The sequence below is a fragment of the Arvicola amphibius genome, chromosome 6 (genome assembly GCF_903992535.2).
Source record: "Arvicola amphibius chromosome 6, mArvAmp1.2, whole genome shotgun sequence".
NCBI classification, from domain to species: domain Eukaryota; kingdom Metazoa; phylum Chordata; class Mammalia; order Rodentia; family Cricetidae; genus Arvicola; species Arvicola amphibius.
Window position 1 is genome coordinate 16,653,899 of NC_052052.2, and position 60,948 is coordinate 16,714,846.

The 60,948-nt window shown below is 46.4% G+C and overlaps 2 protein-coding genes and 1 pseudogene across 2 annotated transcripts; all 3 read left to right on the forward strand.

Moving 5' to 3' along the window:
* Positions 1 to 25,512: 25,512 nt before the first annotated feature.
* Positions 25,513 to 25,988, forward strand: LOC119817993 (annotated as a pseudogene).
* Positions 25,989 to 26,684: 696 nt separating this feature from the next.
* Positions 26,685 to 42,557, forward strand: Eloa (elongin A). Its single transcript, XM_038334735.2, has 11 exons — positions 26,685 to 26,839; positions 33,010 to 33,066; positions 34,449 to 34,555; positions 36,026 to 37,217; positions 37,847 to 37,961; positions 38,184 to 38,339; positions 38,441 to 38,538; positions 39,979 to 40,159; positions 40,418 to 40,529; positions 41,301 to 41,479; positions 42,181 to 42,557. The coding sequence occupies exons 1-11, from the start codon at positions 26,765 to 26,767 to the stop codon at positions 42,240 to 42,242; spliced, it is 2,334 nt and encodes a 777-aa protein (XP_038190663.1). The 5' UTR covers positions 26,685 to 26,764; the 3' UTR covers positions 42,243 to 42,557.
* Positions 42,558 to 49,922: 7,365 nt separating this feature from the next.
* Pithd1 (PITH domain containing 1) lies at positions 49,923 to 60,586 on the forward strand. Its single transcript, XM_038335417.1, has 6 exons — positions 49,923 to 50,205; positions 50,694 to 50,737; positions 51,115 to 51,192; positions 56,916 to 57,020; positions 58,701 to 58,809; positions 59,699 to 60,586. The coding sequence occupies exons 1-6, from the start codon at positions 50,008 to 50,010 to the stop codon at positions 59,798 to 59,800; spliced, it is 636 nt and encodes a 211-aa protein (XP_038191345.1). The 5' UTR covers positions 49,923 to 50,007; the 3' UTR covers positions 59,801 to 60,586.
* The last annotated feature ends 362 nt before the right edge of the window (positions 60,587 to 60,948 follow it).

Here is a 60,948-nt window from a genome sequence, read left to right on the forward strand (position 1 = left end):
CTGTAACCAGCAGAGTAAGGTTTTGAAGGTTTTGTTTTATTCTCCCCCCCAGATCATTGAAATGCTGATCAGAGGCAGTTGATGACGGAGGGCTTGCTGTGTGAGCGTGAGGGCCTAAGTTCAATACCCCTTATTCACATCGAAAGCCAGGCACATACTGGGCTTTGGCCGGTCAGCCTAGCCTAGTGGGGAGCATCAAATCCTGGTGAGAGACACTGTAAGAAAAACAAGGTTGGTGGCACCATGAAAACGCACAGAAAATTTGTTTTTCAAGATAGGGTCTCTGTGTAGCCCTGGCTATCTTGGAACTTGTTAGGCAAGCCAAGTGGACTTCAGACTCTGTGGTCCTCCACCTGCCTATGTGCTGGGAATAAAGGCATACACTATATATCACCATACCCTATTCTTAAATCACCCCTCCAAAGGGTTACTCTGTGTAGCCGTGGAGCCTGTCCTGGAACTTGCCCAGTTGACCAAGCTCTGCCTCTTGAGTGATGGGATTAAAGGTGTGTGCCAATCACGCCTAGCTTTAAATTTAATTAATTTTTAAGGTGCATGGGCATTTTGTTTACGTGTAGGTCTGTGCCATGTATATGCTTGGTGCCAGTAGAGGGCAGAATAGAGCATGTGGTATCTGAGACAAGCACAGAACTGCACTTAATGTTGTGAGCTGCCACATAGATGCTGGGAATCAAACCCCGGTTCTCTGCAAAAGTAGCCAGTGCTCTTAACTCAATCCTCTTGTTGGCTCACTGAGACGGTAGATGGTTGTGGGTGAGCAAGTGTGATTGGTAGCTTATGAGCCCATAGAAAGCTTCTGTTCTGAGACACCATTAAGTCCTCCTGGCTGTGGTCTCCAATTAACCGGAGTGCCTTGGAACTTGCAGTTTGACTGAGTAGGACCTCCACCTCCTCAGTGCTGGGATTTAAGTGCACCAACTTTCTGCATGCCAGGCAATCACTCTGCCGGCTGAGCCACATCTGTAGCCTCACAGCTACCCTTTATAAACACTTGGAGACCACTAGCTTGGTGATAAGCTGTCATAGGAGCCTGTGTTGTAGAGGTGGCACACAGTAAGGTTTTTTTTGTTTTTTTTTTTTTTTTTTTTTTTTTTTTTTTGGTTTTTTGAGACAGGGTTTCTCTGCAGCTTTATTTAGAGCCTGTCCTGGAGCTAGCTCTTGTAGACCAGGCTGGTCTCGAACTCACGGAGATCCACCTGCCTCCTCCTGAGTGCTGGGATTAAAGGCGTGCGCCACCACCGCCCGGCTACACAGTAAATTTAAAATATTCTAGAAGCAAGGAAGTTAAGGCCCTGCTACCTTTTGCTCAATGTCTTTTCCTTGATGTTTGTATTGAAGGGAGGATTGGTATACAGAATGACGGGTTTGTTTTTGTTTTTAGAGGGTGTCACTCTAGCCCTTGGCTGGCCTGAATCTCACTATATAGATGGACAGTTGAAGTTGGGTCTGACTGTGACTCCCTAGTGCAGGCACCATCACACATGACAAATGACAGTTTTTACTGTGCTGTTTCTACAAGTCTGTTAGGCTTTACCTATGCTCTTGTACGTTCAGGTTTGTGCTGTAGTTTTAGATCTGTATTTAATGTATTAATTTGGTTTTAACAATGGGTGTGCTGCCCTGTGATGGGTCCTGACATTCTGTGTATGGTTGAGATGGGTTTACATTTGTCTTTGTTTTTCAGGGAGTTGATTGTGTAGCCCCTACTGGCCTCAAACTACCTTTGAGTGCTGGAATTAAAGGTGTGTGCTACCACACCTGGTTACATTTGTTATTTTTTAGTTATATTTCTGCAGAAAACAGGTATTGGCGCCTCCTGGAGCTGGTTTTACAGTAGCTGGGAATTGATCCTGGATCTTTGGCAGAAAAGAAGTGTTCCTAACTGCTGTGCTATCTCCAGCCTTGTGTTGGCTTTACTGAAATTATAGAGCTGAGATTCTGGCTCAGTGGAAGCCGTGTTAGCTAAGAGATTAAACTGTTTTAGTCCTGGCTCTTAACTAGCAGTGCCATATTGAAGTCGTGGAATAATAGAAATAGTCCCCTAACCGGTGTGCAGCAGCCATGGAATTAGAGATCGCTAACTGGTGTGCAGCAGCCATGGAATTAGAGATAGTCGCTAACCGGTGTGCAGCAAGTGGGTAGACAGGATCGCCTGGGAGTTGACAATGTTTCCCTTCAGACCTGCAAAGTGGTTTGTAATCAGCAATTAGCTTGCTGAATTTCCAAAGTTTTTTAAAAATATTTATTATGTATACAATATTCTGTCTGTCTGTATGCCTGCAGGCCAGAAGAGGGCACCAGACCCCATTACAGATGGTTGTGAGCCACCATGTGGTTGCTGGGAATTAAACTCAGGACTTTTGGAAGAGCAGGCAATGCTCTTAACCTCGGAGCCATCTCTCCAGCCCCGAATTTCCAAAATTTTTGATGTCAAACATACTGCCATGAAGGATAACCCCATGTATCCTATAGATTGCAGAGAGTTGGGGGTGGGGATCAGGTAATGGGTATACTGGCAATACTGAAAAATGGAATCCTTATAACAAGGAGAAAAGAGGGATAGTTGAGGCTAGGATGCAGTCACAGGAAGTACAGCCAACCTGGCTGCTTCAGAAGCAGGAAAACCAGAGAGGTTAACTGTTTATGCAATTGGTGTTTATCCAGGAAGACCAAAGGGCAAGAGCTGTCTAGAGAATTGTTGACTTCAAGGCAGGGGTAGGGGAAGAACACGCCATACCACATCTGGCAGTCAGGGCAACCGGGGTCTACTCAACCTTTAAGAGGGTTCCAAGGGCGGAATTCAAGTCAGGCTTGCTGTACAAGCACCTTTACCCACCATTGCCGACCCTGTCCAGATATCTCTGAAAAGGTTGATAAATGCCTATGTGGAAATACTGGCTTACACTGCTAAAAATGGTTCTTTGTACTTAGATTAATTTTAGAATAGAATACAGTACTAAGGGACAATACAGTCTCCTTCCCCAGTGGCGATACTAAAAATACAGCTGCTGTCCTAGGCTTTTTCTGCTTTTTTGAGACAAATAATGCTGTGTAGACCAGATGGTATTGCTCCCCCTGAGCTTTTGGGTTACACACAGCTGCTACTCTGTGGCATTTTTGATGACACAGTATTTTGGGTTTGTTGAGAGAATGAGCCGTGTGCTTTTCCCTTGGAGTGGCTGTAGAGTATTGCCTCCACCCACTTTGGGGAGAAATGCCAGCAGGCCTGTTCCTGGAGATCTCAGCCATTAGGTGTGTGGTGCAGTGGGAAGAAAACAAGCAGGGGAGTTTTTATGTCTCTGCTTCTGCTAGGGAGGGCTGCAGAGGAGCCTCTCTGACCTCCATAGATGGTTTGACTTTTTTCTGTAACCATGGGCTCATCCTGACTTACTGCAGCCTAGTGCTGAGGTGTTCCAGGTAACCAGTGGGTGCCAAAGGAGCCTGAGTCCTAAAGAGTTAAGGGCTCCAAAATCACCCACAAACAGTTTTAGGCTGCCAGCCACTGGAGACCTTGTGGTGCCTGGGGGTACAGAGCTACTTGGAGAGCACTTGTTATGGAAACCATAGAGTGGTTGTCAGGGGGGGAATGCAGCCCAAGGTGCCTAAGGTACCAGCAGGACTGAATTTGGCTCTTGAAGATATAAGTGTAAAAGATACATTTGTATCAGTCTTTATAACTGTTGTACGTGATAAAATCAGTAGAAGCCTGAAAGAAGCTGGGAAGCTACAGGCATTCAGCAACTTAACCATGGAGGAACTCAGATCTCCCTGTTTTCCTAAATATTGCTTTGCTAGCATAACTAAACATTTGAAAACTATCAAAAGTGCTGCTTTTTAGCTGCGCGGTGGTGGAAGCACGCCTTTAATCCCAGCACTTGGGAGGCAGAGACAGGCAGATCTGTGAGTTGAGGCCAGCCTGGTCTACAGAAAGACTTCCAGGACAGGCTTCAAAGCTACACAGAGAAACCCTGTCTCCACAAAAAAAAAAAAAAAAAAAAAAAAAAAAAGGTTCTGCTTTCCTATTTTAGACAGTTTCACTATACACTATATGGTGTGGGCTGGCCTGGAACTCAAAATGTTTCTGCATTGTCAGATGTGGTTACTGCTGTGAGCCACCCCACCCCTTCCTAGGAATACAGTGGTGTTTGTTTTTTGCAGGGGCTTTTTTCTTATCTTAACTCTGCTCAAATGCTACATGAAATGTCCTGCAAGCATAGACTTGTAGTTTAAGCATCCTCAGCTCCTGGCATGTGAGTGAAAACCATGCATGGCCCTTATAGGTACCATGGACTTGTTTCCTGTAGGGAGCTCACTAGCTGTGACCTGCTCTGTTTCCAGTGTTGCTGCATGGTGATTGCTAACTTTAGGGTGAACATACAGGAATTTGTGTGTGGATGTGAGGTAAAGTGCCCAGAATGGTCTGATTGTTCTTCCAGGGCAAGCACACTATCTGATAATGATTGGAATTTTTTTTTCTGGTTGTCTGAGACAGGGTTTTGAGACAGGGTTTCTTTGTATGGCCTTAGTTGTCCTGGAACTAGCTGTGAAGACCACGCTGGTCTCAAACTCACTGAGATCTACTTTGGTTCCCATCACCTCACCCCAAATAATCTCACAGAAGCTTAATATTAATTACAAAATGTTTGACCTATAGCTGGGGCTTATTACTAGCTAGCTCTTAGAATTTAACCCATGTTACCACATGGTTTTACCTGTCCTCTGGTGTCTTCCTCTTGACTCTGCCCTTCTCCCTGTATTTTGTGTTTGGCTTTCCCACCTAGCCTTATTCTGCCAAGCTATCAGCCAAATCAGCTTTATTATCAACCAATGAGAACAATCCATATTCACAGCGTACAGAAGAATTATCCCACAGCATTTAAGTTACATGTGTGAGTGGTTATGTGAATGAGTGCAGGCACCCTTGGAGGCAGCAGATCCCACTGGAGGTGGAGTTACAGGAGGTTGTGAGGCTGCCCATTGTGGGTGCTAAGGAACTGACTTTGGATTGTAAAAGCAGCGTGTGCTCTGCCCTCAACCACTGATTCATTGCTAGTCCCAGTATTTTTTTTAATTGACCCTTTTAGCCTCTTCAAATCTCCAAAGAGGGTTAGCCTCTTTAAGTCCCAGTCTTTTTTTTTTTTTTTAGGTTTATTTATTTATTATATATATACACAACATTCTGCCTCAATGTATGCCCGCACGCCAGAGGAGGGCGCCAGACCCCATTACAGATGGTTGTGAGCTACCATGTGGTTGCTGGGAATTGAACTCAGGACCTCCCGAAGAGCAGCCAGTGCTCTTAACCTCTGAGCCATCTCTCCAGCCCCAAGTCCCAGTCTTGGATAAAATAGATTCAACACCTTCCTTACAGGGCTGCTCACAAGAGTTAGTGTAAATGCGTTCAGCTTACTCCAGGTTTGCAGACTGCAAGCTGGAAATGCTCTATGAAAGCACTCTTTATTAACTGCTGAAATTGCAGCCACAAAGGCCCACCCAGTTAGTTGTTTGCCCTTACATCTGGGAAGGCTGATGGGACATAGCTGTTGCTATCCCAGCACCAGGAGGGGCTTCTGTACTGCACACTGCTTGGGAAAAAGTCAAAATTCAAACAGTTCCTGCTAAAATCAGATCACTTTCTCATTGTAAAGTTAGCCCTAAATCTGCCTACTGAGATGTCAGTAGGAAAACCAGTATGATCCCTAGAGTTCTATCCCCAGAACCCACCTAGTGGAAGGAAAGAACCGGCCCCTGCAGATTGCCCCCTGACCTCCACTCCACACCCAGCTGTGGCAGGTAATGCACCCTGTCATATGAACACACATGCACATACAACATAAGATAAAATGAGGTTTAATTCCCAGCACCCACATGGTGACTCACAACCATCTCTAACTAGAAGATCCAGGGGATCTGATGCCTTCTGGCTCCAGATACACAATGTGGTATACAGACATACATGCAGACAAAACACCTATACACATTTTTTAAAAAATTGTTATGTACATTAAAAATATATATGTACATATTTTATATATACATATGTATATATATGTGAAGAAAAAGGGGTGGCTCAGCGGTTAAGAGCAGTCAGAGCAATCGCTGATCTTCCAGAGGACCTGAGTTCAATTCCCAGCAACCATATGGTGGCTCACAGCCATCTATAACGAGATCTGGTGCCCTCTTCTGGCCTGCAGGCACACATGGAATGTTGTATACATAATAAATAAATATTAAAAAAAAAAAAAGAAAAGAAAAACGGGTGGTAGTAGCGCATGTCTTAAGTCCTAACACTGGGTGGATCTCTGAATCCAAGGCCAGCCCGGTCTACAGAATGAGTTCCAGGACAGCCAGAGCTATTACACTGAGAAACCCTGTCTTGAAAGAATAAAAGCCAAACAAACAAAATCAAATAGCTATTTTCTGCCAGGTGGTGGTGGTACCCATCTTTGATCCCAGCAATCTGGAGGCACAGGCAGACAGATCTCTGTGAGTTCAGGGACAACCTAGTCTACAAAGCAAGTTCCAGGGCAGCCAGAGCTACACAGGAAAAAAAAATGCAATTATGAAACAGTCTGAGAACTCGACTAGTGGTCTGCTCCTGACCCTTTCCCAGGAACAAAGCTGCGGTGGTTAACCCAACCCCACCGCACCATCCTCTGTTGAGTGCATCTGCAGAAACAAGTGCAGCTGAGGCCTTAGCTCTGCAGTAGTACAGCACATGGTCTGGGCCCAGGAGCCATGAGCCTGATCCTTCCTTCTCAGAGATAAACAACCAGAGTAATCTCTGTGAATCAACATTAGTTAATTTTAGCCTATCTAAAATCACTTGTGATTTGGTAAAGTGTGAGGACCTTAGTTGAATCCCCAGAACCCAGTGATAGCTTTGGACACAGCAGTGTGCACCTGTAATCTCAGAGCTTTGGAAGCAGAATCCCTGGAGCTAACTTGCCAGCCAGCCTAGCTAATTGATGAGCTACAGGTCAAGAAGAGATCTTGCTTTAAAAAAAAAAGGTGGAGAGGATGGCTCAGCAGTTAAAAGCATTTGCTCATCTCGAGGACCTGGGTTCAGTTCCCAGCATCTATATGGTGGCTAACAACTATCTGCAACTCCCATTCCAGAGGATATGACCCTCTCATCTGGCCTCTGAGGACGTTGCATGCATATGGTACACAGATGCACATCAGGCAAAACACTCATATATAAAATTAAAAAAATTAAAAAAAAAGTTAGGCGGTGGTGGTGCGAGCTTTCAATCCCAGCACTCAGGAGGCAGAGGCAGGAGGATCTCTGAATTCGAGGCCAGCCTGGTTTACAGAGCGAGTTCCAGGACTGGCTCCATAGCTACTGAGAAGCCCTGTCTCAAGAAACAAACAAATAAAAAAAATCAGCTAAGACAACTGGCTACTTTCCCAGACAACCTGGGTTGGAGTCCTAGCACCCACATGGCTCTCACAGCTGTCTGTAACTCTAGTTCCAGAGTATCTAATGCCCTCTTCATTCATCAGGATCCTTTATGCATGTGGAGTGTATAAACTCACATAAGCACACACACACACACACACACACACACACACACACTAAAATTAAAAGTTTAAAAAGCAAACTTGAGTTTAAGCTAGGTGTGGTAGCTCCACATCTGTAATCCCAGTACTCAGGAGGCTGCAGCAGGAGGATTTCCTTGAATTCAGGCTAGCCTGGGCTGCAAAGTGAGTTCCTGTTTCAGAAAGATAAAGAAGACAGGCATAGTGGCTCACATGGAGTCAGTGATTTGTGGATCTCTGTGACTCAAGGCCAGCCTGGTCTACATAGTGAGTTTCAGGATAGCCAGTGCTACATAGAATTCTCAAAACACACACACACACACACGGGGGGGGGGGGGGGGAGGGAGAGAGGGAGATCAGTCAAGCAGAGGGCTCGGGGAACAGTAGATTTGGCTGAGCAGAAACAGCAGGGACATCCTGCTCCAGTGAGCTGATGGGATGATGGGGCCTGAACTGAGGCAGCTTGACAAGCAACATCAAGAAGAGAAACACAAACTGCACGGTGGTGGCACATGCCTTTAATCCCAAGCATTTGGGAGGCAGAGGCAGGCGGATCTCTGAGTTTGAGGCCAGCTTGGGCTACAGAGTGGGTTCCAGGACAGCCCACTACACAGAGAAACTCTTTCATGAAAAACATAAATAAAATAATAATAATAATTTTGCTGAGATACTCCGAAAAACCTTTCTGTGAACTCAGCTGCAGGTGAGGGTAGTGGAGACAAGCAGGAGATGATGCCATTTCTGAGAGATGGCTCCTGGGGACGACCAGTGAGGTAGGTAGGTAGGTAGAAGGCATTTGCTGTTTAGCCTGATGACTCAAGGTACATCTCTGGGACCCACATGATAGAAGGAGAGACCTGACTCCTGCAAGTTGTCTGACCTGCACATATGTATCATAATGCATCCATATCCCCTCCAACAACAACAAAAAATGTCATTAAAAATGCAGTGTCAAGCTGGGCAGTGGTGGCGCATGCCTTTAATCCCAGCACTCGGGAGGCAGAGGCAGGCAGATCTCTGAGTTTGAGGCCAGCCTGGTTTAGAAGAGCTAGTTTCAGGACAGGCTCTAGAAACTACAGGGAAACCCTGTCTCGAAAACCAAAAAAAAAAAAAAAAAAAAAATGCAGTGTCAAGCTGGATGAAAGGTGGATATGTGGAGTGATCAGCGAGGCTCTGCAGTAGAATATGTGCCTAACGCACAAGAGGCCGTGTCCACCCCCGGCATCCAGAGGGAGGAGAACCGTTCATAGACTGGCGTAGGATATGTTTTTGTATTATTTTTTTTATTTTGTGTGCATGTGCGCACATGCATGTGCCATAGAAAGCGTTTGGACAAACTGTTGGAGTCAGGTCTCCTTCCTCCATGTAGGTTCCAGAGACTAAGCTCGGGTCATCAGGCCAGACAATAAGCGCCTTTACCCACCAAACCATCCTACCAGCCCCCTTTTTAAGTAATTTTAGAGTTTTAGAAGATGTGGTAGATATTCTGAGTTGTCAGCCTGACCACATCTGGAATTAACTAAAACTCAGAGGGACGGGCATAACATGGGTGATTTTCTTCTTTGTGTAACAGCCCTGGCTGTCCTGGACCTCACTATATTTTAATGCAGATAATTTATTCTTTGTGTCTTTCACATCTCAATCCCATTCGTTTCCCATCCCTGCATATCCACCTTCTGCCCTTGCAGCCACCCCCAATAAAATTTAAGAGAAAAAAGAAAAAAATAGGGAAAAGAATCTCGTCATGGAAGCGATAGTGTGACATATCTTTTAAAGTGGGAGGATCCGGAGCTGGAGAGATGGCTCAGCGCTTAAGAGCATTGCCTGCTCTTCCAAAGGTCCTGAGTTCAATTCCCAGCAACCACATAGGAGGCAGAGGTAGGTGAATTTCTTAGTTCAAGCCTAGCCTGGCCTACAGAGAAAGTTCCAGGACAACCAGGGCTATACAGAGAAATCCTGTCTAGAAAAACCAAACCAAAAACAAACAAGCAAACAAACAAACAAATGAAACCTATGTAAGTTCTGCCGTTGATTTCCTTTGTGGCTACTGATACCGGTTTTGACTACTTGGTTAAGGTGTTGTTACTGGTGGTATTTCCAGAACTTTCCAGTAGAAAGGGCCAGGCACCACACACAGTTAGATAGCTTGTGCACACACACACACTTGTTCCCAGCTTTGATCTGGCCCTCCTGGCTACATTCTAGCATCTCTTCTCTGTGTGCTTTTCCTGGTTCTCGGTGTCTACATTGTATTTACTTATGTTCCATCCTAGGATAGATACAGTCTCAGAGCTGCTGTTCAGGCTCCTTCCTCACTCACTCACCATTATAAACACCACTTTCCCAGCCAGAGTACACTGTTTGTGTACTCACAACCATCTGTAATGAGGCCTGGTACCCTCTTCAGGCATGCACGTAGACAGAATATTGTATACATAATAAATAAATAAATAAATAAATATTTAAAAAAATAAAGTGGGAGGATCCACCTTTAATCCGGCCACACCTCTTGGTGGCATCTTATATAAAGGACATGGGGCCAGGCAGTAGTGGCACATGATTTTTATTCCAGCACTTGGGAGACAGAGGCAGGAGGATCTCTGGGAGTTTGAGGCCAGCTTGGTCTATGGAAGCTCTCTCTTTGACTGCTTATTCTCACTAGCAAGTCCATTCCTTCACTCACTGGCATCCAAGCCTAATTCTGGGGGCTCCCATCATACACTGGGGGCCAGCTAAGACATTCAGCCTCATGGACTGAATAACCACTGTATTCTTGGACCTCCTGTCAGTAGACAGTCATTGTTTGTGCTAGCTGAATCAAAGCCTGCAAGCCATTCTAATAAATCCCCTTTCTACATATGTGTGTGTGTATATATGTGTGTGTGTGTGTGTGTGTGTGTATGTGTGTGTGTGTATGTATATGTGTGTGTATAGAATGAGATATATTCATTCTATATGTTCTGTTCCTCTAAGAACCCTGACTAACACAGTGGTCATCGTGGTGGTCAGTCGTAGTGATGGCTATGACGGTCGTTGATGTCAGTTGTAGTGTTCACCTTAATGGGCGCTCACACTGGCCGCTTTGATGGAAACTGATGTGGTCAGTTGTAATGTACACTGTGATTGTTAGCCACAGTGGTCATTGTGTTCATCATTGTGGTTGTCAGTTATAGAGTTTGGTGTGATGATAAACTGTAGTGGTCAGTTCTGTGGTCAGTAGGAGTGTTCACCTTGATGGGCAATCATGGAAATCACTGTAGTGGTCAGGTAGTTGTGGTATTCACCGTGATGGCCAGTCATAGTGCTCATTGTAATCGTCAGTGGTTGTGGTTAGCTGTAGTCACTATTATGGTCAACGGTAATGGTCACTATGATGGCCAGCCATACTGGCCACTTGATGGTTAACTGTGGTGGTCATTGTGATGGTTAGCTCTGGTGGTCACTGTGATTGTCACCTATAGAGGTCACTGTGATGGTCAGTAGTAATATTCACTTGGTGGACGGCTGTGGTGTTCGCCATGATGGTCAATCATAGTGACCATTGATGTGGCAAGTTCTACTACTGTTCACCGTGATGGTCAGCTATAGTGATCACTTGGTGTGGTCTGCCATAATGGTCATTATCATGCTTAATGCGATGGTCAGTTGTAACTTTATAATCTCTTTAAGACATTTTTATTATTTAGTTCATTTTAAAATTTATTATTTTTATGCATATGTACCTACATGAGTTTGTCTGCATCGTGTGTGTTCAGGAACCCGAAGAAGCTAGAAGACAGCGTTGGATCTCCTGGAACTGGAGTTACAGGAGGTTGTGAGCTGCCATGTGGGTGCTGGGAACTAAACCCAGGTCCTCTGGAAGAGCAGCCAGTGCTCTAATCACCGAGCCTCCTCCCCAACCTCATGATCTCTTGATCTCTCTCTTTAAATTTTTTAAAATTATTTTTATGTTTTCTTGTTGTTTGTTTGTTGGTATTTTGAGACAGGGTTTCTCTGTATAGCTTTGAAGCCTGTCCTGGAACTAGCTATTGTATACCAGGCTGGCCTCGAACTCATAGAGATCCGCCTGCCTCTGCCTCCCAAGTGCTGGGATTAAAGGTGTGTGTCACCACCATTTTGTTTGTTTTGAGACAAAACCCTGGCTGTTCTGGAACTCATTATATAGACTAGGCTGACCTCAAATTCACAGAGATCTGCTAAACTCTATCTTCCAAGTGCTGGAACTACCTCTGTATGTGAGTGTGTGTGTGTGTGTGTGTGTGTGTGTGTGTGTGTGTACATCTGTGCTTGTTCATGTGGGTGAGGGTTGTCCTCAGACTCACCTCCACACACTCACTGGATATGTGGCCATTCAGTTCCCTCAGTCTGAGCTAGCCTGGGGTTTTCCTCATTTGATCTATAGAGTGCATTTTGAAGCAGAGTTCCAGAGAGGATTTCCCTCAGTATCAGTGTTTCCTACATAGTTTTTTTGCCAGCCTGACACAAGCTACAGTCATCTGGGAGGAGGGAGCCTCAATTGAGAAAATGTTTCCATTAGGTTGGTCTGTGGAATATTGTCTTGATTAATGGTTGATATGATGTGGGCAAGCCCAGCCCACTGACAGCAGTGCCACTCCTGGGAAGGTGGTCCTGGGCTCTCTGTATACAATAGCAAGATGAGAAGCTGGAGAGATGCCAGGTTCAGTTCCCAGCACCCATATACCAGCTCACAGCTGTCTATAACTCTGGTTCCAGGAGATCTGGCACCCTCACACAGACATACATGTAGGCAAAATACCAATGTACATAAAAAAATGATTTTTATTAAAGAAAGGAAGATGGGGCTGGAGAGATGGCTCAGAAGTTAAGAGCACTGACTGCTCTTCCAAAGTTCCTGAGTTCAATTCACAGGCAACCAAAATGGTGACTCATAGCCATCTATAATGAGATCTGGTGCCCTCTTCTGGTTTGCAGGCATACATGGAGGCAGAATGGTTTTTGTTGTTGTTGTTGTTGTTGTTGTTGTTTTCTTTTTTTTCTTTTTTTTAAAATATTTATTTATTTATTTATTTATTTATTATGTATACAATATTCTGTCTGTGTGTATGCCTGCATGCCAGAAGAGGGCACCAGACCCCATTAGAGATGGTTGTGAGCCACCATGTGGTTGCTGGGAATTGAACTCAGGACCTTTGGAAGAGCAGGCAATGCTCTTAACCTCTGAGCCATCTCTCCAGCCCCTGTTGTTGTTTTTTTCGAGACAGGGTTTCTCTGCAGCTTTAGAGCCTGTCCTGGAGCTAGCTCTTGTAGACCAGGCTGGTCTCGAACTCACAGAGATCCGCCAGCCTCTGCCTCCCCAGTGCTGGGATTTTAAAGGCGTGCTCCACCACCGCCCGGCTAGAATGTTGTATACATAATAAATAAATAAATCTTAATAAAAAAAAATGGGGGGCGCAGAGATGAGCAAGCCAGGAAGAGCTAGCCAGTAAGCAACACTCCTCAGTGACCATTACTTTGCTTGCTACCTTGAGTTCCTGCCTTGATTTCCCTCAGTGACAGGCTGTGATCCAGATTGTAAGCCAAACAACCCCTTTCCTCCCCTGCTTTTGGTCTTGGTGTTTTATCACAGCTAGAAACACTGCCAGGACACAGTGGGGTTGTGATGCTGACATTTCCCTATGGGTGGCAGAAAGAGTCTGACTTAAGCATACTTGGAGCCATGGCTTATGGTTACATACTATAAGACCAAAGACAAGAAAAACTGTCTATACACTTTGGGCAAACATCCTGCTGCTGAGCTCCACCCCCAACTACAAACAGTGTACTCTGGCTGGGAAAGTGGTGTTTATAATTGTGAGTGAGTGAGGAAGGAGCCTGAACAGCAGCTCTGAGACTGTATCTATCCTAGGATGGAACATAAGTAAATACAATGTAGACACCGAGAACCAGGAAAAGCACACAGAGAAGAGATGCTAGAATGTAGCCAGGAGGGCCAGATCAAAGCTGGGAACAAGTGTGTGTGTGTGTGCACAAGCTATCTAACTGTGTGTGGTGCCTGGCCCTTTCTACTGGAAAGTTCTGGAAATACCACCAGTAACAACACCTTAACCAAGTAGTCAAAACCGGTATCAGTAGCCACAAAGGAAATCAACGGCAGAACTTACATAGGTTTCATTTGTTTGTTTGTTTGCTTGTTTGTTTTTGGTTTGGTTTTTCTAGACAGGATTTCTCTGTATAGCCCTGGTTGTCCTGGAACTTTCTCTGTAGGCCAGGCTAGGCTTGAACTAAGAAATTCACCTACCTCTGCCTCCTGAGTACTGGGATCAAAGGCATGTACCACCATACCTAGTATATGTCTACATAGTGAGTTTCAGGCCAGTCATGGCTGCATAGTGGGGCCCTGCCTCAAAAACATATTTTTTTTTCAATGAGGCTGGAGAGATGACTCATCTCTGAAGGATTCTTGCTCTTTTTGCATAAGACTGGAGTTTGATCCCCAGCACCCATATTGGGATGTTCTCAATCACCAGTAGTCACTCCAGCTCCCGGAGATGCAATGCTACCTCTGTCTTCCTCAAACACCCATATGAACACACACATGCTAACATGCATGCATGCATACACACACAAAGTAAACCTTGCCATGCATGGTCGTGCATGCCTTTAATCTCAGCACCCCAGAGACAGAGGCAGGCAGATCTCCATAGTTCCAGACTAGCCAGAGGTAAACAGTGAGACTCTGAAAATGAATAAATAAGAATAGCCAGGCGGTGGTGGTGCACGCCTTTAATCCCAGCACTCGGGAGGCAGAGGCAGGTGGATCTTTGTGAGTTTGAGGCCAGCTGGGTCTACAAGAGCTAGTTCTAGGAGACTCCAAAGCTATAGAGACCCAGTCTCAGGAGAAAAAAAAACCTCCACCAGTAACACACTTCCTTCCTCAAGGTCACACCTCCTTCTCCTTGTAATCTTTTCAAACAGCTCCACTCCCTAGTGGCCAAGCATTCAAATGAGCCCAAGAGGGACATTCTTCTCCAAACCACCAAAGGACCCAAGTGAGCAGGTGAGGGCCTTCCTCCTGAAGAGCGAGGGAGGTCACTCATGGTCCAAGAGTTGCAATAACCCTGTGCCTAGATTATGCAGCAAGTCTCCCACTCCAGTGTCCCTGTCATCCCGTCTCTCTGGGCCTGTCCTCAAAGAACGGTCCATATACTGCTAGGTGGATTAGAGGTAGCCATCTATGGGAGAGTGACTTTGTAAGCAGTGAGTTAGGTTTCCATTGTTTTCTGTTGCTGCCTCTGCCTCCTAAATGCTGGGATTAAAGGTGTATGCCACCACCACCCGGCAAATAAATGTATTTTTTAAAGTACTAGAAACCTATGGCCTTTTGTCCTGGAAGTCCGAGGTCCAAGATGGGTGTTATTGACCTTTGATTCAAGTATCAGCCTCATTTTGCTTTGTTTGAGACAGGTTCTCTCTACATAGCCCTGACTATCCTGAAACTCACAATGTAGACCAGACTGGCCTGGAACTCACAGAGATCCACCTGCCTTTGCCTCCTGAGTGCTGGGATTAAAGGCCTTTGTCACCGTGCCCGACTGTAAGTATCAACATCCTCTTCAGCTGAGCCTCACTTCCCTCTTTCACTTGGAAGGCTCTCTGTGGTGTGGCATCATGCCCACCTCGTAACCAAGAATAACCTCTTCATGACCAGGTCGGATGATTAGCAAACTTGCCGTGTAAGGTGGCACATTTCTAGGTCCCAGGGTCAGAGTCTGTCACTTGGGAAACCATCACTGACACCAAAGGCTGAAAAGAAAGCAAGAGTCAGGGACCAGCTCTTCTGGCAACCCAGTCCCCAAAACTCCAAGAACCGCTGGGGGTCTGAGAATTCTGATTCATGACTGGATCCCAGGTCATCACGAAGGTGAATTTCTCAAGATAAAATGGCAGACTAGCTGCTTTGGCTTCCAGAATCCCCCTCTGTGCTTTGCAGGTCTTTCTCCCTGTGTGCCTTGCTGTTGGTGTGTATTTCTCCACCCCTAATAAAAGCATTTCTTGTTTGTTTTTGTTTTTTTTCAAAACAGGGTTTCTCTATAGTTTTGGAGCCTGTCCTGGAACTAGCTCTTGTAGACCAGGCTGACCTCAAACCCACAGAGATGTGCCTGTCTCTGCCTCCCGAGTGCTGGGATTAAAGGCATGCACCACCACCGCCTGGCTAAAAGCATTTCTTAAAAAAGAAAGAATAGAGCCAGACTGAGGCAGTCATGAGTTTGAGGTCAGGTCATATCTCAAAACAACAAACAAACGAGCCGAAAAGAATAGTCTCAGGAGGGTCTTCGCAGACTTCACGATGAAGGCCTGACAGGCCTGGGACTTACTGTGTAGCCCAGGCTGGCCTCAAATTCCTGATCTTCCTGCCTCAGCATCTTTGGGGTGCCAAGAGTACAGAGCTGCGCCAGCATCCCCTGCTTTTATCAGCTTGTTAGCTTCATTTATAACATAAATATTTTGATACATGGCAGGTGCGCTCCAGCCTTTGACCCTGCAAATGTTAGCGGTAGCCCTAACCCAAAGCCACATTCTAGTCAGTGTTCCCATCAGGACACACCCCTGCCCTTTCTTCTGTGTTCACAGGACAGGCTTGCTCTCTCAGGAAGGAGGAGACCGGCTGCTTTCACTTACTCTATTTTGGTACTATGTATCTCTGCCTGCCTCCTTGCTTGTTACAAAGCAGCCCTGGCTAACTGGGGGAAGGGGCCTTGAATCTGTGGTACAAGTGATCAAACCCAGGGCCCTCCTGCATGCTAGCCAGGTACTCTACCACTGTCCGTCTGCATGGACAACCCTATTCTTGAGGAGCTGGCCCCTCAGCCTTTGGAAGCTAAGGTTTCCTCACACTCCTCTGTTCCCTGCACATCCGCCTCTACACAGACCCCTCCTGGACCTATTCAGGTGTGCTCATCTGTGGATTCCCCAAACACTTATTTACTGTCTCTGCCATGGCTACCAAGAAGGCTTAGTCATAGTCCCTGCACTCAGGGAGCCCACGGGAGGCTAGAATTGAGTAAAGGGTTTTCAAAGCAAGTGATGCACAAGCTGAGTGTGAAGAGGCCCAGAAGTTGAGCCTGGGATGTGGGGTTCACAGAAAGACCCTGCCGCTACAGCAGGGCAAGTTTGGAGAAGTTCAGGTTTGTTGCAGTGACTGGGATAGAGCAGGAGGTAAAAGGAAGCAGAAGAGAGGCTTAAAGCACTGAGTGTGACCCCACATGGTATAAGGAGAGACCTGAATCCCACAAGATGTCCTGCGACTCCCATGAGTCCTGTGGCATGAATGCACACACACACACACATACACACACACAACACACACACAACACACACATACACACACACCACACACACATACACACACATACACACACAAACACGTACACAAGAAGAAGAAAGAAGAGGAGGAGGAGGAGAAGCTGTTGTTACAAAGAAGCCACAAATTGTGGCCAGGTGGTAGTGGCAGAGACAGGTGGATCTCTGTGAGTCTGAGGCCAGCCTGGTCTACAGAGTGAGTTCCAGGACATGCTTCAAAGCTACAGAGAAACCCTGTCACAAAAGAAGGAAGAAAGGGGGGGGGGGGGGGGGGGGGGGAGAGGGGGGGAGGGAGGAAGGAAGGAAGGAAGGAAGGAAGGAAGGAAGGAAAAGAAAGAAAGGAAGGAAAAGAAAGAAGAAGAAGCAGTCACAAATTGTGTCTATAACCCTAGCATTTAATTGAAGATAGGAGGATCCCTGGGGCTTGCTGGCCTGCCATCTGTGGTAAATCGGGGAGTTCCAAGTTTAGTGGAGAGTTACTGAAGATACTGAATATCCACCTCTAGCCTCTACATGCATGGGTGCATCCCCTACACAAATACCACACACACAGTTTTAAAAATTAAGTCTTGCTGGTGCAAACTTGTAACCATGGCACTTGGGAGATGGAAGCAGGATGATCAAGAGGTCAAGGTCATCCTCAGATACAATAAAAAGTTTGATGCCAGCCTGGATAAAATAACACCGTCTCAAAAACAAAATAAAACAAAACAAAAAAATCTTAGAAGTCTTCATTGTGAACCTTGAGTCTGAGGACCAGGTGCTAGGAGCAAGGTGATTCTGAGCAGCCTGGGCTGAGAACAGGGGCTACAGGCCCCAGGGACCCCTGAGTGGCTTTGCTCTGATTTGCATATGAGAATCACTCTGAATTAATAGTTCTGCTGGAGAGGAGGGGGTAGGGGCAGAGGAGGCCTTAAGGGCAAATGGGCACATCAAGTAGAAAGAATGAGTACCCGAGGAAAGGATGGGAGAGCAGGGGACTCCCAGGGGGGCTTAGAAAGGCACAGTCAACAGGATTGGGTGACTGCAGGTGTGTTGGGGGTAGGGACCAGCACAGCCCCTGACTTCTGACTTGAGCCACCTGGTGCCTGGGTCTCTACTGACCTTCTCCTGGCTTCTTGCCGCAGGTGCTGAGTAATTTCGTTACTTTCATTTCTTCTTTATGACCTTCCCAACCATTCTACTCACTTTGTGAGGCAGGAACCATGCTAACAGGATGCTTCTTTTGAGTGGCATTGTATCCACTAGACCAAACTCCTTGTTTTCACCTCTCGGGAGGCCCAGGGCACTGAGTGGTGTTGCAATAAATGTTTGAATGGGCCAGGGAGTACGACTTAATAATGGAGCTCTTACTTAGGGAGCATGGGTGAGATGCTGGGTTCAGGGGCTGGAGAGAAGGTTCAGTGATTAACACTGTTGCTCTCCCAGAGGATGAGAGTTTGGTTCACAGCACCTATGTAGTGGCTCACAACCATCTGTAACTAAGAAAAGAAAAATAAGCATTGGAATTCAAAACAAAAACTGAAAGGATAAACACAAATTTAGGAGCAGAGCTTCTTCATGCTCAGAGTGAGGAGCTATGTTCATTAGTTTTATGGTTCTTGACACCGCTAGAATTTCCTGAAATGAAGGAATCTCAATTAAGAAAATGCCCCCATAATGTTTGTCTTCAGGGCATTATATTTATTAGTGATTGATGGGGGAGGGTCCAGCCTATTATGAGTGGTACCAGTAGTCTGGTGGTCCTGGATTCTATAAGAAAGCAGGGGGAGCAAGCCAGGGGGAGCAAGCCAGTAAGCAGCACTCTTCCATGGCCTCTGCCTCAGTTCTTGCCTCCAGGTTCCTGGCCTGCTTAAGTTCCTGCCCTGACTTCCTTCACTGATGGCCTGTGATCTGGAAGTGTCAGCCACAAAAAAAACCTGTCTTTCCCAACTTGACTCTGGTCATGGTGTTTCATTGCAATAGAAACCCAAACTAAGACATAGACCCCGCTGCTTACACTTTGTTAGTATCAAATAAATTTGCTACTCCCTCCAGGGTTGTTAACCTATTTTGTGCTATTTGGAATTTTCATAAGGATTTTGATTTCACTGGAAAAGCAACCATCTGTTTTGAAATGCAATCTATTTTTATTGCCGTATATTAATTGCTCAAAGGAGTTTGAGTATGACATAAAATATATGCAATTATAATTTATTTATTTATTTAAAAAATTATTTTTAGCCATGCAGTGGTTGTGCATGCCTTTAATCCCAGCACTTGGGAGGCAGAGGCAGGCAGATCTCTGTGAGTTCAAAGCCAGCTTGGTCTACAAGAGCTAGTTCCAGGACAGGCTTCAAGCTACAGAGAAACCCTGTCTCAAAAAGCCAAAAAAAATTATTTTTATGCATAGGTGTATTGCTTGCATGTATGTCTGTACACCATGTGCATACCTGGGGTGTGCTGAAGCCATAAGGCCATTGGATTTCCTGGGACTAGAGTTACAGATGATTGGGAGCCACCATGTAGGCACTGAGAATTGAACCCCAGTCCTCTAGAAGAGCAGCCAGTGCTCTTAACTGCTGAGCCATCTCTTCAGTCCCAGGAAATCTATTTTTACAATAAATCTGTGATGTGTTCTTTTTGTTTTGTTTTTCAAGACAGGGTTTCTCTGTAACTTTGGATCCTCTCCTAGGACTAGCTCTTGTAGACCAGGCTGGCCTCAAACTCAGAGGTCTGTCTGCCTCGACCTCAAGTGCTGGGATTAAAGGCATGCACCACCACCCAGCCTTTAGTTTTTGTTTTTGAAGGCAGGGTTTCTCTGTATATTCTTGGCTGCCCTGGAACTCACTCTGTAGACCGGGCTGACCTTGAACTAATGGAGGTCTCCCTGCCTCTGCCTCTTGGGTACTAGGGCTAAAGGCTTGCGCCACCACTGCTGGTTGGTGACCTTTATCTTTATCACATACCAAGCTCTTGCAGAATTTTCAGTTGGTGGTAGGTGTGGAATGTGGACCAGTGGTACAGGATCTTACCTAGCTTCTGAGACATGGTGGGTTCAAACCCTAAAAAACAAAACAAAACAAAAACCAGACAAGCAAAGAAAACCTTTGCATCCAGGAGCATAACGTTTCTTTATTCTTCGAGGTTTGGCAAAAGTATTAGTGATTTGATATCAGCACATTTCCATCAGCCACAGCTCCAGCACTCTGATAAGAAAACACCGTGAGGCCTTTTTCTCTGGCCTGGCCCTTTAGAAGCAGGAAGCCAGCTGCCTGCAGGGCCTCCCTCATGGTGCTCTGTCCTCTTTTCCATCCTCTTCCTTCTTTCTGTCTCTTTCAGACACTGGGTCAAAGCCTAGGCATGCTTCCCCTGGCACTCTGGTTTCTCTGAAGCTTCCCTCACTTTCTACCATGCTGCTCCATTGCAAGACAGACCTGCTGACTTTCTTAGACCCTAATTCAAAAAGCCTCGCTTTCATTTGTGCTCCCGTCTCCCTCCTCCGGAGGCTCGTGGCTTGCCTACCCTGTTGTGTTCCTCCCAGACTCTAGTAAGATTGTCCTCTCACATAAGACAATAACAACCAAATAGAGGAAGTAGAAAAGGGAACTAGCTGGTAGCCACGGTTCTTGTAGGTGTTGGGGAAGTGTCTAGAGAAAGGGCCTTGGAACTTTCAACAAGCAAGGCTGTGAATTTGATAAGCAATTGCATAGAAATTATCCTAACATGAGGCTGACACAGAGTATCACAGCTCACAGATGGCCTCTCTCCCAAAGTCAGTCAGGATGTGAAACTCTGTCAGGGTGAAATGGAAAGATCTGTTCACAGCTGGAGCTCTGGGTTTCAGCCTCAGCTTTCCCACCATTTGACCGAGTCTTGATTTATTCCCTCTTTCCAGAACATAAGGGCAGCAGTACCCACCTAAGGTTGCTCTTGAAGTGAGCAACATTTAAAGAACTACCTCTGTTAACAGAGTTGAATCGTCCATTTGGGTTGTTACCATGGCTGGCTTCTGTCACTCTAAGTCAGAGGGGCACTTATCTGGGGGGAAGGGGTCTGATAGCATACTTTTCCCCCAAACCATATGCCTGTCTTAGGCAACTCAGCTCCCTGGAATGGCCTCTGTTTGGGTGTGTGTAAGTCTCTGCCTTTTGGGTACAAGGTGGCTTCTCTAGAGAGAAAGTTCCTTGAGGGCTGTAGGCGGTCATGCTGACTTGAACACAGTTGTTCCGCGTGGCTGGTTTGCATCTGTGCTCAGATGACCTGGTTTGTGTCTTCAAGGTAGAATTCTGCCTCACAAGCCCTATCCTTACTGTCTGGGTGTGTCTGTGGGCGTTTTGAGCAAGGTAGGGTGGTATGATGGAACATTTGTTTTGTCCTGGGATTTGAGTGGGATTTGAGGTAGGAAGTCCTTCTGTATATGTTTTACTTTTATTAGTTGATGAATATACCTGTTTTGGCCAATGTCTTAGCAGAGTAAAGCCAGGTGGGAAATCTGAACAAAGATATATAGAGAGAGTAGGCAGAGTCAAGGAGACACCATTTAACAGCCAAAGGAGAAAGAACCAGAACATTACCTGTAAACTACAGCCTTGTGGCGATACGTAGATGAATAGAAATGAGTTAATTTAAGATACAAGAGCTAGCTAAGAATATGCCTGAGCCATTGGCCAAGCAGTGTTGTAATTAATATGGTTTCTGTGTGATTATTCGGGTCTGGGCAGCCGGGAAACCAACAGGCAGTCTCTGTCTACTGGGATTCACAGAAGCAGGGTGTCCATATCCTTCCCTACCTTCATCCAGGGTCTTATGCATCCAGTCCTTTTGTAGCTGCCTCTGTCCAGTCTGCAGTGACCTTCTGCTCACAGTTCAAGCTCTTTCCTCTAAGAGCTATGGCGATGGTCCCACTCTTGACCTCCAGGCAGAGTTGGGCTCCCTTCCTTGTTCATATTCAGTCACACACTCACTCACTTACTCATTCATTAGCAATGTTTTTCCTTGCCCGTCAAGTACTTGGAAAACACTCTAGCACTGATCTACAGCCCCAGCCTTCCCACAGCTCCCGGATTACCAGAGGAGAGGAGGTTTAAGGAGACAGCTGATTCCATCTTTTTTTTTGTTTTTTTGTTTTTTTTTTTTGTTTTGTTTTTTTTTTTTTTTAAGACTGGGTTTCTCTGTAGCTTTGGAGCCTGTCCTGGAACTAGCTCTTGTAGACCAGGCTGGTCTCGAACTCACAGAGATCCGCCTGCCTCTGCCTCCGAGTGCTGGGATTAAAGGCCTGCGCCACCGCCACCCGGCTCAGCTGATTCCATCTTGAACCTGTTCAGTACTAGGGGTGTGGAAGGGCATCAATGAAATGAATGAATGAATGAATGAATGAATGAATGGATGGATGAATGTGAAGTGAGAACTCACAAAAGCCTAATAACCAATTTATTAAGGGGTGCAATGAAAAGACAAACTCATAGATACAGAACAGATCAGATTCAGTGCCTGCATTCAACTGTTCTGCCCAGCAGTGAAGAGCAAGCACCGGCACTGAGAGAAGGAGAGAGAGCAAGAGAACCCTCCTATCAGCCACATACGCAGACAAGACCACGTCCTAGGGCTCATAACCCCCAAAAGTCATTGGCTAAAGGGATCAAAATCCCACAACATGAATGAATGGTTGAATGACTTCTTCCCAATAAGCTTCTCAGGCAACAAGTAGCTTCTCAAGCAAAGTAGCTTAAGGTCAGTGAGCTTGAGTTGAGCACACAATGTAATCTCAGGAGGCAGAGGCAGGAGGATAACTGAAAATAAGAGGTCAGCATATGCTATGTAGTAAATTTCAGAACCACCAAGACTGCAGAGAGTCACGGTGTCTCAAGAAACAAAACACAAAAGCAGCCAAGCTACTTCATTTACCTTTTGGTTTTCCTTTACCAAACTGATGGTCATTCTTTAGCCTTTCCAAGCAGTAGATGCCCCATCCTTGAAATTCCTCAGGTCATGCTGGGAGGGAGAGATGAAGTAGCCCAGAGCTGGGCTACCAGGAAGACTCTCAGCCAATGGTTGTTGTTCCTACCTGCTTCCCCCAGGCTTTCAGGGTCAGGCTCTTCCCCTTGCTACGGCATTGCTGTGGTTCTCAGCTCAGTCATTAAGTATCTGTCTACCAGCTATAGAACCCAGAGGTGCTCCCTGGGTTTACACGATGAAAAGAATCAAAATAAATTAAGACAAAGAGCTAAGGGAAGTTTGTAGACTATCCTGGATACAATGTGTATAAACAAACACAGAACTTTTAAAGTATTAAATTATTTTTGTTATTCTTTGAGTGATGGAAGCAGGAGTACTAAAGCCAGGGCCTCCTACAAGCTAAGCAAACATTGTATCAATGTGCAGAAGCAGCTGCGTTTCCATTTTTTCTATTTTTGCAGGGTTTTTTTTTTGTTTATTTGTGTGTGTGTTTATTTGTTTGTTTTATTTGTCTCTCGATGAAGTTCTGGCTATCCTGGAACTCCCTATGTAGACCATGCTGGTCTAGAACTCAGAGATCTGCTTGTCTCTGTCTCCTGAGTACTGGGATTAAAGGTGCATGCCACCACAGCTTCGGAGTAACTTTTCTTCGGAGGCGGGGAGAGGATAGGGCTACAGATTCTCAGTGGACTGTGTAGACAGATTTTTCTTTGGGCCACCAGCTCAGAAAAAATGACATGGAGACTTATTATTAATTATGAAAGGTTGGCCTATAGCTTAGGCTTGTCTCTGTTGGGGTCTGGTGCTAGCCCGGACCATAAATTATTTCTTTGCCAGACCCCAACATAAACTATCTCTCTCTGGACATGTGTGGAGGAGACAGGAATAAAGACATGACCCACAACCATCTGTAATGAGAACTGGTGCTCTCTTCTGGCTTGTAGGCATAGAAACCTGAGCCTATGAAGAAAACAGTGGCCACAGTTATACGAAACAAACCTGCCCAGCTGGAGGAATTTGTATGCTGTTTTACTGGATAAGTCAGTATGCCTCTTTAAACAGTGGCTTTTTCCCAACAATTGCTTCTTTTTTTTCTTTTCTGTTTTGCTTTTTTTTTTTTTTTTTTTTTTTTTTTTTTTTTTTTTTTTTTTTTTTTTTTTTTTAGCAGAGTTTCTCTGTGTAGCTTTGACTGTCCGGGAACTCTGTAGACCAGGTTGGCCTTGAACTCACAGAGATCCTCCTGACTCTGCTTCCAGAGTGCTGGGATTAAAGATGTGTGCCACCACCACCAGGCTCCTTTTCTTTCTCTTTCTTTCTTCTTTCCTTCCTTCCTTCCTTCCGATTTTTGAGACAGGGTTTCTCTGTAGTTCTCTGGAACTAGCTCTTGTAGACCAGGCTGGCCTCGAACGCTCAGAGATCTGCCTGCCTCTGCCTCCCAAGTGCTGGGATTAAAGGCGTGTGCCACCACCACCCGGCTCTTTTCTTAATTTTTTATAAGTTGCTGTTTTTTACTTTATTTTTATTTCATGTGCACTGGTGTTTTACCTGCATATATGTCTATGTGAGGTTGTCGGATCCTCTGGAACTGGAGTTAGAGACAGTGAGCTGCCATGTGCATGCTGGGAATTGAACCTGGGTCCTCTGGAAGAGCAGCCAGTGCTCTTAACCAATGAGTTAGCACTCAGCCCTTCTTATTCTTCATATACTTTGTATGGAGAGAGAGAAAGAGAGAGAGAGAGAGAGAGAGAGAGAGAGAGAGAGACAGAGACAGAGAAAGATGCACATGACATGACGAGTGTACAAAGGTCAGAAGACAACCAACTCTCTCCCTACCTCATTATGGTCAGTTCATCAGCTGGTTTGTCTGGCTAGCTCTTTACCCCCTGAGCCATCTCCCTGGCCCCATGTTTAAGTGTTCTTTTCTTGGACTGGATGTTATATTGCATGCCTTTAATCTCACGAGGCAGAGGCAGGTAGATGTGTGAGTTGGAGGCAGGTCAGGCCATGTGTGGATGTGTTCGTGCAAGTCCAAATGTCCTCTGCGACTGAAAGCGTAGGACCCTTTGGAATGAGAGTTAACAAGCAGTTGTGAGCTGCCCTAAGATGGACTGAACCCAGGTCCCCTGTAAGTGCAGTAGGTGCTCTTAATTGCTGAACCATCTCTTCAGCCCCCTCTTTCTTTTTTTGACATAGGGTCTCATGTAGTCCAGGCTGGCTTTTAATTTATTATGAAGGTTGATCTTAAATGCCTACTCCTCCACCTAAGTGAGTGCTGGGGTTACCAGCCAGAACCACCACACCTTGCCTGACGCTTTTCCAAAGCTGCTGTATGCTGATTGCTTAACACAGGTCTCACAAATCTAGTTAAGTGGGAGAAGCAATGTCAGGGTTTTCCTAAGGACCAGAAGCCATCGTGGACTCAGCACCTGGAGCTCAGGCTGTCACTGCCGCAACCCTGTGTTCTTTATTCTCACCATCCAAGCAAGTTCAGGTGATGCCTCTTCCTGAGAGAGTCGTGGAGCTCAGGGCCGGAGAGGTCTGAAGAGATACCCCTAGAACCAGCTTCCCCCACTTAGCATTGGCTGTCCCAGCATAAGAATGTCACTTGAGGTAGTGAAGAAGGAAACCCGGGAGTTGGACCACCTCTCTTTTCCTCAGGCTGCCGGGAAAATGGCCGACATTCAGACCAAACATGTGTACCAAAAGCAGCCCACAATCTTCCAAAACAAGAAGCGTATTCTGCTTGGAGAAACTGTCAAGGAAAAACTCCCTCGGTACTACAAAAACATCGGTCTAGGCTTCAAGACGCCCAAGGAGGCCATCGAGGGCACCTACATTGACAAGAAATGCCCGTTCACTGGCAACGTCTCCATCCGAGGTCGGATCCTGTCCGGTGTCGTGACCAAGATGAAGACGCAGAGGACCATTGTCATCCGCCGGGACTATCTTCATTACATCCGGAAGTACAATCGCTTTGAGAAACGCCACAGAACATGTCTGTGCACCTGTCCCCCTGTTTCAGGGATGTGCAGATCGGCGACATTGTCACTGTGGGAGAGTGCAGACCCCTGAGCAAGACCGTGCGCTTCAATGTGCTCAAGGTCACCAAGGCTGCTGGCACCAAGAAGCAGTTCCAGAAGTTCTGAGAGCGCTGGCCAGCTCCCCAAAACAAATGGTTATTTTCTGGCTACAAAAAGAAAGAAAGAAAGAAAGAAAGAAAGAAAGAAAGAAAAGAAAAGAAAAAGAAAGAATGTCACTTGAACAACTAGAAAACAGGACTGCTTTCTGCTGTTGAAGACAAGATGCTTGATAGATAATGTATTTTTTGTTATTTTTGCTTCCAGTGTTTCAAACTGCCTTAAAACCAGTCTGCGTTGCTCTTTACCAAAATTACAATACCGTTAAGTTATTTTAAATTTTTAAATTGTGTGGGTGTGTGTCACAGCTTTTAGGTGGAAGTCAGAAAATTTACAGGAGTCTGTTCTCTCCTTCCATTCCAACGGTCCCGGGATGGGATCCCGGAGCCAAGCACCGACACTACCGTCAAGTGTAAATGAGGGTGTGGCTCGCGGCTGGACCGGGAGGGCTGTGCGTTGGAGAAAGGCCGGAGTTCGGCTGGCGGATTTCAGCGCCAGTGCCCGGGATGCAAGGCCTGGGGGCGTGGCTGGTGGCGTGGCTCTGGGCTGGGCGTGTCGGGGGCGTGGCCTGCTGCCGGGGTCGAGCAGGGTGGATCGCGGAGAGCCTGTGGGCGTGGTCTGGCGCGGGGGCAGGTCCTCAGGCCGTCCCCGCACGCCCCCCAGCGGAGGCCCGGAAGGGACCATTCGCGCTTCCGTCTCCGCCGGGGCCGCACCGAGGGCGGAGTTGCGGCCCGAGGACGCGACGCGAGCCCAGTTCCGGCGAGGAGGCCGCGCCAGTGACAGCGATGGCGGCGGAGTCGGCGCTCCAAGTTGTGGAGAAGCTGCAGGCGCGCCTGGCCGCGAACCCCGACCCTAAGAAGGTGAGCGGTGGGCGGGCGGGATGCGCGGGCAGGCGTTGGGCTGGGCGCGGGCCCGGTAACGGTCGCGGGCCGGGTGCGCCTGGGTCCTCGTTGGACCCGGAGCCAGGCCCCGCAGAGCGGCGCGGGGTAGCGGAGAGTTCGCAGCCGGCGGGCGCTTCCCGGCTGGGTGCTGAGGACTCGAGGGGGGCACGGGCGGCCTGGCCTGGCTGCTTTCCCGGGGCTCGGGCAGCCGCGCCAGCTGTTTCCCCGTCCCAGCCGAGCGACTCTGTCCGGCTGGCTGGGGTCCTGTGGCTCCGCCGCTCAGCGGCGCGAGGATCCCCGCTCTCCTCTCTGTCCTTTAACCGAGAAAACGAGGAAAACCTTGGGTTTTCGAGCTCTGCTCCTGGGCCAGGCGTGAGAGTATTACACGGCTCTGACTTAGGGAAAGGTGGGAGCCGCCAGCCCGGAAAAACCACGTTTAATTGCACTTAACTACTTTGTTGCTTCTGTTAGAAACTATTACTTTAAATACATTGTTTCCACTCCTGGTCTCCCGGTGACTCGGCCTCTCCGGGGGTCTAGGAGACGATATGAGGGGCATTAAAATAGTGATCATTGAAGTCTCTGGATGAAAATACCGAAGGGTGTGACATTGCTTGTCAGCATTTTCGCCTGGGCCCGCGGTTTCTAAAAGGTGAAGTCTTCAGCGAGCTGAGTGGACAAGGAAGTAGTGGAGGGAGACAGCGGACTTCTAAGTGCAGTCTAGGTTCCCATCCAGCACCAGGTCTGGACTTTAGGGGAGGTCTTTGCTCCGCCTGTCTCTATTTTCTTCCTGAAATGCCAGGGGACCCAAGTGTTCTGTGTTAATCCCCATCTTTCAGAATTTCCAGTCAAGGACCCTATTTACTCTTCTTGTTCCTAGCGGGTCCCAGAGAGGTTTTTCCGTTTTTTGAAGGTTGATACCTTTCATCACCAGGCCACTTTCTTTTTTTTTTTTCTTTTTCTTTTTCTTCTTCTTTCTCGAGACAGGGTTTCTCAGTGGCTATGGAGCCAGTCCTGAAACTCACTCTGTAGACTAAGTTGGTATCAAACTCACAGAGATCCGCCTGCCTCTGCCTCCGAGTGCTGAGATTAAAAGCGTGCACCACCATCGCCCAGCCTACTCCACTCATTCAGTTTGTCTTTTGTCTTAACTTTCTATGGAGGCTTTGGTACCTTCGGTCAAACATTTACAAGTTTCTTTTTACAATAACCCTCTGTGGGCATCTAATAATTGGTCATTATTTTCAAGTACTAGTACACTGTAATATTTGTCAGTGACTTTAAAGTAACCATCCTCATTTGGGCATTTTCCCATTAGATTAAAGCAAAACAAAACAAAACAACTCCATATTCTATCTATGGAGTTTCCCCCCATTAGAATTTAAATTTTGAAATGATCTTTCTAATTGTGCTTGAAATTTTGAGTTAGGAAAAGTTTAAGTAGGTTTTCTTGCCGGGTGGTGGTGGCGGCACATGCCTTTAATCCCAGCACTCCGGAGGCAGAGGCAGGCGGATCTCTGAATTTGAGGCCAGCCTTGTCTACAGAACGAATTCCAGGACAGGCTCCAAAGCTACAAAGAAACCCTGTCTTGAAAAAAACAACAAAAAAAGTTTTCTTGAACTACTAGGAATGTTTTTCAAAAGGTATTTGGTGTTTTTGTTGTTGTCATTTAGTGGTGGTTCTGTGGTGCTGGCATCTGCGCCCAAGGACTTGTGTGCTAACACTAGCAGACAAGCGTTCTGCTACTTGAAAGCCCTGTCTGGCTTTTCTTTTCCTAGACAGAAAATTACCTTGGGGCTGGGGGTGTAACTACTTGGGCTCCTGGGTTTTATACCCACTGGGGGGGGGGGGAGAACTGAATGTGTCGTGAAAAGAGCACTAGGAAGGTGAGGAAAATATTGATACCACTTTGCAAAGGTTCTGATTGTTGACATTCAGAAACAAGCAGAGTGCAGAGGGAAAATTGCAAGCTGGCATACTGGCTTTCCAGACTCCCTTTAACACAGCAAGCTCTCACAGGTTCTTGAAATGGCAAGATGATTATAGAGCAGTATCGAATTTGCAACCAAATCTTGCATCCAGACCATTATTAGTCAAAGGCTGATTCCACACCTGTGTTTCTGGGACTCCTACTATTGGACTTTGGTGTTTTAAATGTAAATATACTATGTATCCACTCTACATTCATCCAAGGTGTAGGCTCACTTGATAAAGAAGGTGCTAGGAGAGACAATTAGCTTTTTTTCTTACTATGGGATCAGAAATGGTTTTCATGATTGATAAAGTTAGCAGTTTTCTGTTCAGTTTTCAGTGTGAAACTATGAAGCTCACAGATTGGTAGATAAAGAACTAGAGGTCACTGTTGAGAACCTCATTGGCTTTAAGGATGGAAGCAGTGAGCAGGAGGCCCAGATCCCTCAGCTTGCTGCTGTACAGATTTTTTGATATTTCTCAATCATCTGTTAATCAGTTCTCACTGGCTCTATAGATGCTACTTGGTTGACAACACAAGTTTTGTCTACTTGAGAATACCCATAGTGTTTTCCCCTCGTTAGTGCTTCAGTCTTTCTTGGAATTTACTAAAAATGGGAGATGGTGAAGTTTTTTTTCCTTTACATTGAACCAAATCAGCTTGAAAGTCTCAGGAGTTTTCATTTTGTCTGCTAGCCCCAAGGCAAGAGACAGGCAACTCTCACTTTGCCAGTTAGTGTTAAGCCCTGAGATGATGAACACATCCTCTGTGACTTCTGGCTCCACCCTTCTATGTTGACTGTGTAGAGGTCCTATAACTCTGTGTCCTTGTGACCGCCTCTGCCTTGTGGACTGTAAGCTGTCACTGTGAGCATGGTACTGAAGAAGAGTGCCTGCTTTTTCCTTTCATTCTGAGTGCTCAGTGTATGAGTTAGATATATGCTCCCTTTTTATCTTAGATGTTTCTTGGCTCTTTAGGCAAGCTATGAAACCTCACTGAGCCCAGCTTCAATATGGATAAACTAGGAGAATAATACCCACTAGACAGGGTCAAATGAGACAAACTTAGCATGATACCGGCACACCGTGAATGGTATATAAATGTTCCCCTTCTAGGGAGTCACATTAGAGAAGAACCACCTATCTTAACTCTTATCAATAATTTCAGATTTCCCTTTCAGGAAATGTGAATTGACTTTAACCTTTGCACTTTGTGTGACAAGAAATGCCTGTATGCTGTTTCCTGAGTTGGACCATGGAGGAGTTGGAGTTTGAGTACAGTTTTTACTCCATTAGTTTCATATTCCCAAGATACACCACAGGGCCTCTTATTCCCAGTCAAACAAGATTGTCACCTGTGATCCAATTGTTCTGCCTAGAGACCATGTTAAGTAATTATGGAAGTAGAATGACCAGAAAAACATACTTGCTGCTCCACCTTGTAGTGATATGGCATACCAATTACAGCCTGAACTTCAAAGAAGAAAGAAAATGTCTTGCTGTCTATTATTTAAATGTAAAGGCGGCTAGTTATCGATTATTTTGGCTTTTTAAAAGTGTTTATTTTTATTTTTTATGTGTATTAGTTTCAAATGTGTGCCTGATGCCTATGGAGGCCTGAAGAGGGCATTGAATCCTCTGGAACTTGAGTTAGAAACAGTTGTGAGCCACCATATGGGTTCTAGGAATTGATCCCAGGTCCTCTGAAAGAGTAGCCAGTGCTCTTAGCTCTGGGACCATCTCTTAAACCCTGTTTGGCTTTTTTTTTAATTAAAATTGTTAGGCACATATGTGTATATCTGCATGTTCATTTGTACACATGCATGTGGGTAGAAAGCCAGAGGAGGGCAACAGGTGCCCTAAAGCTGGAGTAACAGGTGGTTATGAACTGCCAGATGGTTCTGGGAACTGAGCTTGGATTCTCTGGAAGAGCAAGTGCTTTTAACCACTGGCCTGTGTCTCATGTCCCATGTTTTGGCTTTTTGAGTGAGGGTTTGCCATGTAGCTGGCCTGGTATTCAAATGTAGCCCAGGCTAACATCCAACTCTGGGTGCTGGGATCACAAGGGTGTACTGCTGCAGCTGGCTCAGTTATCAGTTCTACACTGCTTGTACTTTGCTACACTTCCTGTATGGAAAGTGTTTATATTCTTAGAAAAAGGCTTGGGCAATCCTGACTTTCGTAGAAATAAAGTGAGTAGGAATTGATTGAGCAGTGTCTGGTCCAGGATCAAGAGTAGGACATAGAAAGAGCTGTTGGTTGATGAATGAAATGATTAGGGGTGGACATGTTTAATTTTATAGTGTAGCAGACACCATGACTAAGCACATGGTTTGTCCCAGTGAATTGTCACAGCCTGTGCAACAGACGGAGAATCCAGTTTTGATTTGCAGATGAAGTAACTAAGGTTCAGGGAGGTTACTGACTTGCACAAAATCAGACAAGAGATCAGCTAAGACAACCTGTCTCTGACTCCATCTTAAGCTTTGTCCTACCAGTTTTGACCTAGTTTTAGAGACTTTAGAAAGGAAATGGGCAAACCCAGATCTTTCTGATCTACCCAGGCATGTTTGATCATCATTAGCAGTAAAGCTCTGACTCCAGCAACCCAAGATTGATCTTGGCTTCCCATTTGTGTTGGAAACACTTGTGCTGGCACTGCAGCTCTTGAGGAGGCTTGTAGGTAGGACTCTGTTTCTGTGGAGTCCTTGTTCTGCTTCCCATCCTATCAAGTTCTGGGTCATTTCCCTAGCCTTTCACATTCCTCTGCAAAGTGATTGTTGCTGACAGCTTTATTTGGTTGTTTTTGTGGGGAGGGGTGGGGTCATTCTCTGAAACCCAGGTGACCTTTGAATTCATGGTGATCCTCCTGCCTCAGTTTCCTAAATGCTGGGATTATAGACATGAATCATCATACCAGGCCAGTTAGCGAGGGTTTAAATTTTTTGTTTTATGTGTATGGGTGTTCTGTTTGCATGAATGTCTGTGTACTTCATGCATGTCTGCTGCTATTGGAGACCAGAAGAAGGTATTGGATCCTCTGAAACTGGAGTTACAGATGAGATCATTTGAACTGCCAGTGGGTACTGAGAAACAAACCCAGGTCCTCTGGAAGAGCAGCCAGTGCTCTTAACCATTGAGCCATCTCTCCATTCCCAGTTAGTAAGTTTTAATTCTCTCCTCTGCCTCTTTCTTTTCTTGGAGAAGGAAAACAGTTGAAACCGCAGACTCTAGCTAGGTCTAGTAGCAAGATTCCTGTAATCCCTATCCAAAAACTAAGGCAGGAAGCTCAGAAGTCAAGACCATACCTGAGCAAGCTGGTGAGACATTGTCTCTAAAAGTGGAGAGAAGGCTGGGTGATAAAACACTTGTAAACATGGGTAAACAAATAGGTTCAATTTCTAGTATTCAACTGAAGGCCACAGAAGAGGACTTGGGAAGATATAACTCATTTGGTAACATGCTTACTTCAGAAGCATTAGGGTTTGAGTTCCATGTAAAAATGCTGGGCATGGTGTTGCGCTCCTATAATTTGAGTGTTGGAAAGGCAGAGACAGGAACCTGGGGATTCATGGATCAGTGAGCCTAGCCTAATTGGTGATAGACCTGGTATCAAAGGAGGTAGGCAGTGATTGCTTGATTTTTGACACAGGTTTCCTATTTAGACCAGGCTGACCATTGATTCTCACCTAGTGCTAGAATTAAAGGTATGCATACCATGCCCAGCTTGGTAATTTTTAAGGTTATTCTCTGACCTCCACAGACATACACATATGTGCTCGAACACACACACACACACACACACACACACTTATTTGTTTTTAGACAGGTTTTCTCTGTGTAGCTCTGGCTGTCCTGGAACTCATTCTGTAGATCAGGCTAGCCTTGAACTCACAGAGATCTGCCTGACTCTGCCTCCTGAGTGCCAGGATTAAAGGTGTGTGCCATCACTACTCAGCAAAAAATCTAATTTTTTTTTAAAAAGCACAGACTCTAAAACCATAGACGAAAGTTACCTTGTTCGACTTGTGTCTTACACTTATAAGATCATACACCCATAGTTGTTACCATAAAGGGCATAGCACCAAGCAAATGTTTCACCATCAGATAGTCTCATCTGCTCCAGAGAAGACGGTTATGATTATAGAAATTAATATTTGTTTTATTCTCTTTGCAGCTCTTGAAATATTTGAAGAAACTTTCCATCTTGCCTATCACAGTAGATATTCTTGTGGTAAGACTTTTGTAACTGTAAATATTACCTGACTATATTGCAAATGTTTCCTACTAGAGAAGGGTAGAGGGAGACTTCAAGGATAGGCTTTACAAGCTAAAGAAGCCAGACACAAAACACTGTGCCCTGTCTGAGTCTGTTCTTATGAGATGTCCAGAATAGGCAACGGCAAAGTCAGAAAGTAGGTAAAGTACGTGGTTGTTCGGGGTTGGGGGAGTTTGGAGGAACAGAGCTTCTTTTTGTGTTCTGGAGTTAGGTGATGGTAATTATTGCTCAGTATGAGGAATGTTCTAGAAATCACTATGTACTTTAAGATGGTGAATTTTATGTCATGTGTTAAGGTGGACAGGTGTGCTGTAGAACAAGCCCAGGGTGTTATAGATGATAGAAAAGCGTTTTCATCTGAGCTACACTTCCATTTCTGTTATATGAATTTTAGTTGAAACTTTTAAAATTTATTCTTTCACTTTGTACCTGAGTAACTTTGAGTATTATGTGTTTAAATGCCCAAAGTGGCCACAGGACCTCAGATTGACTGGAACTAGAGTTACAGGCAATTAATTGTGCGCTACCTAAATATGGGTGCTGATTGAATTTCTGTTTTTGGCAAGAGCAATAATTGCTCTTAACTGCAAAGCCATCACTCTAGCCCTCAGCTCAGAGTTTAGACAGATGAAGTGCACGGGTGGTTAAGAGTGCTTACTAAGGAACCAAGCGTGGTGGCGCTCACCTTTAATCCCAGCGCTGGGGAAACAGAGGCAGGAGGATCTCTGTGAGTTCAAGGCCAGCCTGATCTACAGAGAGAGTTACAGGACAGCCAGGGCTACACACAGAGAAAACCTGTCTTGAAAAACAAAAACAAAAACAAAACAAAACAAAATATAAAAAGAACATTGGCTTTGGTATCTACTACTCCTAAATTCTAGTCCAACTTCTAGGCAGGCATGGTTGCGTATGCCTTTGTAGTTGAGTCTAGCCTGGTGTACAGAGTGAAACCCTGTCTTTAAGGAGAAAATCAAATCTAACTCTGGCTGGGCCTCTGTACAGTGAGGCTGATTCCTTCCTACCTCTGGGGCTATGATGAACACTGACTCATATAGGGCATGCAGGATCTTAAGCCCAGGGGCCACCGTCTCCCCTCCTTGTTACATTGTTACAGTTCTGGGATGTTTTGATGACACACTTCTCTAACCCTGTGAGCTTTATTACTTAGAGTCAGATTTTTGGGCATAGGCAACAAAGTAATTTAGTAAAAGGCTTAGAAGGCATTTTAATAGGGAAGTATTTGCTTGTTCCTTTTCTCAAAGGGGAGGCCTTATTTCTTTAGAAAAATATACCCTTAGTTTCAGAACCCTCAATCAATTCCTTTGTTAAATTTGTAGGAGACTGGGGTAGGGAAAACAGTAAACAGCTTTCGAAAACATGAACAAGTGGGGAACTTTGCCAGAGACTTGGTGGCCCAATGGAAGAAGTTGGTTCCTGTAGAGCGGTAAGAATGTTTCTTCTTTGCTTGTTCTGCTTCTTATATCAAATGACTATAATGCTTCAAGTATAAAAATAACCCGTAATTATTGTAGGCTATTGTAGAATATACAATAAAATATTAAGAATCAAAATGGCTCATGCCTTCAATCCCAGCACTCAAGAGACAGGCAATCTGAGTTCTAGGACAGCCAGGGTCACACAGAGAAACCCTGTTTCAAAAGACAAAACAAGCAAACAACAACAACAGCAACAACAAAAAAACGAATCAAAATTTCTTAGGGACCAAGGAGATGGCCCTGTGGGTCACCTGCTACCTACTACCAACCTGAGTTTGATCCTTGGTACCTATATGGTGAAAAGAGAGATCTGGGTCCCAAAGGTTATCTATCCCTCTGATCTCCAGATGTGCACGGGGCATGCTACCTATCAAATAAGAAGTAAAAATGGAATCACATAGTTTTTCTTACAATTTTTTGCTTTTGTTTTTTAAGACTGAGTCTTTCTCTGTGACCCTGGTGGAACTTTGTAGGCTAGGCTGGCCGTGACATAAGATCTGCTTGCCTCTCTGTGAGTGCTGGGATCAAAGGCATGCACCATCATGCCTGGGTATACAGTTCATTTTTAATGATAAACATTAACATTTTGTTGGGTATTTTTTGTTTTGTTTGAGGATTTGGTGCTGCAGATTGAGTCCAGGGTCTCTCACATACTAAGCACGTTATCTTACCACTGAGCTATATACCCTTTGGTGGTTCTTTCTGTTTATTATGGGGGGGGGGGTGGGTATATGCCCTAGCTTTTGAGAGTCAGTTCTCTTCTGCCACCATGAGATTGGACACAGGTCTCCAGGCTTGCATGACAAGTATTTTTGCCTGTTGAGCTGTCAGGCTGACCTTAATATTTTTCTTTAGACAGGGTCTCATTTTGTGACTCAATCTAGCCTAAAACATACTATGTAACAGGATAACCTTGAACATCTGATTCCTCAACAGCCCTACCTTAGTCTCCTTGATCCTGGGGGTATAGGTATGAGCTACCACTATTGGCCTGGCTTTTGTTATTTTATTTTGTGGTGAGCCGGTCTCTCTCTCTCTCTCTCTCTCTCTCTCTCTCTCTCTCTCTCTCTCTCTCTCTCTCTCTCTCTCTCTCTCTCTCTCTCTTTTTTTTGTTGTTGTTTTTGTTTTTGTTTTTTGAGACAGGTTTTTCTGTATAGTCCTGGCTGCCCTAGAATCACTCTTTAGACCAGGCTGGCCTCTGCCTCCCTGAGTGCTGGGGTTAAAGGCATGCGCCACCACCACCACCTGGCTGAGCCAGTCCCTTGTAGCAGAGGATGGCCTTGAACTTCTGATCCTCCTGTCCTCACCTCCCAAATATTAGGATTATAGATTTACCCTCCATGTTTAACGTCAGGGTCTGTGATTTTGTCTAAAGCGGCTTATGCTGAGATTTCCTTCTGCTTTTGCTTTTATCTTAGAAACAGTGAATCTGAGGATCAGGATTTGGAGAAGAGCAATTCCCGAAAGCGCCCCCGAGATGCTCTTCAGAGGGTGGAGGAAGTGGAGGGAGACTACCAGGAAAGCTGGAAAGCCTCTGGCAGCCGGTCCTACAGTCCTGAGCACAGGCAGAAAAAACACAAGAAACTCTCTGAGCCTGAAAGGCCTCACAAAGTGGCTCACAGTCACGAGAGGAGGGATGAAAGGAAGAGGTGTCACAGAGTGTCACCACCATATTCTTCAGACCCTGAGTCTTCTGACTATGGCCATGTTCAATCCCCCCCACCTTCCAGTCCACATCAAATGTACACCGACCACTCTAGGTCGCCAGAGGAGGACCATGAGCCCATCATTTCACACCAGAAGCCTGGAAAAGTCCACAGTAATACCTTTCAGGACCGACTAGGAGTTAGTCAAGAACGACACTTGGGTGAGCACCAGGGAAAAGGGGCTGCAAGCCAAAACAAGGAGCACAAATCTTCCCACAAGGAGAAACGGCCTGTGGATGCCAGGGGTGATGAGAAGAGCTCTGCCCTGGGCAGAGAGAAATCATCACACAAGACCTCTTCCAAAGAGGAGAACCGAAGGCTGCTCTCAGGGGACAGTGCCAAGGGGAAGCCGCCCTCTAGTGTTGCCAAGAAAGAGAAGGACAGAGAGAGCAACAGTCTCAAGAAGAAGTTTTCACCTGCCTCAGAGGCTGTTTCAGAAAATCACTTTAGAAAGCCCAAACACAAGGACTCCGAGAAGAGCAAGGCTGACAGGAATAAGCCGAGTGCAGACGGCTTAGACTCGGGGCGGGGGACAGGGGACCTGCTGCTCAAAGCAAAAGAGAAAGCTCCCAACAGCCTGAAGACTCCAGAGGGAAAAGGAAGAACTAACTCGGATCGAAAGTCACCAGCCTCGCTCCCTAAAGTAGAGGAGCCGGAGGTGGATGACGAGTTTGAGCAGCCCACTATGTCCTTTGAGTCATACCTCAGCTATGACCAGCCTCGCAAGAAAAAGAAGAAGGTTGTGAAACCCTCAACCACAGCACTTGGAGAAAAAGGACTTAAAAAAAAGGACTCCAAGAGCATTAGTAAAAACTTGAACTCAGTTCAGAAATTGCCCAAGGTCAATGAAAACAAGTCAGAGAAGTCGCAGCCAGTGGGAGCCGAGCCTACTAGGTCTCGAAAGGTAAGAAAGGTAACTGCTGCCACCCAGTGCCTAGCCTGTTGAGTGCACAGAGCCACTGCCATGCCACCTGGCTTGCTGGCATTTGGCCAAGTGAGTTTCGAGTGGTAGGAATATATTCTGGGCCTCACTAGTTGCTAGTGTGGATGCTACCCAAGACTTATTGTGGGCTGGGGAAGTAGGTAGCTCAGTAGTACAGGACTTGCCAAGAGTGTGGGGTCCTACATTTACTTCTTAGCACCTCAAAAAAATCTTCTCCAAGGACTAGTTATTGTCCTATCTACATTTTATCGTTTACTTATTAATTTGAGGGGGGGGGGAAGCTTGAGATAGGTTTTGCCTGTGTAGCCCTGGCTGGCTACACAGATCTTGCTCTGTAGGCCAGGCGGTCTTTCTAACTCACAGAGATCACCTGCCTCTGCCTCCCGAGTGCTGGGATTAAAGGCGTGCACCACCACCACCCAGTTATACATTTATTTCTTGACCTAGATGGTGTCAATCATGACTTCTGTCCCCCTCTAGCTTGGATCTATCTCTGTCTGCCTGTGCAATATGCTTGGTTAACTCTCAGGGATCAGCGCAGGGAAGAACGTTGTGCTTACAGGATCGGCTCCACGCTCTGTCTCTTGCAGGCCCCTACTGATGTGCTGCCAGCGTTGCCAGACATCCCCTTACCTGCCATACAGAGCAACTACCGTCCCCTTCCTTCCCTCGAGTTGATTTCTTCCTTCCAGCCAAAGCGAAAAGGTAATTTTGGACATCTTTACATTTATTTATTTATTTATTTATCTTATATTTTAAGTGAGTCTCACTGTGTAGCCTTGACTGGCCTATAAATCACTATGTAGTCAAGGATATAGGAGCTGTTGGGATTGGAGTCACAGAAGGTAGTGAGCTGCCATGCGGGTTCAGAGTCTTCACCATGTGGCTTAGACCTTTTGTGACTTACTGGTTTTCCTCTTTCGACAGCATTCTCTTCACCCCAGGAAGAAGAAGAAGCTGGATTCACAGGACGCAGAATGAATTCTAAGATGCAGGTGTATTCAGGTTCCAAGTGTGCCTATCTCCCCAAAATGATGACCTTGCACCAGCAGTGTATCCGGGTGCTTAAGAACAACATCGACTGTGAGTCACCACCTTTCAGGCACATTGCCACACTGAGCTTTGTCACCAGAGAGCTTGGCTGCCATTCAGCACTCACCTTGTCACCTCTGGTTTCTCTGCAGCTATCTATGAAGTGGGAGGAGTCCCCTATTCTGTTCTTGAACCTGTCTTGGAGAGGTGTACACCTGATCAGCTCTATCGCATAGAGGAATGCAATCACGTGAGTGTCCTGAGTGGGAGCAGGCAGCTTCCTGGCTGAGTTTCCACAAGTAGTTCTGTCTCTGGTCTGATGTGGCTGAAGGGCAGGTCAGAAGGCAGATCACTGGATCACTGCATTAAAGGTGTATGTCCCTATGCCCACCTCCTTTTTTTTTTTTTTTTTTTTTTTTTGAGACAGGGTTTCTCTGTAGCTTTGGAGCCTGTCCTGGAACTAGCTCTTGTAGACCTGGCTGGCCTCGAACTCATAGAGATCCGCCTACCTCTGCCTCCTGAGTGCTGGGATTAAAGGCGTGCGCCACCACCGCCCGGCCTTGCCCACCTCCTTTTTAAAAAAATATTTAGTGTGTGTGCATGTGTTGTCTGTATGGAGAGGTCAAAGGACAGCTTTGTGGAGCTGCTTCTCTTCTGTCTTTACATGGGTTTGAGGACCAGACTTAGATCAACAGGCTTGTATGGCAAGTTCCTTTCCTTTACCCATGAGCCTTTTTGTTTGTTTTGCTTTTTGGGGACAGTTTCTCTGTAGCTTTAGACCCTATCCTGAAACACGCTCTTATAGACCAGACTGGCCTCAGGCTCACAGAGATCCGCCTGCTTCTGCCCTCTGAGTGCTGGGATTAAAGGCGTGCGCCACCACCACCCAGGCTCTCTGGGGATCTTAAACAGGGGGCTGGGATTCAAACACAAGTAAAAACACTTTCAAGGCGTCCCTTGACTTTGCCTAGTCATGAAGGTAAATGGAAATTCTGGCAACAAAGCATCTGGGATCCAGGGAGATTTGTTTAGTGTTGACACTTGTGTGTCTAGTAAAAGTGACATGCTAGACACTTGGAATCTTCTAGAATCCTTCCTAGAAGGCAGATACACTCATCTGATATCACTGTTCAAGACCTCCTGAGGTAGCCCTCTTGCATGGCAGTTCGGTATATTGCTGGCAAACCTTTGACTTTACCCCAGCTCTGCCATTACCGATTTCTGAAGAAAAAGACTAATGTTGGTAGCTATCTTCTGTTAGTTCTCCATTCACAATGCCATAGAGCAGTGATTCTCAACTTGTGGATCGTGAGTCCTTTGAGGGTCTTATAGTGGATATCCTGCATATCAGATGTTTATATTCCAATTCATAACAGTAGCAAAATTACAGTTATGAAGTAGCAATGAAATAATTTTATGATTGGGAGTCACTACAATATGTGGAACTGTATTAAGGGTTGAAGTATTAAAAAGGTTGAGAACCACAGCTCTAGGGTGATTAGCATAGTGCCTACAACTTACTTATATTTTTAATTTGGTGATTTGCCTTTTTTCTAGAATTGTGGTACTATAATACTACTATTTAGATTCCCCCCCCCCAAAAAAAACTGTTAGGCAGTGGGTCATGCCTAGGCAGAAGGGAGAGATGCAGGGGCACTTATATCGAAATGATGTCCTGGCCTGATTGCAGGTATTAATTGAGGAAACAGATCAGCTATGGAAAGTTCACTGTCACCGAGACTTTAAGGAGGAACGACCAGAAGAGTATGAGTCCTGGCGGGAGATGTACTTGCGGCTTCAGGATGCCAGAGAGCAGCGACTGCGCCTGCTCACCAACAACATCCGGTCTGCACATGCCAATAAGCCGAAAGGTAAAAGAAGTGGGAGCTGGACAAGGGCAGCCAGCTGGGTGCTTGAGTCAGCAGCGTAGTCTCGGTGGACCTGGTGGATATAGGTTACCGTCCTCGTAATGTCTCTTTGCAGGCATGGTTTTTTTTCTGCCACAGGTTACTCCCAGACAGTCTTGGCCTGATTGAGCCCTAGTTTGGGGCTTTCAAAAGCTGTAGATTGTTAAATTGGCAGCAGTACCTTTGTTTAAGAAGTAAATATTGATGTTGTATTTCTCCTAGGACGACAAGCAAAGATGGCTTTTGTCAACTCTGTGGCCAAACCACCTCGAGATGTCCGACGAAGGCAGGAGAAGTTTGGAACTGGAGGAGCAGCTGTCCCTGAGAAAGTCAGGCAAGATCTCTGCTGCCACATTGTCATTTCCTGAAGGAGAGCTGGGGGACAGGAAGTGACTTATTTTGGGGGTAGAGACCAGCAGAGCGTGCTCTGGAGTGCTTACTGGGTCTACACTCTACCTTTTGGCCCCTCAGTGTCTGGGCCTGCTGCCTGGATAGATTATTTCTGCTTCTTAGGGACACAGGTCAGTTTCGTGGAGAACAGGACCTGGTTCAAGGAAGTGGCCTCTGCTTTCATTTTTCTCGTTTAAACAAAACTGTTTCTAGGGTTGGGGAGATCGCTCAGCCAATGAATACTTGAGGTCTGAGTTTGATCCCCAGCACCCATGCTGACAGACAGATGGGACGATGTGTGCTGTGATCCCAGAGCTGGGAGTGGATCGCTGGCTGCCAGCCTAGCCTGTGTAGTCAGCTCTAAGTCTCAATGAAAGATTCTGTCTCATAACCAAGTGATTCCTAAGGAACGACACCCAGGCTTCACTTCTGGCCTCCACTTGAGCACAGTTTATACACAAAGCAAAACAAAATAAATTTCTAGGGTGACTAGATGATTCTAGGCCACGTAAGCATTTTCAAATTATAGACTAACAATTAATTTAACAGCCAAAGTTTAGCTGAGACTGTCATTCTCACTAATGGGCTACAAGTTGCCTCTGAACCTTCACCAGAACTCAGTGTATCAGGCCTACTGCTCAGAGCCACACCGGGCTCACCCAGAACAGCTGTTTCAGTCATGTGCTCCCAGCTAAGGAATGTTGTTCTGTTACAGGATTAAGCCAGCACCATATACAACAGGAAGCAGCCATGTTGCTGCTAGCAACAGCAGCAGCAGCTTCCACTCCAGCCCCGAGGAGCTGGCCTTTGATGGGCCTAGTACCAGCAGTGCCCACTTAGCTCCAGTGGCTAGCAGTTCTGTTTCCTATGATCCCAGGAAGCCAGCTGTGAAGAGTAAGCAACTTTGGGAGCAGGGCTGTGGGTGGGTAAGGATCCTGGCACAGCTGTCAACTTGGCATAGGTCACTAGCCAAGGGCATGCTGGCCATCCTCAGGTGTTTTGAATTTAGCTCATCAGAATCTTGTTGGGAAGCTGTGGGGGAGGCTAGGGGAGGTTTGTGCATTATTTACTGGTTTGAATGTTTATGTTGCAATGTTAAATTGTGGGACTATGGCCCCTATAGTCAGCAAAGACTTCTGATTTGCCATTTACAATCACCATGAACACGTCAGCTAATCTTCAAGAGCTATGGTGTTAGGGGTGGTGGTGGTTCTGTACTTGGGGGGTCACGGCAAGGAACTGCCTCATGATGTGATTTTTATTGCAGCGCTAGCAGATAGTTCCTGTTTGTGTCCATGTCCACGTGCTTATGCGCGTATGTGTACGTGTGTGCATACGTTCATTCGTGCGTGGGGGGGGGGGGGGGAGTGTCGCCATCCGTCCATGTGTGTGTGTGGTTGTGGTTGTGTGGTCACAGCAAGGATCTGCCTCATGATGTGGTTTCTATGACAGCACTAGCAAATGGTTCGTGTACATGTATGTGGGGAGGGTACACAGCCAGGGGAGCAAACTCAGTCTGGCTTTTGCTGTAAACCACAGTGGTGCATTTCTGTGCTACCACCTATCTGAAACAACTGCCTCCTTTTCCTTCACAGAAATTGCCCCAATGATGGCTAAGACAATTAAAGCTTTCAAGAACAGATTCTCTCGACGATAAATAAGACTTGCCTTGGAGGTGGAGTCTGGGAAGCAGAAATACAGGGATAGTAGGGACAAGAGAAGAGGATGTCCACAGAAGACCCATATCTTTTGCTTTGTGGAACTTTTGGCCTCTGACTCCTGCACAGTTGCAGGTATCTTCCTGTGTGCCACAACCCTGCACCCTGCCTGGAGCACACTTCAGATTTCTGAAGACAGTATGAAGCCTCAGTCTTACTGAGGACTTTAAGGTCAATTATACTTTTATTGCTAATTAACATCTTTGTAAACTATAAGACATAGTTTTAATTAATAAATATTGCCCCCAGATGTATTTATAGTACCCCCAGGGGTTTTTTGGTTTTTTTGTTTTTTTTTTTTTTTTTTACTTATTTTTTTCTTTATTTTCTTTTTTCTCTCTTTTTCCCCCCCTCTATTGTGTATTTAGCATTTTATTTTCCAGGTCTTTTATTAAAGTTAGATGAGTCTAGCAAAAGCCAGTCTCGTTCTAGGTCAGGTCTTTTGAGTAGACACTGGTCCAAAAGGGTGTCCCCAGAGCTTGTGTGTCACTTCAAACCCAAATATGGATGGGGCCAGGAGTTAGGAAGTGCCGGACTGCCCATCCTCCAGGGGAGCCTTGACATAGTAACTGTTCAGAGGGTCCTCACTCTGAGACCATCAGAGTTCTGGGCAGGGGTCTTTCTTTTCTGTCCTTCAGTAGTGTTTGCTAAGGAAGGTTGTTGACAGAGTCTAGAGTTCTTCCATCTTCTGCAAATCACACTCCTCCCTGTTTTAAGGCTCACTGGAGGACAGAGCCTTGGGTCAAATTTGCATAGGACCTCAGCAGTTTTAGGATTTCTAATTTCTGGTTCAGTATTTTAGCCCGCCCCCCCACCCCCTTATTTTTCCTTCCTCACACCACCAGGAAACACAGACATGGCAGGGCTTTTGTAGCTCTGAATGTGGGTTTTGGAATTCTGAAAAGCCAGCACTTTACTCTCTTGTTCCCTATGAATTACTACTAGGAGTGAATTATTTGAAACATTGTAGTGCTCTGTTGGAAACTGTTTTTGTTTGAAAGGAAAGATCATGAGACTGGAAGAGCACAGCAGGTCGCTGTGTCTGGCAGAGAACTTGCTGGGAAGCCCTCCCTCTACCTTCTAAGTGAGGTTCAGAGTTAGGAGGAAAGGGCCACCTTGGGGAGGGCCTGGGCTATATACACTGAGTTGGGGAAACCTGGTCCCAGCTAGCCAGCCAGTTCTGAAAGGAGGGAAGCTCTTTCCAATTGACATGGAGGCAAGATCAGAACTAAGAGGGCAGCACCAATTCCTTCCTTGCAGTCAGAAAGTATGGAGCTAGTAGGACTCGCTTGGTTATAATCCAAGTGAAAGAAGCTGTGAACTTGAGGGGACAGACTGCTAACCTGTGCCATCACTCCTGTCTACATTGTTTTTAACCACCCTGGAGACCTCAGGCTAATGAAGACTCCAAGGCAGCACAGGAAACCTGCATTGCCACGCAGGATGCCTGTTGCCGTGGGACACAAGTATTGCTGTATTTTGGGATTGAGTAAAGCATGTTTCTCTGCATTGCTTAATTCACATACCACCTCTCTCTTAGCCTGACCTCGAATCTACCATCGGGTCTCTGACCTGAAATCAAGGGGATGTTTGTACCAGGAGCCAGGCACCTGGTGCTCAGAATAGCCCCTCTGGGTGTTGACCACCTCAGATTTGCCTTAGCTCTGTTTCTGAGACTTCCCATTGCCATCTTTCCTGTTGTAGATTCAGTTGTGTATGATTTAATTCCCCTACTTTGGAGTGCTTAGGCCTAGGGGAAGAAAGGGCACAGATTTGTCTATCCCCGGTGTCAGTATCTGGTTTGGCACATCGATTTCTGATGCAGCCAGTTTGCTTAGAGCCAGATCTTCAAGAGTGTCTGTGTCAGGGACATGATTGGTAAGAATGGTGAGGGGACCCAGGGAGCCAACCGTCTCCACAACCCTCACCAATGTACACGATAGCCGCAAAGCAGACACACAGTGATGTTCAATTTTTGGTTGCATTTGTGAAAACTTGTGCAATTTTTTTCTGTGCTACACTACATACAAATCACAAATGACAGATTAGCCCTTTGCGATCCTTGGTGTTACAAGGGGTTCTCAGGGGCTTTCTTTCTCTTTTTTGGAGGCAGGAGGGGCAGGAGTGAGCATTATCTTGCTCTTCATTTGTATTTCGGTCCCAAAATGTAAATACAATTTTCTATGTTACTTTTTTGTGGTAACTACAAGATGAATATTTTAATTAGATAAGTTATACAAAAAAGAAAAACTCAATTCTAAATAAAAAATACAAGAATTCTACCTGCTGAGCTTTTCTTCCTCATTTTATCAGGGAAGAGATATCGATCATAAGATGCCTGCTTCTTTAATTTTGGGGGCTATGCTCACACTGATGGGGCTGCCTCAGCGCCCTGTGAGCGCCTCATATTTATGCTATACAGCTGAGCAGGGAGGAGTGCGGTATATAACTGAAGGGGGTTATGCTATACAGCTGAGCAGGTGTGCATCTGAACTAGGGGGGCAGGTTTAGCCAATCTCAGTGGAGCAGTCTGAAGGTAGTAAGCATCTTTAGGGGGTGAGGGGTGCTAAGGTGGACATTTTCTGTATATAGTCAACATTCCCACTAGGACCAAAGGAAGACTGTTATCCTCTGACCCTCAGCTGAGAAAGCCTTTGCCATTTTTATGATTCTGGTGCACTGGAGTCCTTGGCGTGGCCTCGCCAGTGTCAAGTAATGCACACTCACTCAGGACTTCACTTGCTCCCTATAGGCCTAGCCTGAAAGGATTCGGAGTTTCTGCCTAACGCAGAACAGGACCAGAGAGGAGTTTCAGAGACAACCCTGGCATCAAATATGTAAAGAGCACTTGGTGAGGGCTGGTGCTTTCTGTGCTTAAAGGCCTGAGGCTGAGCTAGTAACGCCATTATATTGTTAGGAACTGTGATTCAGAGATGGAGTCATATAGCCATGTTGATTAGCTTCAAGGGGCAGAAAAGTATTTGAAACCCAGGTTCCCTGACTACAAGCTTTGAGCCCTCTGGCTCTTAGTCTCCCTAGAGTGTGAAGGGTAGGTCTACATCTTCCCTTGGCATCGTGAGATCAAAAAGAACTTGGTAAGAACCTGCTGTGTCGGCTCCAGCTGAGCCGCACAAGTTGTAGCATTTGTTAGAGGGACCAAGGGCTTGACTTGGCTCACCCTGCATATATCCACTGGACCAGACCCTACATCAAACTGGGATTTCACAGCTACCCAGTTCTGTAGCCATCCTCCTAAAAATGGCATTTTTGACCTTTGGTCTAGACTTTCCTTTTCTCCCCACTTTGCTTTACTGGATCTAGTTGTCAGTGTTAGGGAAATTACATCAAAGTTAGTTACGGAAATGTGTGTCTGATGGGTGATTATACCAGGAATTTGTAAGTCAGATCTTTGCCTCTTGTTGCTGAACCAGTACCTATATTAGGTCTTGCTGATTGGGCTACAGAGATGGCTCAGAGGTTAAGAGCACTGATTGCTCTTTCAGAGGTCCTGAGTTCAATTCCCAGTAACCATCTGGTTCACAACCATCTATAACAAGATTTGGTGCCCTCTTCTGATGTGTGAGCATACATGCCAGAACACTGCCTACATAATAAATAAATCTAAAAAAAAAAAAAAGATCTTGCTGATTATGCCAGGCCCCTGTTGGTCCTGATACTCTGTCTGTTCTCACATCCTAGGGAGTCAGTCATGGTTCGGTTTTATTTGTATTTGTTAGTGGAGTGTGAGGCAAAATTTTTTTAAATTAATTTATTATGTATACAATGTTCTGTCTGCATGTATGCCTGCCCACCAGAAAAGGGCACCAGATCTCATAGATGGTTGTGAGCCACCATGTGGTTGCTGGGAATTGAACTCAGGACCTCTGGAAGTGCAGCCAGTGCTCTTAACCTCTGAGCCATCTCTCCAGCCTCCGAGGCAAAACTTTTGTAGCTCAGGTTGGCCTTAATCATTGAGTGATCCTCCTACCTCAGTCTCAGAAATGCTGGGATTATAGGCATATACCACCATGCCCTGCTCCATTTAAAAATAGGACTAGGTAGGCATTGGAAACCCATGCCTTTAATCTTAGCACTCAGGAGGGAGAGGAAGGTAAATCTCTCAGGGCCAGCCTGGTCTACAGAGTAAGTCCCAGTAAAATCAGGGCACAGAGAAACCTTGTCTTGAAAAACCTAAATAAAACTGAAGTACAAAGAATCCTACTATTGCCCTATTTGGGATAAGGGGCAGTGTGTGGTGTGTACAGGTACACAAGGTACACATATTCACTCCTGGGGGCCTGGCCAGTCCTCCCTGCCTGCAAGCACTGCAATCCTAAATGTTCCTGAGGTTACGTTAAGATCTAGCCTGAGGCTGGGTGGTGGCGGTGCACCCTTTAATCCCAGCATTTGGGAGGCAGAGGCAGGTGGATCTCTGTGAGTTCGAGACCAGCCTGGTCTACAAGAGCTAGTTTCAGGACAGTCAGGACTGTTACACATAGAAACCCTGTCTCAAAAAACAAAACGGAAACAAAAGATCTAGCCTGAAGTCACAGAAATTGTCCTGGGTGCCCAGCGTTAGTGGCGCACACTGCACGCCTTTTGGGAGGCAGAGACAGGCAGCTATCTATGAGTTCAAGGCCAGCCTGGTTCCAGAAAAGGCTCCAAAGCTATGGAGAAACCCTGTCCTGGGCTATAGTGCTGTGTGGTTGCCTGACTCCAAGGCATCTGCTCTCATGAGATGTCATTTCTCAGTCACACAGCTAGTTGGGTTTCAGAAGCAGAGCCTTAAGACCACAGTCGCTGCTGAGAATTTCTGGCTGCTGGTGGTACTGATACCTGGCGGGAATTCTCTGTGTGGCTTGGCACCTTGCCGTTGCCCATCGTCTTAAGTCTTCTCTTTTGCTTGAGTTTCCCTGACCATTTAAGTAGAGAAATATGACAATTCTTCTGCAAAATCCCCTGAACCTCTCTTTCTATGACCCCTACTGACTGAGTGTTCTTCAAAGACTAACAAGAGTTTCAAATGCACCCAAAACTTCTCAAGCGTGCTCTGTACCCAGAGTGCACGTTTCAAAAATCAACAGAAGGGTTTTAACCTGAATGTGTCCTCTTCCCCTCCCCCACCAGTTCTGATGTTGAAATCCTAAAATCCAGCATGATGGTGTTAGGGGGCAGGGCCTTTGGAGGTAACTAGGTCATGGCAGCTTTAGCTTTGTGAAGAGAATATCCCCTGTATAAGAAGAGAAATGCAAGCCTGGCCTGGTGGCACAGGCTGTAATCCCAGCCCTCGGAAGGCTAAGGATTATGCATGTGTTCAGCTCAGCCTGGGCTACATGAGACCATATCTCAAGTATTTAAAAATTAAAAATTTGAGAGCTACTCCATTACAAATAGTGCTGCAGGGCCAAGGGTCAGGGCTGGGAAGTTTGCTCATCGCATGCCTGTAGGTCTGTTGCAGTCTCATCACTGATTAAGCAGATATGGTCCGCGTCCCCAGGAAGCCATGCAATAGGGGCTAGGGAGATGGTTCAGTGGTTAAGAGAACTGCTCTCGCTGAGGACCTTGCTTTGGTTCACAGCACACGTGGTGGCTCACATCCATTGGCAACTTCAGTTCCAGGGGATCTGATGCCCTCTTCCAGCCTCCAGTGGCAGCCCAGCATAAACAGAGTGCACATGCACATTTGAAGCACACGCTTAGGCACATAAAATTAAATCTGAAAAAAGTAAAGCTGTGTAGTATAGAATAATCAACTGCATAAATAATCGTTTAAAATGTAATTCTCCAGGTTGAGGAGATGACTCAGTGAGAAAATCTCTTCTACTTGGGCATGAGGACTGGGGTTCAGAGCCCCAGAACTCACATAAAAAGTCAGTCATGGCTAGCTACAGTTGCATCTATAACCCCTGTGCTGTGGGAGGCAGACTTAGCCAAGCTCCTGGACCTGGAGAGACCCTGTATGGACGGAATAATGTGCAGGGCAGTAGAGCAGAACACCGAGGTCCTCCTCTGGCCTCCATGAACACCGCTCAAACTGAAAACAATAAAACTCAGACATCTCCGAGCCAGAGTGGAAGAGCAGGAGTGGGAAGCAAGAAGACTGCACATTCAAAGCCAGCCTGGGCAACAGAGTAAGACCCTGTCTTTAAAAAAAGAAAAAATTTGCAGGGTAGTGGTGGCACACGTCTTTAATCCCAGCACTGGGGAGGCAGAGGCAGGCAGATCTCTGTGAGTTCGATGCCAGCCTGGTCTACAAGGGCTAGTTCCAAGGCAGGTTCCAAAGCTACAGAGAAGCCCTGTCTCAAAAAACAAAACAAAACAAAACAAAAAAGAAGAAGAAAGAAAGGAAGAAAAAAAAGAAACAGGATGGGCAGAATGGCGATAAGGTAACAGCCATGGGAGAAGGTAGATTAAGAAGTATGGGTAACAGCTAGTTAGAACCGGCCAGGCGGTGCTGGCACACGCCTTTAATCCCAGCACTCGGGAGGCAGAAGTAGGTGGATCTCTGGGAGTTCAAGGCCAGCCTGGTCTACAAGAGCTAGTACCAGGACTGCCAGGATTGTTACACAGAGCAAGCCTGTCTTGAAAAGCTAAAGCTAAATAAACAATTCTTGAGTCACATTTTTCCACCCTCTAGTCACTGTGACTACTGGACAGATACTGTCGCGCCCCAGAACAGATGAAGAAGCAATCTCAGACCAGGAAAAGAATGCCTTTTTTCCTAGTGTAACATGACCAGCTGCAGACCCAGACACTTGCACCCCAGGTCTGGCGGTGATCACAGCCTGCTATCAAGAAAGCAGCTATGTGCTATGGAGATGACTCAGTGGCTAAGTGTGCAGCCTTTGAAGTCACAAGGTTCAGAGTTCAAATCCCAAGCAGTCACGTAAAAGCTGACCATGGCCCCAGGTATGCAGCAACCTTAGCTTTGGAGTGTGGAGTCCAGGAGTTCACTGTCTAGTCTACTAAATGGTGAGCTTCAGGTGCAGGGATTCTACATCAATAAAATGGGGCTGAGCGCACCTTTAATCCCAACACTCAGGAGGCAGAGGCAGATGGATCTCTGATTTTCAAGCCAGCCTGGTCTACACAGTGAGTTCCAGGCTAGCCGGTAGTGAGACAGTGAATCTAACACCAGACATGGAGGTGCAGGCCTGTAATCCCTGAATTTGAGACTCGGAGGCAGGAGGATCAGGAGTTGAAGGTTATCAGATATATAGATCATCTGAAGCCAGCCTGGGTTCCATGAGAACCTATCTGTAAAGAAAATCGAAGGAAAAGGGAGAGAGAATAGAGAGAAGAGGAAGAGGTGGAAGAAAGGAGGCCGGCTGTGCTGTCCCCTCGACCCCGCCTTTTCCACCACTCCCGAGAAAGCTAGCCGCTATGGAAGAAAGTGCACGCTTTGGCCGGGCAGAGGAGGATTCGCGTCCCTGCCACGCGGTGCTCTCCGATGCCGTAGCGTCTCCAACCCTTCAGTTTCCACGCCTGAAAGGTGCCGCTTATCCCCCAGCGCCAGCTTTGAGCTCGGCGGGCGTGCGTCCGCTGCCAACCCCTCCCGGCCCCGCCCCCCTGTCCCCCACGCGCACGCGCCGCACAGGGGCGCCTTTTACGACGCTTCAGTCGCTGCGCTTGGCGGCGGGCGCGGAGCGGAGCAAGCGCCGGTCGAACGGCGGCTCCCGGGAGTCGCTGGCGGGCGGCGTCGCCATGTCGCACGGGCACAGCCACGGCGGGGGCGGCTGTCGCTGCGCCGCCGAACGCGAGGAGCCGCCGGAGCAGCGCGGCTTGGCCTACGGGCTGTACCTGCGTATCGACCTGGAGCGGCTGCAGTGCCTGAACGAGAGCCGCGAGGGCAGCGGCCGCGGCGTCTTCAAGCCGTGGGAGGAGCGGACGGACCGCTCTAAGGTGGGCGGCCGGGGCGGGCTCGGAGCCGCGGGGCCTTGGAGGATAGACAGGCAGGGAAACTGAGGCCCAAAAGGAGCAAGGTGGGCGTTTCTCCTCTTTTCCAAGGCGGCGAAGGCTGCTGCCTCTCCCTCTGACCATTGGTCCAAATGGCTGTCCGACGGCATCACCTAGCCTAGGGTCGCGACCCGTGTTTCCAACCTGAAGCCCAGGACCTCTTTGAAAGCCATTTGAAGGCTCCCCAGGAGGATACACTTAAGCATCGGTCTTTCAATTCGCAGCCCTGGAAACCCTCAGAATCTAATTTAGATAGAGGGGCTGTGTTGATTAGAACCCTGGCTGAGACTCATTATAGCCTCCTGCTCTTGGGTTGGGTGGTGTGGTGCAGGTCTGTGCATCGCATGCCAGTTTGTAGAACAGGGAGGCAGGATGCCTGACGTCTTAGGCTCTCGGCAGCTATTTGTTGCTTTCTCTCCCCCCCCTCCCCCCAGTTTGTTGAAAGTGACGCGGATGAAGAGCTTCTGTTTAACATTCCGTAAGTATCTCCTCGGTACTAGCCTCCTGCGAGGTAGGCTCTACCCAGTTGTCGCTTCAGACGGCTTCATTCATTGGCTACGCAAGAGGGCACATCTGTTTGCAGAAATGGGACAGATTACTTTGGTGGGTCTGAAAAAGAAAGCATCATAGCTTTTGTGTGTTTGTGTGTATGAGTAGAAATGGATGCGTTTGTTGAATTAATAACCGAGTTGAGGTAATTTCCTAGAGTTGTGGAATGACAGAATCTTTGAAATGGCTACAAGGGACAGGTAGTTAAATTGGGTTGAGAGAGGGGAGGGTCTTGCTCATGCAGGGTCACGCGGCTTCGTGGGATTCGATCCCACGTAGACAACGCTCTCGTTTGCATTCTGGCAGGTTTACGGGCAATGTCAAGCTCAAAGGCATCATCATCATGGGAGAGGACGATGACTCACACCCCTCAGAGATGAGACTGTGAGTATCCGGGGCCTAGGCCCTCGGGAACCTCCCACTTGTCTTTTCTCTGCTGCTGACATTTTATTCCAGGGATCGGGAGACTGCACAGTGGGTAAGAACACTTGCTCCACAAGTGGGAGGCTCGGGATTCAGATCCCCAAGACCCAAGTGAAGAACTGCCGTGGCCTCCGTGCTGTGGGGAGAGCAGAATTGCAGGGCTTGCAGGGGTCAGCCCAGCTCCAGGTTCAGAGAGACCTGTCTTAGGGGAATGGGTGAAGAGTGCCAGGGGAGGGTCCTGAGGCCCGCCTTTGGCCTCCGTGTGCATATGCCACACACAGATAGGTTGGTCCGGCTGGGTGTGGCAGTGTACACTTGTAATCCTAGCACTGTGGAAGCTGAGGCAGGAGGATTATTGTGAGTTCAGTGGATTGATCTGGGTTCTCATTTACATTGGAATGCATGTATTGCTTCCTGAATTAGTTATATATGGAAATGTTATTTAAGTAATATATGTATTGTATATATATGTATAAAAATATGAGCTTTGCTTTATTATTTAGACAAGGTCTTATGTCTTATGTAGCCCAGGCTGGCCTTCAGCTTCGAACCCCTACCTCCATCTTCCAAATTACAGGTGTGTGCCACCATGCCCAGATGACTATTTATTTATTTTTTTTTTCCAGATGACTTTTATTTTTGATGCAGGTTCTCACTGTGTAGTCCTGACTGGCCGGGAACTCACAGAACTCTCTTTCTCTGCCTTCTGAGTGCTGGGATTAAAGGCACGGAACACCCTGCCTAACTGACTTTTTTTGTATTTTGTGGTTCTGGGGATGGACTACCAGGCCTTATGAGTGCTTGGTACCCGCTCTACCTACCACTGACCCTCATCACCAGCCCAGTGACTCTCTTAGATTAAGCATCTCTAGGGCCAGCTGCTTATCTCTTTTCCAAGTGCTGAATGTGGCGGCACTCAGACAGTTGGTGATGACTTTGCAGTTTCCTTAGTAACCTACCTGCAAATTCCTCTGTTTTCCTTATGGCTGCTCTCGTTGCATAGTGACCATCTTTGCAGTGCTGTGCTGACATGCGGGTGCTCCATCTGCATCTGTTGGCCTCAGAGCAAGGTTCCATGGTCCTGGAAAGCTTGCTTTTTTTCTGGTGTCGCCTTCCTGAAAGAAGAGGAATGTCCTTTGTGATGCTGCAGAAATGTTAAACTTTCAGGACAGCTAGGAACATAGCTCAGTCAACAAACTGCTTGCCTTAGCCGGCACAAGGACCTAAGTTGCATCTCTGACACCGATGTGATAAAATGTGCTTGTAGTAATCCCCGTGCTCAGAGACAGAGGATCCCTGGGGCTCATTGGCCAGCCAGCCTCACCTAATTAATTGGCAAGCGTCTAGCTAATAAGAGACCCTGTCTCAAACAAGGTGGGTGGCATTCCCGAGGATCACACCCAAGGTTGTCCTCTAATGCCACACAAGCATGCAGACATAAATTCTCTCTCTCACACATTAGAAGGGTGGAGAGACGGCTTAGTGGTTGAGCCTAGTGACTACTTTTCCAGAGGACTCAAGTTCAATTCCCCGCACCTGTTGGTTCACAACCATTTCTTAACTCCAGTTCCAGGGGATCTGACATCCTCTTCTGTCCTCCGAGGGCACCAGTTGTACAAGTGAGGTGCACAGATGTACATGCAAGGACTCATACCTAAAATAATAAAAAGAAAAGAGTGGCCACAGAGAGATGGTTCAGTGGTTAGGAGCACTTAATGTTCTTACAGAGGCCCCGGGTCTGATTTCCAGCACTCCCATCAGGTGGCTCACACTTGATCACCTGTGTGCCTGTGATACATACACATAAGTTCATACAGGCACACACAGATACACATAAGGAATAAACCTTCCTCATTCTAGATTGCCTTGTCCACCTTGAACGCAGGGGGAAGTGCATGATATGCCATGCTTTGCTGAACCCATGGGAGGCCTGCCCCTTTCTGAGCGAATGTGGAGGAGGGGTGAGAGAAGAGGAGGGAGGGGAGGCTGTGGTAGGGATGTAAAATAAGTAAATAATAAAGTAATAAATCTTGATTTAAGCTAGGCATAGTATCTCATACCTTTAAGCCTAGCACTTGGAAGGCTAAAATAGGATTGCTGAGACTTTGAAGCCAATTGGAGCGATAGTGAGCTCTGTGCCAGTTTGGGCTACCACATGACACCCCATTATAAAAAACAAACAACATTTTTAAAAGTTTTTTAAAAAATTAAAAAAGCTTAATTTGGGGCTAAGGTTGTAGTTCAGCGGTAGAGGACTGAGCATGTGAGGTCCCGTGTCCAGTCCCTACCACTCCTGGAGAGGCCTAGAGTTCCATTCCCAGTGGATAGCTCGTAATCATCTGGAATGCCAGCTCCAAGGCATTAGACACTCTCCTGGGCTCCTTGGGCACACATACCGGCATGGCATTGACTCACAGAAATCCACACATTAATAAAAATAAATCTTTAAAAGTATATCTCTGTGTTGAATCATTTTAAGGAAACTCGATGTTTGATCTGATAACTTTTGGATACTTAATTACTGGGGAGGTTGACTGGCTCAGTCAAGCTGGTCTCTCCCTGTGCCTGTCTAGGTAAGAGTGTGGTCTGTGGGGCAAAGTGAGCTCATTTTCACACTGTACCCTGACTAGCTGCTCCATGAATTCCGGACAGTGTTTGTATGTCTTATCTTATGTGTATGTGCCTGAGCATGTAAATATGTATGTGCGCCACATGCGTTATTATCCTTAGAGGTCGGGAGAGTATCCTGGATACCCTGGAACTGGAGTTACAGGTGGTTGTGAGCCACCATGTGTGTGCTGGGAACCAAAACTGAATGCTCTTAATCTCTCCGACCCCATGGGTTTTTATTTGTTCATTTTTCTGAGGCATGGTCTTTCTACATAACTCTGCCTGTCCTGGAACTCACTCTGTAGACCAGGCTGACCTCGAACTCAGAGATCCTCCTGCTTCTGCTGGGAGGAAAGGCGTGTACCATCTGGCTCCTGTTTTTTTTTTGAGAGAAGGCCTCACAACAGTACACTCTGACCTCTAACGCACTATGTAGTTGAGGCTTAAACTCCTGATCCTCCTGTTTCTGATCCCCAGGTGCTGAGATCACAGGTGTGTTCTATCATTGCCTGAGAAGCTTTTTCTGTTCTTTTCTACAGTGTCATCTCCCCCCCCACCCCATCATCTTACTGTGTAACAGACTGGTCTGGTCTCAGTGTGTCAGCCTCCCGCATGCTGGCATTGGGTCACTATGCCTGGTGATCCATATTTGTCCTACTGTGCTGTAGGATACTAGAAGGTATTCCTTCTACCTAGCTGCATCCTGAACTAGTTAACCAGTCTTTCTCCGTGCTCACACCTCTGCTCAGGCTCCAGTAATCTCTATTCTTGTTTCCATGAGGTCAACCTGTCTTGCTTCTAGGTATGTGTGAGAGTGTGCAGCATTTGTCTGTGTTAAGCTCATTTCATGTAACATCCTCTAAGCGTGTCTACACTGCATCAAATGACAGATTTTATTCTTTTTATAACTGAATAGCATCCATGCTTACGTCACGTTTCCTCCATTCATCCATCTGTTGATAGGAATGAGGTTGAGTCTCTGTCTTGGCCATTGAGTTGGCATTGGATATTGCCGTGATGAGCGGCAGACGGCAGTAGGAGTGCAGACGGCTCCCCCATGCTCACTTCCTTTCCTTTGGATGTTTGCTCAGTAAGGGAATTCTTAGCTCATATGGTATTTCTATTTCCCTTTTGGTTTTTTTTTGTTTTGTTTGTTTTTTTGTTTTTAAGGATTTTCCACAATCACACCCTAGCTTACATTCCCATATGCAGTGTTTGTGTGTTCCCCTTTCCCTGCTTCCTCGCCAATGTATATTTCTTGTCCTTTGGTAGTAGCCTTTGTGAGAGGGTAAGATGATAGCCAATTTGCATATCCTTGGTTAGTGATGGAATATTTTTTCATATTCTTGTTGACTTTTTTTTTTTTTTTTTTTTTTTTTTTTTTTTTGGTTTTTTCGAGACAGGGTTTCTCTGCAGCTTTTAGAGCCTGTCCTGGAACTAGCTCTTGTAGACCAGGCTGGTCTCGAACTCACAGAGATCCGCCTGCCTCTGCCTCCCGAGTGCTGGGATTAAAGGCGTGCGCCACCGCCGCCCGGCTTCTTGTTGACTTCTTGAATATTTCCATTTTGTGGTTTTGAGACAGGGGCTTACTATATAACCCAATCTGACCTCAAACTCGGGATCTTCCTGGCTCTGTCTCTCAAGTGCCAGGATTACCAGAGTGTCATGGCACCCAGCTGTGTATCTTTTGAGACCTGTCTTTTCAGCTCCTTTGTTCTTTAATCAGAGTATCTGCTCTTCTGTGGCCGACTTGAGTTCCTCCATGTGTAGTTTGGAGCAGCTTGCATGTAGTTTCTATCATTCTGTGGGTTGAACCGTGGGTTTTTAACTGCAGTGCTGCACTGCCTCATAACGCGGCTCGTGAACGCTCACTGTTATTACCCTGCTGGGGATCGTTCTTGGGAACACTTTGAAGCAAACACTTGCTTTCTTAAATGACACACATTCTGCTGCAGTGAAATTATAGCCCCTCCTCTGTGGGTGTGTTTGTAAAATACCTGGAGGGACCTTCAGCTGAGTACTTCAGAATTTGTTAGGTGTTTTTTTTTTTTTTGTTTTTAAATATTTTCTTTAATTTACTGGCAGTCTAACTTTCCAAAGCCTTTTATGAGTTTGTTGTCTTTTGTGTACTCTTTTTGAAGTTGAAATCCCTAATTGTATTTTAAGAAAAATTGCTGGGCCGGGCGGTGGTGGCGCACGCCTTTAATCCCAGCACTCGGGAGGCAGAGGCAGGCAGATCTCTGAGTTCGAGGCCAGCCTGGTCTACAAGAGCTAGTTCCAGGACAGGCTCTAGAAACTACAGGGAAACCCTGTCTCGAAAAACAAAAAAAAAAAAAAGAAAGAAAAATTGCTGGATATGTTGGCACAATTCCTTTAATCTCAGTGCTTGGGAGGCAGAGGCAGGTAGATCCAGCCTGGTCTACCTAGCAAGTTCCAGGACAGCCAGGAGACCTTGTCCCAGGGAGGAAACAAACAGGAAAAGAAATATGATAAGGTGTTCAGGTGGTTTTTGGACACGAAACCCGCTTGAGTGTTGGGCCACCTGATCTTAACTGTGTGTAATGTTTCTGCTGAAGTGTGCACTTTCCCATGAGTAAGCCTCTTCACAGTTCAGCGTGGGCTGGATGTGCTGAATCGGCTCTTCTCCGTGCAGTTCCTGCATGTGACCCAGCTGAGCACTCTGCTCACTGCATTGTCTCTTGGGGTCTCAAGCCCTCAATGGTGCTACTGGATTGCGTGTGGTTCCTAGCTCTCTACTTGCTGTTTTGTTCTCCCTCTCCTCTCTCTCTCCTTTCTTTCAAGGTGGGATCTTGGTGTTTGCCTGCAGTGGCCCCAAGTGAACTCTGCTTAAGAAGTCCTCTTGCTTTGGGCTCCCTGGTAGCTAGGGCTGCAGGCCTGCACTACCCCTTCCAGCTTTGTCGTTGGCCTAGGGATGTTTGTATGTAAATGCCAGTAAAATGCCTCTTTGATCTCCTTTTGATGGAACTGGGGCTAGTTGGACAGTCGGTAAGGAGGTATAAAACACTGAGAGATAATGCCTATTCCTTGACTTTTCTTCCCTTTTCCCCCCTCAGGTACAAGAACATCCCCCAGATGTCCTTTGATGACACAGAGAGGGAGCCTGATCAGACCTTCAGTCTGAACCGAGATACTGCAGGAGAATTAGAATATGCTACAAAGTAAGTGTGCGACTGTCCTCCACTCTCTGTCTCTTCTTCCTTTCATTTTGGAGAAGGGTCTTGATATATGCCCAGGCTGGCCTTGAACCTCAGTCCTTATGTATATCTGTCTCCCCAGAGTGCCTGCTGCTTGCCCTGGCTATGCCATGGCTTGTCCTTGACTTGCAGCAAGCGTGCAGCCTGTGAGCTTGCTTCTTTCTTTGGCCAGTGTCCTGCTCTGTGAGCAATGGAATCGAGTTACAACAGCAGAGGAAGCTTGATGCTTGGCATGGCCTGCTTTTGGCAGAGATCAGTGCACATCACAGACTTGTTAACTTGGAAGCATTGGGCAGTCTTGGCTGAGCAGCTAGTATGGCTTAGCAAAGGTGTTTGAAGAATTCATCTGCAAAGTGGGCTTGTGGCAGACTTGTTTCCTGTGCCCGCCTGCGCTCTCTCTCTCTGTCTCTCTCTCTCTGTCTCTCTCTCTCTCTTTCTCTCCTCTCTCTCCTCTTTCTCTCTCTCCTCTCCTCTTCTCTCTCTCTCTCTCCTCTCCTTTCTCTCTCTCCTCTCTTCTCTCTCTCTCTCTCTCTCTCTCTCTCTCTCTCTCTTTCCTGGAACTCACTTTGTAGATCAGGGTGGCCTCGAACCCACAGAGATTCACCTGTCCTGCCTCCTGAGTGCTGGATTAAAGGCGTGCATCACCACTACCTGGCCCCATCTGGTCTTCTCTTTAGTGTTCTCCAAAGGGTGAAGTCGACTTGATAAACATGGCTTAGAACCCTGCATGGTCACACATCATTCCTATTTCTTGAAGTTAGGAGCATTATATATTCCTTTCTTTGCTTTTTCTTTTTTTTTTCTTTTTCTTTCTTTCTTTCTTTTTTTTTTATATTAATGACTATGGGCTTTATTTTTTTAATATTTATTTATTTATTATGTATACAATATTCTGACTGCATGTGTGCCTGAAGGCCAGAAGAGGGCACCAGATCTCATTACAGATGGTTGTGAGCCACCATGTGGTTGCTGGGAATTGAACTCAGGACCTTTGGAAGAGCGGGCAATGCTCTTACCCACTGAGCCATCTCTCCAGCCCTTCTTTTTTTTTTTTTTTTTTTAAAGACAGTTTTTCCACATATCCCTGACTGGGCTTGACTGGGCTTGAATTACCATGCCGACCAGACTGACCTTAAATTTGTGGTAATCCTCCTGCCCCTGCCTTCCGGGTATGGTGATGACAGATGCCACTATGGCAGCTGCGGTTTTTTGTTTTTGTTTTGTTGTTGTTGTTTGTTTTTCTTTTTCTTTTTTTTTTCTTTTTTTTTTTTTTTTTTGGTTTTTCGAGACAGGGCTTCTCTGTAGCTTTGGAGCCTGTCCTGGAACTAGCTCTTGTAGACCAGGCTGGCCTCGAACTCACAGAGATCCGCCTGCCTCTGCCTCCCAAGTGCTGGGATTAAAGGCGTGCGCCACCACTGCCTGGCTGCAGGTGTGGTTTTTATTCATTTTTCTGTCCTTGCTTTAGACAGGATCTGGCAGATGCCTAGTAAGTGTTCACTGCTCCTAAGGAAACCGAGGTGAAGGACCATGTGTCCTCTGATACTTGGCTGCAAGTTGGGACTGAAGCGTTGTCTCCCCTAGTGAAAGGACGCATGTCACATGGTCAACTGTGTCTTCTCTCTTTCTTTCTTTTCTACCCTCCAGGATTTCTCGGTTTTCAAATGTCTATCATCTCTCTATTCATATTTCGAAAAACTTTGGAGCAGATACCACGAAGATCTTCTATATTGGCCTGAGAGGAGAGTGGACTGAGGTAAGAGACTGGTACATGTGTGTGCACACTGTGGGGCAGGAGCTCCAGGAGAAGCTCCAGAGAAGAGCAAGTGAGGTATTGGCTGCTCCATCCGCTTATAATTTTTCTTTTTTGTTTGCTATTTTGAGACAAACTCTCACGTCTAATTCTAGCTAGCCTAGAACTCATTATGTAGCCCAAGCTTGCCTGGGTCTCACAGAGATTCACCTGCGTCTGCCTCCTGAGTGCTGGCTTCTTAATTTTTCTTGATTTTATTATAACTTTCTTCATTGGATAGACGAAGTTTTTTGCTTTTCTAATTCTTGTATTTTATTTTCTGAATATATTTATGTATATATGGGTATGGGTAGCTTACAGGGCAACTTGTGGGAGTCATTTCTCTCCTTCCAACATCCTGGTGTTACATGTATAACTTAGTTCATCAGTAGCCTTGACAGCGTCACCCTTACCTGCAGGGCTGTCTTGCTGGCCCCGCTATAGGTATTATTAAGGGAATGGAAATGATAAAATTTCTGTCAGTTCAGTTTTGAAGTTTCAGATTTTCATGAATATTTTTGATACAGTGTGTGGGTGTAGTTCAGTGACAGCTTGCTGAGCATGCGGAAGGCATGGGTTTCCAGTCCGTCACACATCTTTGGCAGTCTCTTGTTCTGGGCACCAGAGATAAGTTCCTTAGACAAGTTCCTGTTCTCACCTGGATTTTCTTGGCATCTGGGAATCTTGGTAGTGGATAGTGGTCTTTGTTGGCTTCTCAAGGTTAAAGTGTCAGCAGAGGGGAGCTTCAGAGAGGACATGTGGCGGGGAGTCTGAGGGCTGCTGCATTTGTAGGAGCTCTGGGAAGGGAGGGCTCCCTGGCGGCCACTGACCTCACCTTTACCTTTGCCTGTAGCTTCGCCGGCACGAGGTGACCATCTGCAATTATGAAGCATCAGCTAACCCAGCAGACCACCGGGTCCATCAGGTCACCCCACAGACACACTTCATTTCTTAAGGGCGGGTCCAGGCTCCCTCAGATGCACTGTGAGTGAAGATTTGTGACCACCTGCTGGGAAGGACTGAGGAGGCTCCAGCAAGAGCTGCCTGCCATAGCCTCGGCCAAGCTCTGTCTTGGGGTTGCTGCGGGAACCTGGCCTGTGGAAACGGCCTCACCACCAGGAGCAGTGTGGGTGCCAGGTGTTCTCTCAGGCACTACAGAAACGGGCTTAGGCTGGGTGCTATCTGGCAGTCCTGAATAACGTCTGCTTTTCCAGTCAGTGTGGCCATGGGATCCCAAGTGTCTTGTTGCTTGTGGCAGGTTTTTTGTGTGATTTGTCTGTTTTAAAAAAGAAGCTTCCTGGGCTGCAGGAATCCTTCTGAAACCGGAGTTTTGTGTTAGTGTTAGCCATCAGGAAGATCTCCAGCTAGAAACACACGTCCCTGCTCGCTCCTCCTCCCTGTCATTGCTCAGCATTTGTGTCAGGGTGCCCAGCTGGTGTCGTATGTCATGCACGAGTGTCCCGTGGTGGTGGTTGGAAAGGAAGGCGTCTCTTGGCAAATGACTGCTTGGGGGAGATCTCTTCCAAGCAGGTGGGAGAGCGTGACATTGTTTCTCTGTGGGCGACCTGGATGAGGTGAGACTGAGATTTACTAGAGATCACCCTCGGGACTCTTTGGTGTTCACTTGCTTCTGCCTTGTGTTATAAACCCAGTGCTCGAATCTGGAGACCCTAGTTCTTCTGTTCATGGCTTCTATTCACTGTGACTAATAAGCTTCTTAATAAATCCTTGCCGGGCTTAAGGTTTGTCTTGTCTTCTGTGCTCTTATTACTGTGAAACTCACAAGCAGATAAAACACCCATACACATAAAATCATCTTAGATGTAGGAGAGATACGGAGGCATCAGGCGAAGGGAGGATGAGGCTAAGAACAATTCCTGACGGTGAGCAGAGATAGCACCTGGTGAGAATCTGAGTGTCAGAAAACATTGAGACTTTTTTTTTTTTTTTTTTTTTTTTTTCCTCTAAATAGCAAGGGTTGGTAAGGGAATGCTGCTGAATCTGGTCCTGGAGAATTCCAGGATGGCTCATCCTAGTCAGGGATGATGTGCAGTTCTTGATACAAGGTCTGCCAGTTGAAGCCTTGGTGAGGATCAAAGTTCT

Excerpts from the sequence above, each read along its gene's own strand:
- Eloa (XM_038334735.2), top strand. The coding sequence starts at position 26,765 with ATGGCGGCGGAGTCGGCGCTCCAAGTTGTGGAGAAGCTGCAGGCGCGC. Across the intron at positions 38,340-38,440 it reads GCTTAAGAACAACATCGACT|CTATCTATGAAGTGGGAGGA; the intron begins GTGAGTCACCAC and ends GTTTCTCTGCAG. Across the intron at positions 40,160-40,417 it reads ACATGCCAATAAGCCGAAAG|GACGACAAGCAAAGATGGCT; the intron begins GTAAAAGAAGTG and ends TATTTCTCCTAG.
- Pithd1 (XM_038335417.1), top strand. The coding sequence starts at position 50,008 with ATGTCGCACGGGCACAGCCACGGCGGGGGCGGCTGTCGCTGCGCCGCC. Across the intron at positions 50,738-51,114 it reads GAGCTTCTGTTTAACATTCC|GTTTACGGGCAATGTCAAGC; the intron begins GTAAGTATCTCC and ends GCATTCTGGCAG. Across the intron at positions 57,021-58,700 it reads GAATTAGAATATGCTACAAA|GATTTCTCGGTTTTCAAATG; the intron begins GTAAGTGTGCGA and ends TCTACCCTCCAG.